This window comes from Aethalodelphis obliquidens, unplaced genomic scaffold (assembly GCF_003676395.1).
Source record: "Aethalodelphis obliquidens isolate GAN/ISIS:26980383/991018 unplaced genomic scaffold, ASM367639v1 scaffold62, whole genome shotgun sequence".
Lineage (NCBI taxonomy): Eukaryota > Metazoa > Chordata > Mammalia > Artiodactyla > Delphinidae > Aethalodelphis > Aethalodelphis obliquidens.
Genome location: NW_020838006.1, coordinates 9,411,407 through 9,465,950, shown reverse-complemented (window position 1 = coordinate 9,465,950; position 54,544 = coordinate 9,411,407). Strand labels below are relative to the sequence as shown.

Below are 54,544 nucleotides of genomic sequence, written 5' to 3'. Positions count from 1 at the left end.
TCCTTACCACAATCAGAGCTTGGGAGGGGCATGCTGAGGCTCCCAGCTCAAGAGGGAAAGCCCCCTCACAGCTCGGGGATGAGGCGCAGAACCCTCGGATACAGAAATTGTCCTCCCGCCTCTCCTGATTTGCCACAGCCTCTCTCAGAGCAGGGCAAGAGCGGCCAGGCAGGAGGTGGTGCCTGGAAGTCTGAGTTGTTTCACTTCTGAGCCTCAGTTTCCTTCTACAGAAAGTGAGGAGGGGACGTCCCTGGTGGTCCAGTGGCTAAGATGCTGCACTCCCAATGCAGGGGGCCCAGGTTCAATCCCTGGCCACCGAACTAGAGCCCATATGCTGTAACTAAGAGTTCACATGCCGCAACTAAAAAGATCCCGCACACCACAACTAAGGATCCCACATGCCACAACTAAGACCCAGCACAGCTAAATAAAAAAGTATTAAAAAAAAAAAAAACACCAAAAGTGAGGAGGCTAAATATATAAGGGGGGAAATGTGAGGAGGCTATACTTTGCATTATTTTAAATATCAGGAATCTTATTCAAACGAAATCTTATGTAAAACTCCACCTTGTAGAACGTTTATTGCCTTGATTGAAGTTGAAACGAGGGTCCACCACCCCCAGTTTCCACAGCACCAGGAACACCTCAGGGACCACACTTTGGAGTCACTGATAGACTATAGGAGGCTATACTGATAGACGCATGATGGCAAGGAAAGCAAGTATGTCTTTTCTAGGGAAGATAAGTCACTGCTTCCTTCCTACTGGAAGGTAGCGACTATAATCCGTGTGCCAACAATTAGATTGGCTGGTTCTTCTCTTCTGCTTCACATCAAGTCGGGTATCGCAATAAAGGCTCAGGGTGGTCCAACTTGCCAACACATCTGTGTCTCCCACCCTGACATCTCTGGGAACTCCAAATTTGTATAACCAACTCCCTACTTGACATCTCTATTGGGCAGCCTATCAGGTATCTCGAAATTGCCCTAGCTAAAGCAGAGTTCCTCATTTACCCCATAAAGCTACTCCTCCAGTTGGCCCTGTCTGAATCAATGGCATAACCAGCCAATTGCTCAAACTGAAATTTTATGTCATTCTTGATTCCTCCCATATTCAGTCCATCAGCAAGTTGGTTTCAAAAACACATTCGTGGGCTTCAGGAAGCCACGGGAGGATTTTGAAGAAGGGGCGAAATGTGAAGTGAGTTCCTTTATTTATTTATTTATTTTTTTGCAGTATGCGGGCCTTTCACTATTGTGGCCTCTCCCGTTGTGGAGCACAGGGTCAGCAGCCACGGCTCACGGGCCCAGCCGCTCCGCGGCATGTGGAATCTTCCCAGACCGGGGCACGAACCCGTGTCCCCTGCATCGGCAGGTGGACTCTCAACCACTGCACTACCAGGGAAGCCCGTGAGTTCCATTTTAAAAGATAATTTCAGTTGCTATGTAGAAGATGTATTTTAGCTGGGCAAGAATGAAAGCAGGTGACAAGTCACGATCTCTTTCAGTTCACTGCTGTTGCAGTGGTCCACATGTGAGATGCTGGGTGGTGATAATATATATGGAAGAGAACTGGCTTGATGCTAGATGTGTTGGGGGGTTTTTTGTTCGTTTTTTTAAATTTATTTTTGGTTACATTGGGTCTTTGTTGCTGTGCATGGGCTTTCTCTAGTTGCTGCGAGCGGGGGCTACTCTGCAATGCGGTGCACGGGCTTCTCATCGCGGTGGCTTCTCTTGTTGCAGAGCACGTGCTCTGGGCGCGCGGGCTTCAGCAGTTGCGGCATGCAGGCTCAGTAGTTGTGGCTCGCGGGCTCTGGAGCGCAGGCTCAGTAATTGTGGCACACGGGCTCAGTTGCTCCGCAGCATGTGGGATCTTCCCGGACCAGGGATTGAACCCGTGTCCCCTGCATTGGCAGGTGGATTCTTAACCATTGTGCCACCAGGGAAGTCCGATAAACTCTTAAAGTAACCACAATTTTTGTAATTTTATTTGGAGACCTCTTCACTTAAATACACAGAAGTGGCCCCAGACTCTCTCAGCTCCTGAAAGGCCCTTGGTTAGAGATATGCCTCAGTGGGTAATTATGAGAAATACAGGGCGATATACATTAGTATATATTAGTGGGTAATTTAGGTACAGCAATGCATTAAACAATTTCAGGGGGTACCATTAATAGGATGGGTGCATGGCTTTTTTGGCAATACAATTCCCCCAAAACTTACCCATTTATTTCCAATCTGTCCCATGTGCCGTCAACATCAAAAGTTATTTCCCAAACATTTCAAACTGTTTTCTTTCCTTCCTTGCCCCCATAGTTCTTCTTCCCACCCTCTCTCTTAACTTAATGGTGGTTACCTTGAGGTCAACTAAATTAATTGTCTTGGATGGAAAGGTAACTGTCTATAGCTCTCAAAACAGATTAGGTTATGCTGTGCTAATGGAAAATCCCCAAACCCTAGTGGCTCAAAACAACAAAATTTATTTCTCACTCATACTGCGTGTCCATTGGGGGTCACCAAGCAAGCTGTACTCATTATAATAACTTAGGGACACAGGCTAATGGAGGCAACATTTTGATATGTGCTTCTTTACTGCAGAGATAGGGGAAAGAGAGCCTGGTAAATTACATCCAGGCTCTTAAAACTTCTACCAGATTCCGAGAAGATGGGGGCCTAGGGTGGTGGCTGCATAGCTTTTGAATCTTCCAAAATTCTCACAGAGCAACTACATAGAAGAAAAAAAAACCCAGAAAATCCATGCACATTTACAATAAAACTAGGTAACAAGGTTTCCCCCAAAATACCAAAATACAAGCAAATGGAGATAACTACAAACTATCAACAGCAATAAAAAATTCATGGACTAGTATCTGTACAAGGGGAAGCTGAGGAACACGGTGGAAGAGGTACCTGGGAAAAACAGAATCCCAAAATAGCTAAGAGATATTCATTGGAAAGCATGGCTCAATAACTTTAGAACAGTAGGTGAAACTAGGAGGGGTTTTCTCCAATCCAACAGCAAGTGAATGCAAAGAGACTCTGGTAAGAATAGAAAGAGCTAGAACATTCTGTCCCTGTGAACTCTTAAAACTGAGCAGCCAAGCCTCCCTTTTAGGTCAGGCTCCTCCAAAGAGGAGAAACTTCTGGAAGTGGAACCAAAATCAAGCTGGATAAGATGTTTTACTTCCAGCCATCATGCAGTAGCTGGAACGGTATTTGCCCTTTGGAGCCATAACAAGAAAACTAGACAAAATATAGGAGGCAACTATTTATTTCTGGACCTTGTACAATCCTCTAATCCCTGGGGGGAAAAAGGCAGTCAAAGTGAGGCTTATGACTGCCCCTGCTTTCTGCCTGGAGACAAATTCCAGTCCACAATGCAGGAAGTGCACCCCAGGCAGAGCCTGGCAACCTTGTCGAGTTGGGGACAGAGAGAGAGGTTGGAGCTCGGGAGATGAGGAAGGCTGCAGCAAACTGACGGGGCAGAGTACAGGGTGGAGGGAGCTGCAGAGAGAAAGCTGTAGGTCTTGCAGATGAGTCTCCTTGGGGCTTTTGCTGAATTCTAGGTTTCACATACACAGAATGATACTCCATGAGGTGAGGGAAGAAAGCAAGCAAGCTGAATAGTTCCAAGACTGGCACAGGATAGTTTTTAGTTCTAACCAGCCAAAGTGGAAAGTCCTCACTGAACACCCAGGACACTGAGAGTAAAGACTCAGAGGGTTACTCCATGGCAGTGGAGCTAAGCTAGCCCTAGAATCAAGGCTACTGTAAGCCCACACTACCAAGCCTTGAAATGATCAAGCTGATCTATAAGTAGCTTAAATACCTACCAGACAACAGGTCAACATTTTTAAAGGAATTTAACAAATCTGGCACTGTATAATAAAAAAAATTTAATTAAAAAATTTTTAAATTACTAGATATGAGAGGAGGCAGGAAAATATGACCCATCAGGAGAAAAATCAGTCAACAGAAACAGAAATGACATAGATGATGTCATTATCAGTCAAGGCATTTTTAAAAGCTATTATAAATATGCTGAAAGATTTCTGGGAAAAGTGAACGTAATGAAGGGAGAATAAAATATCTCAGAAATGGACTTTCTAGAGAGAAAATAACTAGCGTCTTTCTAAAAAAAGATTAATTAGGTGGAATCGTCATTTTTTCCTAATGCGTGATCTGATCTTCGTTACTTCTTCTGTCTTTTTTGTTCACTAGTTTATTATTATTACTGCTTTTTGAGTTGTATTTTTAATTCATTTAACTCTTACACTTTTATTTGTATCAATGTTACTGCATTTTAAAGCTATACTTCACCTATCACTGCTTTAATTATACCCATAGATTTCATTATGTCTTTTTTTTTTGGCTGCACCACGCGGCTTGCAGAATCTTACTTCCCTGACTAGGGATCGAACCCAGGTCCTGGCAGTGAAAGCACCGAGTCCTAACCACTGGACCGCCAGGGAATTTGCTCAATCTTTTTTTTTTTTTTTTTTTTTTTGCGGTACACGGGCCTCTCACTGTTGTGGCTTCTCCCGTTGTGGAGCACAGGCTCCAGACGTGCAGGTTCAGCGTCCATGGCTCACGGGCCCAGCCGCTCCGCGGCATGTGGGATCTTCCCGGACCGGGGCACGAACCTGCGTCCCCTGCATCGGCAGGCGGACTCTCAACCACTGCGCCACCAGGGAAGCCCGTAAGCTTTGCTTTTTATAATTTGTATGTGCCTGGTATATTTTTGTCCACCCCTTTACTTTTTAGCCTTTCTGGATCACTTATTTTAGGTGTGTCTCTTGTAAATAATAGACGGTAAGATGTTAGTTTGTAAGCCAAGCTGAACTTTTTTTTTAGATGATGAGTTGAGTTTTCATTTACTGATACGGCTCATATGCTCGTCCTTATTACATTCACTCTGTATATGATGCTACACTTACTTTTTCCTTATTTAAGCGTTGATATTTGGTTTGTCAACTTGAAATGATATTCTTTGACTTGCACATATTGCCTTTGCAACAGAGCTCTTTGTACTGTCTTTTTCCTTCTTTTTGATTTATTTAGTTATGTTACTTCTACTGTGTCAAAGCACATGCCATTTGATACTCTTCTTCCACCCTTATCCCCACTTTCACTTTGGTCTTAGATCTAAAACTATTCAATGCTCACTATGAGTCCTTTGGCTGAAATTTCCCCAATCATCTCCTAGCTGGACGAAGCTTGTTTTAGTAGAATCCTAAGAGGGTTATGAGTACAATATTTCCTGAGCTCTTTTTAAACATCCTTGTTACTTAAAGGGCAGCTTAGCTGGACACAAAACAATTGGTTCATATGTTTTCTTTGAGTTTCTTGAAAATGTTGCTCCATTGCTACTTGCTTTTTGAAAAGTTTGATGTCAACCTGATCTCTCCTGCGTAAGAGACTAGGCCTTTTGGCCTAGAGAATATTCCCCCTCACCTTCAAAGTGTAATAGTTTGCTAGGATGTGTCTCAGTTGATCATTCTGGGTCAATTTTCCAAGTAACAAGATAGGCCCTTTCAAGATACAGATTCAGGAACTTCCCTGGTGGTCCAGTGGCTAAGACTCCATGCTCCCAATGCAGGGGGCCCAAGTTCTATCCCTAGTCAGAACATGCCACAACTAACACCCAACGCAGCCAAATATATAAATAAATATATATATTTTTTAAAAAGATATGGAGTCAGGTCTTTTGTTTTCAGGAATTTCTCTGGGGTTAGTTTTAAATATTAACTCTGCTCCATTGTCTTATATTTTAGCTTCAAGAGCTCCAACTTTAACTGTGTTAGTTTTTCTTTGCCTGTCTATCATTTTCTTTCTGGGCCTTTCCAGGTCTTCCTTTATATTGTTTTTGCTGTCTTAGCTTTTTTCATTCCTATCTTCTATATGCTTTATGGCACTTGCTGTCGTTCCTATTTTCATTTGGGTATGTTGTAATGTAGTCTTCATTATCTAGGGTGACTTTACCTTTCTGTTCAAATTCTTTCCCAAGTTTGGTCAGTTCTCTTTCCATATACGCTTGTTGCTTTTTCATCTTTACTCTGAGTTTCTGAATTTCTGATCTGTGGTATTCTTTCATATCCGCCGTTGTTTTTTATTTTAAAGTTCACGTTGGAGGGCTGTTAACAGTTTACCCTCTTTGTTCCTTTGTATTGGGTGTATTTCATTAGCTTGAAAAGTTATGATTCTCACTTTGTTTTCTTCCCAAATTTGTACAAAGTGAGTTCCTTTTTCTATTTATGTTGACGTCCTTGTAATAATGGGCAACTCTATGGGGGCAGGGGTAAAATGGGGAATGGATTGAGTGGCTTTCTGTTTCTTGGTAGAAAAGAGACCTTTTCTTGTTGGCCAATAATATAATTTCTTTAATAAGTAATGTCTAGGTGGTGGTGGTGGGGAGAGTTGTCTGTTTTCTTCTGAATCTTTTTTTTTTTTTTTGGTGGCGTCGGGTCTTAGTCACAGCCCGTGGGATCCTTCGTTGTGGCACGTGGGCTTCTCTCTAGTTGTGGCGTGCGGGCTCTAGAGCATGCAGGCTCAGTCGTTGTGGTGCAAGGGCTCTAGAGTGCACAGGCTCAGTAGTTGTGGCGCACGGGTTAGTTGCCCCGTGGCATGTGGGATCTTAGTTACCTGACCAGGGATCAAACCGGCATCCCCTGCATTGGAAGGCGGATTTTTAACCACTGGACCACCAGGGAAGTTCCTCTTCTGAATCTTTGACCTGTTGTTGATAGGCTGTTATCTTCAGCTTCTTGTTTCCCTTTTTGCCTTTATCCACCAAGCCCGCAAGGGACACCACTCCCTTTCAAGATGACTTCAGCTTTCTCACAAGTGGTGTCTCTGGTCCTACTCATTTTCTAAACCTCTTCCCTTGACTTCCCACTAGGGTAGTCTCTGTCTCTGCTCTGATCCACTAGGTCTCAAAGCTGTTGCAGCATTTTCCTACTCTGGGTGAAATCACAAGTAGTTTGGTTTAACTGAAGTCCCAACATAGGTGTGGGCCTGCGGCAGAAGAAAAATCTGGAGGATTTTGCAGGAGGCAGACTTTCTGTGGAGGCTTCTGCAATAATTTGAGCAAGGAATAAAGTAAAACAGGGAGGGATGGAGAGAAAGGAACTGTTTTAAGAGTTACCAAAGGAATAACAAAAATCACTTGGTGACTGATTTGATGTGGGAAAGCAGATATCTGAGTTTTGGGTTTGGGTTCCTGAATGAATGAATGAAAGGATGGTTGGTGGTACCAATTCACTGAAACAGGAACTCTGGAGGAGGAGGTTTGGGGAAGGGCAAGGGAAGATAAGCAGAGTCTGGGGCTTCCCTCGTGGCACAGTGGTTAAAAATCCGCCTGCCAATGCAGGGGACATGGGTTTGAGCCCTGGTCCGGGAAGATCCCACATGCCACAGAGCAACTAAGCCCGTGCGCCACAACTACTGAGCTTGCGCTCTAGAGCCCGTGAATCACAACTACTGAGCCCATGTGCCACAACTACTGAAGCCTGCGTGCCTAGAGCCCGTGCTCCACAACAAGAGAAGCCACCGCAATGAGAAGCCCACTCACCACAACAAAGAGTAGCCCCCACTCTCCACAACTAGAGAAAGCTCGAGTGCGGCAACAAAGACCCGAAGCAGCCAAAAATAAATAAATTAAAAAAAAAAATGAAAAAGACTCAAAAATTTAAAAAAAAAAAAAAAGATAAGCGGAGTCTGAAGTACCCCTGTGAGAATGTTGGCTGACTCCAAGGAGAGTTGTGGCTGGAAACATAGAGCTGGGTGTTACTAGTATATAAGTAGCAGTTGAAGCCCAAGGCTAGATGAAACCATCCAACAAGAGAGAATTGGAGGGAGAGAGGAATGAGAACAGAGATTTGGGGCCCAGCAATCATTAAGGAGTAGACAGAGCAGAAGTAACAGTAAAGAAGAAAGAATGAATGGTAGATCAGGAAAGTAGGAGAAAAGTTGGAGAGTATGGCTATCAGAAAGAAGACAGGGAGAAAAATAATTACTCAATGGATTAAGACATATAAAGTATGTCAAATGTATCATATTGATACTAAAAATCTAGTTGCTGTTAGAGGATGCTTGGCAATCAACTCATCATCTTGAAAACTAGTGAATAAAGAGGAAAGAATCTATTTATTTCGCTTTGTCTCTCCCATTCTGCTGATTTAGGTCCCAAAAGGGGAAAAGTCACAATTTTTATTGGACATATCCCAGGCTCAGTGTTATCTTGCCTCCTGGGATAAAAGACAGGAAGAGAGATGCTTTCCTGCCCTGGGCACAAGGGCACAGGGACACAAGCTGTGTTCAGGAGGATGTGCTAAGGTGGGCTTTAAGGTGGTCCTGGGCAGGTTGGAGCACCGTAAGGCGTCAGGTGGGCAGGCAGAGCTGCTTGCAACAGGGAAGAGGTTCCCTGCTGTCCAAGGCCACGTCTCCAAGTGGAATCAGTGAGACTGGGCCTGTGGAATTCACTCCGGAGGCCCCCGGGTCTGGGTCAGGATTCTCTGCTCAAGCATGGCATACCGCTGGAGGAGGGCCTCGTAGACCTGGAGGGGTGGAAAGAGCAGTTTAGGATGGCGAAGGGAAGGTGCTCTTACATCTCTTTGCAACTTGCAATTTAAAAAATTCTACATCCCATGTATTTGCAATTTAAATTTTTTGCTGGGCAGAAAAAAGGAAGTGTCAATTCACAAAAGAGGAAATGCTAGTAGTTCTCAAACCTATAGTTTAAGATCTTTAAAAAAGGCAAATTATGACAAGAAACCAGTTTTTGTTATCAAATCTACAAAATTTTAAAAAATTCTGATGAAGGTACCTGGAAATGGCTGTTTCATTGCACAGCTGGTAGAAGTTGGTGGTGCAATCCTTTTGTAAATCAATTCAACTTTATATTTGTATTAAGGGGCTTGAAAATGCCCGTGGCTTTTGACCTAGTTATTCTACTTCTGCAAAGCTCTCCTAAGGAAGTAATCCTAAGTGTAGGGTGCTAGGCCCACCAAAGGTCCTCTTAGACACCACTAAATGTTCAGACTCATAAGACTACCATGGGCCACACCCTGGCCTTAAAAAGGATACACTGGAGAATCATGCATGTTGGCACAGTGGCTGCAGGAGACCATGAACAGTTTGCACAGGTGTCCAGGAAAGCGTATCTCTGCCTCCCTTCCTTCTTCCCTCCTTGCCCCCCAAGTTACAGCTCAGGTGCAAGGAGATGAAATCCACATCTTACAGGTGCAAGAACCACCCTGGCTTTGAAACCTCACTCCCCACAGGAGTATTCCTTGTTAACAAGTCCATAGACAAGAGCCATGCCCGTGAGAAGTCACTGCACTCAGGGAGCCCTAAGTATGACTTCCCCTTAGGTATTTATGTTTTCCCATTCCAGATGCAGTTTCCTAATTCAGGGCCATTTTGACATAGCAATGTTGCCTAGTAACACTGTTGACATTTCACTTTTATTGCAGAGCTAGAACATTAACCAAAAGTCAAATTCTCATGCAGAATAGGGAAAGGTTTTGTTAACCCTTTACCCACATAGCGTTAATTATAATAATTGAAAAACTAGAAGCAACTGCTCTAAGACATGGAAAATGCTCGAGAAAATATGGTTCATTAGCCAGATAGAATATTATGCAGTCATTAAAAATAACGCGTATGTTCCTGTGCACCTCTGCAAATTGCATGATTAGTGTCTTAGTCCATTCTGGGTGCTATAACAAAAATACCATAGATTGAGTAGCTTATAAACAACAGAAACTTGTTTATCACAGTTTTGAAGGCTGGGAAGTCCAAGATCAAGATGCCAGTAGATTCTGTCTGGTGAGAGCCTGATTCCTAGACAGTCATCTTCTTCTTGTGTCCTCACATGGGGGAAAGGGCCAGAGATCTCTCTGGGGTCTCTTTTGTAATGACACTAATCCCATCCTGAGTGCTCCAGCCTCGTGACCTAATCACATTCATAAATTCCCACCTCCTCATACCATCCCTTCGGGGGTAAAGATTTCAATTCATGAATTTTTAAAATTAGTTAAAAAAAAAACCCAGTGGAGGCTAACACAACATTGTAAAGCAACCATACTCCAATAAAAATTAATTAAAATAAATGAATTTTGGAGAAGCCCAAACAGTCTGTAGCAATTAGGAATTTATCATTTTTATGTGCCATTATCTCCCATTATATCCCAAACATACAAGAGATGGTGTGTTTGGATTCCTAGAGCTTAGCATAGTGCTAGGCACACAGTAAGAACTTAATAAATAGCTGTTAAATAAATGACTATGTGCAAACCAAAAAAAAAAAAAAGTATGTATACCTTTAAGAATATAAATTCTTAGCATAGTAAAAGTCTGTAGTAAAGAAATGTTTAAAAAAAGTAATAATATAACATGTAAAATATGTCAAACATGAAGAATACTTATGACAATGTAAACACAAATAATATAATAAATTGTATACTGTGAAAAAGAAAAGAATATAAATACTTAACACTGTAATGTAGAATATTTAAAGCAGGCTATAAAATTATATATACAGTGTGCTGTGTAGTAAAATAAAACCAAAACCAAAACCAAAAAACCAACAAGGGAAAAAGGACCAGAAAGAAACACAATCCCACATTCTTCCTCTTCATTCTTTTTGTTTAAAGCTGTTTTCATCTGTAGCTCTGTAAGCCTTGCACTTTAGGTCAGCGCATGTGGTCTTACACACAAGCAACACAAGGCTGGCCAAGGGACCCAGATTTCCTTGGGACTCACATATACCACCAGGAGGTCATGCCAATCCCATTCCTTCTTCTTTTTTTTTTTTTTTTTGCGGTACGCGGGCCTCTCAGTGCTGTGGCCTCTCCCGTTGCGGAGCACAGGCTCCGGATGCGCAGGCTCAGCGGCCATGGCTCACGGGCCCAGCTGCTCCGCGGCATGTGGGATCCTCCCAGACTGGGGCACGAACCCGTGTCCCCTGCATCGGTAGGCGGACTCTCAACCACTGCGCCCCCAAGGAAGCCCCCATTCCTTCTTAATTTGGTTTAATTGGCTCCAAAGTCAAGGCCTTTAGTAACTGATTACGCAACTAGGGCCTACTCTTGGTGCAGTTGGAGCAGCTCTGCCTGTGAACTCAGACGTAAGAGGGCTGTGACATTCTCTCCAAGGAGGAAATTGTAACATTCAGTAGAGCCTACAGGGAAAACCCTGTTACTGTTTTGAGTTTCCACTTGAGCACACAGAGGTGCCACAGAAAGCAAACAGAGGATGTTGTCCTGCTCTCAAGGTATTTACAATCCAGTCCTCAAATAGGTCACTTATGCCAACAATCACAGACTGTCACTTCCTGCCAACTGGTGTTGAGAAGGATTCCGAGGTTACACTTGGGTTTAATGGTAAAGAGTTCCATGAGGTATTAGTGACTTTGGTCATGGGCAAGCCAGGGAGAGTGGCGGTACACACACTGAGTATCTGCCGCCTGTAATGAGGCAGCTGCAGCTGTTTGTTGCCCTAAAGCTTACCCTCACTACCTTCTTCCTTGCTGGCCTCCTTCTAGAGAGGATGAAAGAGCCAGACTCCACTTCAGCCTTTCTTACAACCAAGGTTGACAGTATAACCAAGTGGTAGTCTCTTGGGGGAGTTGAGGGAAACAGACCAGTATGTTTCTCCCTGAAAAGCAAGAGTGTGTGAGGAGAGACTCCTTGCCTAAGGCCACGCTCTGATTTCTGCCTATGAATACAGTTGAGGGGGAACGTGATGTTAGGAGAAGCTGCATACATCCTGTGGTCATGTGGAGCATACCTAGTACAGCACTATCCAATATGGTAGCCACAAGCCACACGCGGTCCTGAGCCCTTGAAATGTGACGGGCGCTATTAGTAGGAAATGCACACCAGATTTCAAATCTCAGCCAAACAAAAAAAGAAGTAAACTAGCACATTAACAACTTTTCTTACTGATCACATGTTGAAATGACAATATTTTGGACATACTGGGTTAAATTAAATACATTAAAATTAGCCACTTATTTATTTTTACTTCTTTTTTCAAAAATGAGACTATTAGAAAATTTAAATGACGTATGTGGCTCTCATGATGTTCTCACTGTCCACTGCTGATCTGGAGAACTTCAGAAAACCTCACCCGTAGCCCTGACACTGTTGAACCACTGAACCAACACGGCAACACCGTCAGACTTCCTGTTGTACAGTAAAGCCATGATAGGGACTTCCCTGGTGGTCCAATGGTTAAGACTTCGAGCTTCCACTGCAGGGGTCGCAGGTTCAATCCCTGGTTGGGGAGCTAATTAGGATCCCGCATGCTGCGAGGCATGGCCAAAAAAATAAAAAAATAAATAAAGCCATGATAGGCAAGGATTCTCTTTAACCCTCACAATTAGGAGGTTAAAAGTAGGCCAGACAGATGTCCCCATTCCCAGATGAAGAAAAAGAGGTTCAGAGATGAGGAGTGCAGCTCAAGGTCATGTGAAGGTCACACGGAGAGGGAGAGGCACGATAAGAATCAGAACCCAAAGGCCCTTTATCTCAAGGTAGGATCTTTCTACTTCATTGAACTCCCTCTTAAACAGAAGGGCACACAACAGAAAGTAATAGAAGCCTGGGCAGACCCATGTGTGTGGGTTATCTAGTCACCTGGATAGCATGAGCTTCTGCTTCCAAGATAAGCTGTGAGACAATTCTCCAGGGTGTTTCTATATGTCTTGTGACAGCTTTTGTTCCAGACTATCTTTTCAAGGGTGTTTGTATAGCAAACAGCCTTGGAAGATAGGGAGAGGGAAAATTTGTTTGCTGACCAGGATGATAAAGATGTCTCCTTTGGACAGGTTTGCTCGCAGCTCCTTTATAATGCGCAGGGTCCCTCATTTGTGACACAGACACAGGGTGTGCACAGTATCCACCTGGGTCCACTCCACACTTCAGGGCCAAGGAAAACTGATGCAAACGTGAAGCTTATGCTGCCTGCTGTACTGTGAGTAATAAAGTCCTCTGTCTGTGTCACCCCCTGCTCCTGGACTGCAAGAACCTTGTGCAAACAGGAAGGGTGGTGAAATGGAAGCTATGGCATACCACCTGGATTGCCCCGCAGGAACAGAGAACTTATTCTCTCAGCCCTCAGCTGGCAGCCTCCTTTGTGGATTGCTTTGGCTATAGAGAGCTGCCTTACCCCATCCTGGGGTGGCCTGCAGGCAATAACTGATTGACATGGGGTATAAGGGCCCATCCCCCTCACCACAACTGGGTAAAACTCCAGAGTCATCCTAGCTTCAGAACTTCCGGTAGGATTGACTGAGGGCTCCCCTGAGATCGCGCTGCAGCTCACTTCCTGCCTCTTCGCAGCCCTGCCTCTTCCTTTTTCCTTCAACAGATGCAGATCCCAAGAGTGCCCCCTAATAAATCTCCTGTACCCTAATCAACAGCTCGGGGTCTGCTTTGCAGGGAACCCAACCCGTAACAAGTGGGGTCTGCCTTCCCTCTGACTGAGTGACCACACAGCTTTCTTGGATCCAGATTTCAGATCTGAATGGTAGAAACCCAGCACGTCTTATGCTTAAGTGACAGAGTCTTTCAGTGGCCTCTGTAACCCTGTGAGTTAGAAGGGTGCACCCCAAGGCATATGAGCAAGGAAGATATGCCCAGTGAGCCATCTGATCCCTGGGGCTCTAAGATCAGCCGTATCTCTGAATCTCAGAGACAACCTGTCTTCTTTTGCGCTGTTTCCTTGACAATTAAAAAAAAAAGTAGATTTCCCCTTTAGTTGAGCACATCAGCTATAATGTAGGTGATAAAGAAAAACTTACCTTTTGGAAAAAAGAACGTAGTTGATTTTCACGATGCAAATGCCACGAATGAACTCTGATGGTCTCTTACCTGAGACGCTCCTGGGGTTGGGGCAGCAGCTAATCTGGGATTTGGGGCTAACTTCACAACCTCTGAAAAGGGCACATCTGTTCCAGCTGCAAGGCCTAGAAGGGAAAGCTCATTTCACGTCCGTGCCTGTTGCAAATGAAGGCGTTACCCGGAAATAGCGTTTTATCTCTGGAGTGATAAAATGTTCTAAAACTGGATTATGGTGATGGTGTGCAACTCAGTGAAGTTAACTAAAAATCACTGAATTGTATGCTTAAGTATGGGTGATTTTTATGTTATAGAAATTGGGCCTCCATAAAACCATCTTTAAAAAAAGAGAGAAAGAGAAGAAAAGTTTCAAGTGCAGGCCTCTTCTCAGCAGGGCTTTCTTTGTCTGAAGCGCATGTGGGGAGGCAGCTAACCTCTGACCTCTGACAGAGGGGAGGGTCCGCTCGCCTCTCCTCCCTCACGTGGCTCCACTCTCCGAGTCGATCACTGCATTCCAGCCACCCCAACTGCTCTCAATTCCTTCTGCTCAGAGCCTTTTCACTGTGTGGAATGTTCTTCTCTCTTCTCAGAAAAGCTGCCGCTAGGAACATCCCTTCCAGCTCTCAGCACCATCTGCTTTCCTCAGGGCACATCTCACTACTTCTGCCACAGATTTGTTTAAGGTCCCTCCCTTCTCGAGCCGGAAGCTCTCAGAGGCCAGGACTGGGTCTCCGCTGGAGCCCTGGTGCCTGGCACACTGCCCGCATACAGGAGGCACTCCATAAATGCCCACCAAGCGAAAGAGTGGCAGGGCTGGAAAAGAGAGAAGGTTGCCATAGGTGGGCAGGAAACAGTAAGGGATTTCCGGGCAATTTAAGGAGCAGTATCAGACTGAAGGGAAACTCAAGACCACCGAGAGGGGAAGAGGGCCCACTGAAGATGTGAGGCCCAGTTTTCTCTCTGAAGGATGCTGGAATATCCCAGCCCAGAGCTGTGTGGATGAGGGGACACAGTGGGGTGGGGTAGCCACCACAGAGACTACTTGAAAGACTCTTGTCCCCCTCTACTCACTCACAGACTGGCTTTCATCCCTGGACCCAGCTGGAGAGAATGGATGTCCGCATAAAGTGGGAACTGGTGTGCTGGGACCTAGCTCAGGTTTTAGTTTTGGAGGGCAGAGCAGGGCAGTACCCCCAGGTAATGTCTGACAACTAAATAGGCATGGAAAAGGAAAAATAAGAAAGAAACACAGTGCAGCACAGCAGCAGAGGCCCCAGAGGGTAGTTCCTTTTCTGCTTCGACAAAAGGAGGAGTATAAAGTAAACCCCAGACTCCTCATGGGCAACACTGAAGGCTGGAAGCTTATGGAATGGTGTTTTCAAAGTTCTGAGGAAAATAGTTCAGAGTCCTTTGTCCAGCCAAGGTAGCGTTCTCTGGGAGGGTGAAACCAAGCCCTTGCTGGACATGCAAGCCCTCAGAACATGATCACCTACTGAATTTCCTCTTAATTATGTATTCTGGCTGTATATTCCAACAACACCAACATAGAAATGAAGGAAAAAGAAACTGCAGAGTCAGAAAAAAAAAGACAAACTCATACGTCAGTGCAAATAAAAGCCAACATGTTGTAAAGTTTGATTAAAAACATAACAGCCTAGAAATAAACTGCCCGTTCCCTGGTGGCCTAGCGGTTAGAACTCTATGCTTTCACTGCCGTGGCCTGGGTTCAATCCCTGGTCGGAGAACTGAGATCCCACAAGCCATAAGAAAAAAAAAGGGAAGGGGAGGGGAGGGGAGGGGAGGGGAGGGAAGGGAAAAAGAAAGAAAAAGCAATTGCCCAATGATCTTGATACAGGCGGTGGCACAAGGTGGGGCAAGGTGGATAGGGTGGAGAGGGAGGGGAATGAAAGAGTAAGAGTTTAATTATTAAGAGAAGTCTATGGTCCCTGATTAATTCTCAATGTTGAAAGAAAACATACAAGTTTAAATAGGTGTGTTAAAAAGTTAAGGATAAATGGGTGAAGAATGCAACCGCTAGAGGGAAAGGACAACGCCCTTGAGTTACATGGGTGGCGGGAGGAGTGGCCTGAGCAGGCAGAGGACAGGGCAAGTCGACCACATGGGTGGAAGAACGCCCTCGTGGGCCTGTGCTGCTCCCGCAGTTTCAGGGAGGCCTCCATCAGAGCCTCGGTTCCCCACTGCCCCCAAGGAGCTGTCCAGGGTCCTGGACTGCTTGGCTTGGAAGCCTCCACCTTTGTCTCAACTTCTGCTCTTGTTGAAAAGATGGCTCTAGACTTTATCTACCCCTTCCTGCCCACCAGCTGTCCAGACCCATGCCCAAGTGCCCTCAACCAATGTCCCTGGGCTGAGTCTGACTCTGACCAGGCCTCATTTAGTTAGGACCCTGCCTCTCTTTCCCAGTTTAAGTAAAGCACAGAGGAACAGAGGGTTTGGGTTGGTTCCCCCCTGCTGGGAGGGGAGAAAAGTGAATCTGAAGACCCTAAGCCTCCCATGTCCCTAAAAACTGGGAACATCCCAATCTCCCCTTTCCACTGTCCTCAGCCCAGCCAGTGCCCCAACCGCTTCCAGAGGCATCTGGCGCCATCCACTGACCTACCATGGAAAGCTCGGTAAGCAGAGCCCACACAGGCTGAGTTGGCTGTGTCTGTGACATACACTGGGGTGCCAAACACATCTGCCAGCACCTGGAAAGGACAGAAGTGCTTACTGTGGTGAGTCACTCCTCAGAGGGAGCATGCACACAGACATGCGTTTTCTGGGCTCTCTTTTCTAATACGTCTTCTGATACCTTCCATTCCACCTCTACTGCCTTAAAGGAAGTACACTTGGCTATGCCGCCCTGGTGATAATAGGGTCAGGGTGACCTGGGAGAAGTCTCTAGTGAAGGGCCACAGCTCTCTGGGTTGTCCCTGCATTGTTTAACCGTTTTATCAAAGACGAGGAGAAGATTGAGAAAGTATGCTTAGCAACAATCAAGGTGGAGATGGCTAGGTCTCAGACTAATATTAACAAGGCCAAACAAACCCACACTAACAAATGCATGTCTTATAGGAATAAAGATAAAGTTTTCCACGTAGGTCCCCAAAATAAATTGCATAAATTTAGAATAGAGGATGTGTACTAAGGGGAGCTCACATGGAAAAGACTTGGGTTGGGGGTCTTAGTTAACCAGAGATATTGTTGATGCCCCATCTGGATCCCCTTACTGGACCGGTGTGCACCCTCACCCAGATGCTGTTGAGTATTGGCTGCTAACGGCTTACAGCTGCCCCTCCTCAAAAGAATTGCTCTTTACTGAACAGAGGCTGCCTCTCACAGGAGGTTATTCGTATCTCTTCCCACGACAGCCAGTTGGCCCTCTTACCCCAAGGTGGAAGCAAGTCTGCGGCATAGTTCATGGACCATATCTCCCCATGGGATGGAGCTGAAGCTGACTCCAACCAAAACCACATCCTTGCCTATCCTTCTTCCCCTGCCCTACCTGGATCCCTCACTCCCTTTCTCCTGGGAGCACTCTCCCAACAAATCACTCATAGAATAATTTCCGTTGCAGGCTCTGCTTCTAGAGAATCTTACCTAAGACAGGTATACTATTGTACAAGTCAACAGTCGATTCAGTTACTCCAACAGCTAAGGCAGCCTCGGGCTATACCCTAAAATTCTCAGTGTCCCAATAAGACACCAACAGCCCCATGATTTGGGGCTAACAGCTTGATTGTCAGATATCTGCAGGTTGATTCTACTTTGGGTCATATATGTCTAGCATAATGAAGGGCCAGAAAGACAGTGACAAATTCTGGCAACTGTATTATAAGAGGAATGGCTGGGAAAATCAGAGATGTTTAAATTGGAAGGGGGAAACCTTGAGGAAGACAAGAACATTGGCATTCGATGTCAGAAGGTTTGCCATGAAGGACAGGCACTTTCTGTGTGACTCCAGAGGCCAGTGCTGGTATCAGAGAGTGGAGTTGTACAGGGCAGTGGTTTTCACTTGAGCGTAAGATAGAATCTGCTTGCCACGTGCGCTGTAAAGAGCTGGCTTCCTGGGAAAGAATGAGCTGTAAGCTCCCCATCCCTGCAGGAGCGGGAACAGAGGCAGTGTTACTGCTGAGTGTCTGGCCCTTAGAAGTATTAGACGTGGAAGAGGCCCTAGCTCAGGGCTTGCTACCGGCACTTACCTGCAAGATGTCTCTGTTGTGAGATGCTCCTCCGGTGGCCAAAATCTTTGTCTTAGGCACTGTAAGGAAAAAGAAAACAAAAAACAAAAAACGGCTGTGACAATTCCCCCAAGGCAGAAAAGGCTGCTTTCCAGAGTTCTTCTACCACAAAGAGCTAGTGTCAGGCCAATGCCTCTTGCTTATCACACAGGACTGCGTGGGAGATCTAAAGCTGGTTCTGTCCACGCACGTCCAACATGAAATTTGCTCGTGAGGCTGCTTCCTCATCCACCTCTTGGGCATGCAACTGAAGAGGGTACACAGGACGGGTTCTAAGGTTCTGGCAATGTTCTATTTCTTTTTTTTTTGCGGTACGCGGGCCTCTCACTGTTGTGGCCTCTCCCGTTGCAGAGCACAGGCTCCGGACGCGCAGGCTCAGCGGCCATGGCTCACGGGCCCAGCCGCTCTGTGGCGTGTGGGATCTTCCCGGACCGGGGCACGAACCCGTGTCCCCTGCATCGGCAGGCGGACTCTCAACCACTGCGTCACCAGGGAAACCCAATGTTCTATTTCTTAACCAGAGTGCTCTGTGAAAGATGTTTCACAATTAGCTGTATGAAGCATATATTCTACTGTATGCATACTTTTCACAATAAAAAATAATAAACCACAGTCTAGTAAAAGACATATAGTTCCACTTTGGGTTAAAATGGAGATGGTCAAGAAAGAACATCCCTTGAGCTGTGACAAGGAGAGAATGCTGAATAAACAAACAAAAACATATATTTTTTTAATGCTATCAAAAAGTTGTAAATGCAGGGACTTCCCTGGCGGTCCAGTGGTTAAGACTCTGCGCTTCCACTATAGGGGGCACGTGTTCGATCCCTGGTCAATTGGGGATCCCGCATGCCACGCGGCCAAAAAAAAAAAGTTGTAAATGCGAAGAAGTATAAATAAATTAAATCCTAGAATGAGATGAGCCCTTAAGCGCTAACTTGCTGTACCTGCAGTACAAGATAGATGGCACAGTGATCCTCCAGAGGCACATAAACTTTGCCAGGACAGAAAAACCGGCCAAGCATTAGGTGGTGGCAGTGTGGGAGGGGCGTCCCAAAGGCAGCGCTAGTCCTCCTCGCCCCCACCTCTCCCCCATGGACCGTGTAAGGGGTGATGCAGAAGCCAGGGGCAGGGCAGAAAAACAGAGCGCTCTGTAATCTCATAGCGCTTAGACCCCTATATTCCCGTGTCACAGGACTCTTTTACAATGAAGAGGTATTCATTTATTATGCAGGTATTTAAAAACAAATGTTATGAGGCTCTGCTGCCACCTCTCAGCCTCCCGCATCTTCACCCTCAGCCATTAAGAGAGTACCTGGGGGGCTTCCCTGGTGGTGCAGTGGTTGAGGGTCCCCCTGCCGATGCAGGGGACACGGGTTCGTGCCCCGGTCCGGGAAGATCCCGCATGCCGCGGAGCAGCTGGGCCCGTGAGCCATGGCCGCTGAGCCTGCGCGTTCGGAGCCTGTGCTCCGCAGTGGGAGAGGCCACAACAGTGAGAGGCCCGCGTACCGCAAAAAAAAAAAAAAGTACCTGGGGACTTTGCTGGTGGTGCAGTGTTTAAGAATCCACTTTCCAATGCAGGGGACACGGGTTCAAGCCCTGGTCCAGGAAGATCCCACATGCTGCGGAGCAACTAAGCCCGTGGGCCACAACTACTAAGCCTGCATGCTAATGCCTGTGAGCCACAACTACTGAAGCCCACGTGCCTAGAACCCATGCTCTGCAACAAAAGAAGCCACCGCAATGAGAAGCCCGTGCACCGCAACGAAGAATAACCCCCGCTCGCCACAACTAGAGAAAGCCTGCACGCAGCAACAAAGACCCAACGCAGACAAAAATTAATTAATGAATTAATTTAAAAAAGAGAGAGTACCTGGGCTGGGAAAAGGGGAAGGAATGTCAGCGGCTAAGGAGACAATCCAGGACATGGGAAGATGTTCCAGTGTGATTCCATGTTGGAAAATCAAAACACGCTTCATTCACGACTGCAAGAAAAGTCAGCTGGGCATGATGTAAAGCACCATGAAGACTTTGACACACTTTTAGGTTTATATGTCCTCTTTTTTTAAAATTTTTTATTTATTTATTTTTGCGGTACGTGGGCCTCTCACTGTTGTGGCCTCTCCCGTTGCAGAGCACAGGCTCTGGACGCGCAGGCTCAACGGCCATGGTTCACAGGCCTAGGCGCTCCGCGGCATGTGGGATCCTCCCGGACCGGGGCATGGACCCGTGTCCCCTGCATTGGCAGGTGGACTCTCAACCACTGCGCCACCAGGGAATCCCTATATCTCCTCTTTGTAGGTACAAAGGGAATAGGGCCCTGGCTTTATAAAAAATAAACTCATAATGGAGACTGGAAGAAAACGGTCCTAGATGGCAGGAGTGGCTGGGGTGAGGGGATGGGATTATAGGTAGTTTTCTTTCCTTTATTTTCCAAACTTGCTATTATAAGGTTTTTCTGCTCTTCTAAGTCAACCTAAACAAAATGAAATATACATCGAAATATAAGCTGAAAAGGGACCATGGCTTTAGCCCCGCCCAGCTGGGTGCATGTTTCACAGTGTCCAAACATCAAGAAAGTGATCATTCCTTAAAGAAAGCAGAGGTCACCCCGTGGTTCAGAACCCAGAGTCTGGAACCAGACTGGCTTGGTTCAGAAGCTCTGAGCTGGTGATGTAACACTCTGGGTCTTGGTCTCCTACTTTGTGAAGCAGGAGTAATACTGGTACCCACCCCAGAGACTTTGTTGTTAATAAACATAATGTGCTTAGGGACCAGGCTGGGCACACAGTACGTGCTCAATAAATGTTGGCAGCTATTATGATCATGATCATCAGTCTTACTTCAAACGTCTTTTTATTCTTCTTAGATGTTATTAAAATGAGATTATGACAGTTCAGGAATGAAACTCTAGGGAATTCCCCGGCGGTCCAGTGGTAAGGACTCCACGCTTTCACTGACAGGACCCAGGGTTCAATCCCTGGTCAGGGAACTAAGATCCCGTGATCCCAGACTTCCCTGGTGGCACAGTGGTTAAGAATCCGCCTGCCAATGCAGGGGACACGGATTCGAACCCTGGTCCAGGAAGATCGCACATGCCGCGGAGCAACTAAGCCTGTGAGCCACAACTACTGAGCCTGCTCTCTAGAGCCCACGAGCCACAACTACTGAGCCCACGTGCCACAACTACTGAAGACCGTGCACCTAGAGCCCGTGCTCCGCAACGAGAAGCCACCGCAATGAGAAGCCTGTGCACTGCAACGAAGAATAGCCCCCGCTCACCACAACTAGAGAAAGCCCGCGTGCAGCAATGAAGACCCAACACAGCTAAAAGTAAATAAATAAACTTATTTTAAAACAAAAGATCCCACGATGCCACAAGCCATGCAGCCACTGGGAGCATGATGCCTACAGTTCGTGCAGCCCTTTTGCCCTTTTAGGTTCAAGCGCATTCATTCATGTGATCTTGTTTGAGAGGAACCCAGCAGAGCTGGCAGGACAGGTTTGATTTGGCCCTTAAGCTTGCTAAGAGGATAAGTAACCTTATGCTGTTTTGCACAAGAATCGCTTCAGAGGCACACTAGCTCCCTGGAGCCCAGGCGGGCCCCTCCGCCCTCACTGCCTCTCCCCTCACACTGGGCCGGTGGAGACAGCCCCCCAGCCGCCCAAAGTGCCCCCTCCTGACGACCGGAAAACCCTTCGTGCCAGTCATTCACGCCCACCTCAGCACCATCTCTGCCCTGCTCACCTGGGCTCACTTCTCAGGGACCTTGGAAGCCTTTGGAGACCTTGGGGGAATTTCTTTTTACATTCTGGGTGGGGAGATGGAGAGGAGTGGAACTGTTTATAAAGTTCATTCTATTTAAAAAATTCTGTTGAACTAAAACATACATCCTAACAAATGTACATACATACCATAAGCTGACAGCTTGACACATTTTCACAACTAAACACACCTGTGTAACCTAGGAAACAGAGCCTCACCAGCACCCCAGAGGCCCTCCATGCCCCCCGAAAGGTAACTACTAACGATCCAGACTTCCAACAACAGCAGATAGTTTTGTCTGCTTTTGAATCTGACGTCCACGGAACCTGCCACGCGTACTTTTGGGTTTGGCTTCTTTTGCTCAGTGTTTTCATTTGTGAGATTCATCCATTTTGTTGCGCGTGGCTAAGGCTGGTTCATTTTCATTTCTGTGTAGGATCATGTTGCCTGAACACCCCACGAGGCATCTATCTTACCATTGATGGGCACTGTGTTGTTTCCAGCATGAGGTGCTAAGCACAGGGCCACCGGCAGTGTCCTCCTACACGTCTTTAGTGAACACATGTCCACATCTCTGTCTCGCATCCACTGGGAAGTGAAGCTGCTGGGTGGATGTGTATGCAGCTTTAGTAGATGCTGCCTAACAGGTTTTCAAAAAGGTTTACCTAGTGCTTATTTTTGAAGTATCCTTTTACTTATTTGGTTCAAAGGCATAAAACATATACTACATAGGATTGTCCTTAAAAGTATCATGAGGAGGCCTTCAAGCTAAGAGGATTCAGGGGTTTTCTACCTTCTCTTGACCACGGCTGGCCCAGAGGGACAATACATCTTGGAAACCTGGACTCTCTGGTCGGCGGGTCCAACCTCCTTCAGACGGCCCCCCGCCCCCTGCCAGACCACTGCAGCACCATCAAAAAGGGGAACTCGCTGACCTCCTAAAGCTGCCCACACTCCATAGCTCAAGTTCTTAGAAGTCCCTTCCTTCCCCATGGGCCTCCCCTGGCCCTGGTTCTGCCCTCTCCATTGCAGGGCTCTCAGTTCTGACAGTGGTTCCACATCCCCTCTCTTCCCTGTTGAAGCTGAAATGTCCAGAGCTGTGCCCCACAGGCAGATGGGGCCTGCCCAGGCTAGAAGGTGAAGGTCCAGTGATGGCCCCAGCCCAGACCTTTCCCACCTGCGTTGGCCATGTCCTCGGGATCCAGAGCTTAGGACATTTAGTCTGCAGGTTGGAGCGTAGGGTTACAGAAAGATCTCCCAAGTCCTATAGCTCCTGGCCAAGGAGGTGAGGCTCCTGGGGACGCAGCAGAGATGCAGGAACAACCTGCCTCCTAGTCTATGCCTGTCCACAGTGCCAGTTGATCGCTTTCTCACCCCACCACCAGGAGCCAGGCTCCACGTCCCTCCTGCACAAACAGGGCCCGTGTAATGGAGCCTTAACAGACAGTGTCCACTAGGCCTGGCCTGAAGCCCAGGAAGGGCCTCAAGCACCTCAGGGTAGGAGCAGAACCCTTAGCGCCCACCCCAGCACACAGCCCGCCAGCAGCTCACTTACTGACTCGATAGCCCAGGCCCTCGGCATGGATCTTCTTGGCCATGAACTGTCCTTCGATCAGTGCTCGAATCTCCACGTCCCAGGGGAATGCTGAGACCTGATTCCAGGAGAAAGTGGGCAGAGTGAAGGACTCTCATTGTCCACTCACTGTGTGTGTGTGTGTGTGTGTGTGTGTGTGTGTGTCTGTGTGTATGTGTGTGGTGCGTATGTATGTGGTGTATGTGTGTGTGTGGTGTCTTTTTAACAGTAGCCCAGATTCAGAGCTCATGACTCAGGCCTCCACTGGAGCTCACCCATAGTTGTGCTCTTGAACCACTAACTTGTTTGTCACACACTCGCACGCACACACACATGCTCACGGCCTCACGCATGTATCACTCTGGGGAGTCAGAGGATGGGAGAGCTCAGTTTCAGGCGGCCGAGGGTTCCAGTTCTGCCTCTGCCATTCAGCTCTATGACCTTGAATAAGTTAATGTAAATCTTATTGAGCCTCATTTTCTTTCTTTTTTTTTTTAAACACCTTTATTGGACTATAATTGGACTATAATTGTTTACAGTGGTGTGTCAGTTTCTGCTTTATAACAAAGCGAATCAGCTATACATATACATATATCCCCATACCTCCTCCCTCTTGAGTCTCTCATTTTCTTTGTTAACAGAACTGAGGTAATGGGAGCACCTACGTTTCAGGGTTGTTAAAAAGCAAACAGCAGAGCCTGGTCAATGTAGCTGATGCTCATGAAGGGAGAGCTTGTGCTGAGAACCCACCACTGTGGCGCGCCCTTTGCCCTTCCAGCTAAAGCTGAATGGCACCAACTCCAGCCTCACCCTGCTCCCCAGACCCTGAGACCAGTGACTGATGCCACCGCTCCCTCCCTCAGGAACTGCTCCAACCCAACTCACCTGCTTTCAGTTCCTAAGCTTCTCCCTCTGCCAGGACTCCGCCCAAGCTTCCCATGTGGGATCCCTCTCATCCTTCAAGTCTGCACCTAAAGGCCACCTCCTCAGGGAGGCCCACCTGATCACCCTATCCAAGGCAAGTCCCTGGCACATGCCCTGCTTTCCCCTACGTCGCTTGGTTCCTTCCCGTCTGAGCCACATCACACACCGTAATCGTGTGTGTGTTTGTTCACCTGTTTACATCCTCCTAGACACTGGGCTCCGTGGAGCAGGGACCCTGTTTGTCTTGTTTGCACCAATCATACATATCTGTTGATTGAAGAAACGAACGAAGAAAACTCCCTTCTTGATAAACCCAGACAGATTTACACAAAAGAGAACAGGCATGTCTTCTTTCTACGAGCAACAGAAACCAAACTGACCCCCACCAGAAGACTGAGATGAACTCCCTATACTTTAGACAAAGCTTTCCATCTACAATACAATACGTAATACCATCATCGGCATATAATCCAACACCAACTCTGTTACACTGAGTAGACAGAGTGACTTACTGAAATTCCCCAGACACCTCTTAGGGTCAGAAAAGTCTCTCAGGTCCAATCCAAAATGTGGTGATGACTCTGGTAACCATCTCACAGAAAAGTCAATTCCAAGCAGCAAGTATCAACCAAATCCCTCCTGGGAAAGGTTGCGTGGTGGAGGGCAAATAAAATAGCGGCTTTAGGGCCAGAAAGGACTGGGTTTGACCACCTCCACCACCTAGGCCCTGGTGCCTTGGGTGAGCTATTCAGTTTCTCCATCTGTAAAGGGGATGAAAATACCTAATTCACAGAGTTGCTCTGAGAGGTAAATGAGGAAGATAAAGAAACCCACATACATAGTGCCTGGAACTAAACTGTGCTCGATAAACGTCAGCAAATGTTAGTGTCTCCTGTGCCAGAGGCTCTTTCAATCAGGAGGAAATTCATCGTCTGGAGACGGGAGGTGTAGGATAAGGCTCGCCAAGGAAACAGGCTCCAAGATGCTTAATGACGTTCAGTGGGAGCACACGTTAGCTCAGGGAGAACACTTAGGTGTTCCACACTCCTCTTTGTGAGAAAGTACAGCGTCTGTCTTATATCTTGCTGATGCCCCAGCATTTACAGTGCACCCTAGCACATCAAAAGTATTGTTTTATTATGACAAACCCACAGTCAACATAATACTCAACAGTGAAAAGGTGAAAGCCTTCCCACTAAATTCAGGAACAAGATAAGGATGCCCACTCTCACTACTTCTATTCAACATAGTATTGGAAGTCTTAGCCACAGCAATCAGACAAGAAAAAGAAATAAAACTGGAGGGAAGAGGTAAAACTGTCACTATTTGCAGATGACATGATAATTTATATAGAGAACCCTAAAGTCTCCACACAAAAACTATTAGAACTATGGGCTTCCCTGGTGGCGCAGTGGTTGAGAGTCTGCCTGCCCATGCAGGGGACACCGGTTCGTGACCCGGTCCGGGAAGATCCCACGTGCCGCGGAGCGGCTGGGCCCGTGAGCCATGGCCGCTGAGCCTGCGTGTCCGGAGCCTGTGCTCCGCAACGGAAGAGGCCACAACAGTGAGAGGCCTGCGTACCGCAAAAAAAAAAAGCAAGAAAAACAAAAAAAAAACCTATTAGAACTAATAAATGAATTCAGCATGGTAGCAGGATACAAGTTTGTTTGTTTTGGGGGGTTTTTTTGGGCAGCACACAGGATCTTCATTGCTGCGTGCAGGATCTTTAGTTGCGGCATGTGGAATCTAGTTCCCTGACCAGGGATCAAACCTGGGCCCCCTGCATTGGGAGCGAGGAGTCTTAGCCACTGGACTGCCAGGGAAGTCCCAGGATACAAGATTAATACATAGAAATCTGCTACACTAATAATGAAATATCAGAACGAGAAAGTAAACAAACAATCCCATTTAAAATGGCATAAAAAACAGAACCTAGGAATAAATTAACCAAGGAGCTTAAAGACCTATACGCTGAGAACTATAAAACTAAAGGAAACCGAAGATGATTCAAAGAAATGGAAAGATATCCCATGCTTTTGTATTGGAAGAATTAATATTGTTGAAATGGCCATACTACCCAAAGCAATCTACAGATTTAATGCAATCTCTATCAAAATACCCATGACATCTTTTCACAAAACTAGAACAGTCTTAAAATTTATATGGAACCACAAAACACCCAAAATTGCCAAAGCAATTTTGAGGAAAAAGAACAAGGGTGGAAGCATAACCCTTCCAGACTTCAGACTATACTACAAAGCTACAGTAAAAGAGCATGGTATTGGCACAAAAACAGACATATAGATCAATGCAACAGAATAGCGAGCCCAGAAATAAACCCACTCACCTACAGTAAATTAATCCATGACAAATGAGGCAAGAATATACAATGGAGAAAAGATAGTCTCTTCAACAAGTGGTGTTGGGAAAGCTAGACAGCCATATGTAAATCAATGAAGTTAGAACACTGCCTCACACCATACACAAAAATAAACTCAAAATGGCTTACAGACCTAAATATAAGACATGACACCATAAAACTCCTAGAAGAGAACATAGGCAAAATATTCTCTGACATAAATCATACCAATGTTTTCTCAGCTCGGTCTCCCAAAGCAAAAGAAATAAAAGGAAAAATAAACAAAGGGGATCTAATCAAACTTAAAAGCTTTTGCACAGCACAGAAAACCATCAACAAAATGAAAAGACAACCTGTGGACTGGGAGAAAATATTTACAGATGATGAGACTGACAAGAGGTTAATATCCAAAATATACAAACAGCTCATACAACTCAATATTGAAAAAACCCAATCAAAAAATGTGTAGAAGACCTAAATAGGCATTTTTCCAAAGAATACATACAAATGGCCAACAGACACATGAAAAGATGCTCAACATCACTAATTATCACACCAGTCAGAATGGCCATCATCAAAAAGTCAACAAATAATAAATGCTAGAGAGGGTGTGGAGAAAAGGGAATCCTCCTACTGTTGCTGGGAATGTAAATTGGTGCAGCCACTATGAAGAACAGTATGGAGGGTCCTTAGAGCTACCATATGATCCAGCAATCCCACTCCTGGGCATATATCAGGGAAAACTCTAATTGGAAAAAATACGTGAAGCCCCAACGTTCACAGCAGCATTATTTACAATAGCCAAGACATGGAAACAACCCAAGTGCCCATCAGCAGATGACTGGCTTAAGAAGATATTGTATATATGCAACAGAATATATATTTTTTAAAATATCTTTTGGCCACGCCACACGGCATATGGGATCTTATTCCCCAACCAAGGATCGAACCCATGCACAACTGCATTGGAAACCGAGAGTCTTAACCACTGGACCCAGGTAGGTCCCTATACAACGGAGTATTAGCCATAAAAAAGAATGAAATGTTGCCATTTGCAGCAACATGGATGGACCTAGAGAGTGGTATACTTAGTGAAGTAAGTCAGAGAAAGATAAATATCATATGATATCATTTATATGAGGAATCTAAAAATACAAATGAATCTATATACAAAACAGAAACAGACTTGCAGACATAGAAAACAAACTGGTTACTGGTGGGGGAGGGTGGTGGCAAATTAAGAGTATGGGATTAGATACAAACTACTTACTATACATAAAATAGATAAGCAACAAGGATTTACAGTGTAGCACAGGGAATTATATTCAACATCTTGTAATAATTTATGATGGAATATAATCTGAAAAAGAACTGAATCATTTTGCTGTTCATCTGAAGCTAACATAATATTGTAAATCCACAATATTTCAATTTAAAGAAAAAAAATGTTAAATACTTGTTTTATCAATGGCTGAGTAAATGAATGAGGTCCCTAAAACTAGCATAATTTGATAGGCATTCGTTAAATAGTCAACAATGGAGCCACTGTAGCTCCAATACCAATAACACACGTACCTCATGGTTTTCTGCACTAAACCTATGACGCCCAATAATTTCAGGGGTGATCTCCATTACATCAAAATAAAAACCTGAAACAAGACCAGGAAGAGATTAGTTGTCAGTGGTCAAAAACAAAAGATCAGCTTCTCAATAGCCTTAGAAAAAAGCAGGGTGAAATGACCCTATATCCCTGTTCCCCGGGACCCCCTATCCCCTGGAGACCTGTGAATATTCTCAGGTCCTTCTCTCCGGCAGGACGGAGGGCAAATGGAAAGGCCTAGGCTAGCTTTTCGTGGAGACAGCTCTTCCAGCTCTCATGTGGCCGCCCAGGCCAGGAGACAGCTAGCTGTCCAACTAACCCTAAAATACCAGCATGGGTTTGACCAAGGGAGGCACATCCCCTCCCTGCTCAAAAGGCCTGCCCCAATGCTGGGCACTTTTCCCAACAAGACCTCGTGTCTGGGGCAGAAAGCTGCATGTGGGCATGCACCAGGGCAGAGTAGGCACTGTGGCTGCCATCTCTGATGCTGTCACCAGGGGCTTCGAGGGGCACAGAAGATGCAGCTCTGGCCTGATCTGCCACTCCCCACCTCACTCAGATCATGGGGTCTCACGCTAGTTTTAAGGCCCATGGAGCAGAAGTACAGACAGTCAGGGCTCCCCTTGGCTTCTCCCTGGCCCTGCCCCTCCCCGCAGCAGCTGCTGCCCCTTCACAGACCCAGGCATCCCGAAACAGCCTACCCAGGTTTCCGCTGTTCCCCATCTCTGTGGACTGCAGCGCCTTAGAGAACTCGCTCCAGGAACTGGAAGCCAACTCATCGCGGATCTTCTCTCTCATGAGGGAGCCGTTTTTAAAGCTGCAGAAGTGCACACAACCCTGAGGGAGGGACCTGGGGCTTGCTGACTGGACCCACGGGCTTTGGTGAAGAGTCCCAGGTAGAGGGGCTGCAGGTCAGGCTGGACCACAACCCCAGCCAGTGCACAGCAGGGATCTGAAGTTCCTCCTCAGGTATCAGACCCAGCGCATGTTCCTGGGAGTCACCAGGAAATGCACTTGTCATGGGCTCTGTTTACAGGGGAGGTTGCCACAAAGGAGCCCCAGGGAGAGACACAGCTGTGGTTTCAGCACGTTGTACCACCTGGACAAGGGGCAGGGCTGGCCAGATTTACTAGACCTACATATTCTCCAGTGGTTCTTGGAATTTCAAGGCCAAAAACTCTCCCTTAGTAGCTTCCAGCAGGTCCCCAAATGCCTGTTTGGAGGGTGCAGAACAGACCCCTTCCATGAGAACTGTCAGGAAGCAGGATGTCCTTGCTACCATTGGTTGAAGGTCCACCATGTGCCAGACATAGCGTAACAACACTATGAAGTAAACCTCTTATTCTCCGCATTTTATGAGCAAAGTGTGGCTCAGATATGCTACGGGGTCTGCCTCAGGCCACACAGGATACAGGTGTTGGGGATGGGATCTGTATCTGGGTTTGGGAGAGACTTCAAGTCCTGGGCGCTTCCCCACCCAGCTCTGTTCTCAGCAAGACCCAGTGAGTCCCTGGGGTCTCAGCTGCCCCCAGAGCCTGTGCAGTGAGTGGAACGACCTGGGGGGCTCCACATGGTGCCAGACCTGCCCGCACCTCCTCCGCCCCACCCAACCTACCACAGGAGCGCCATGTAGTGCTGGGGGTCAACCGGGTTGCAGAAGATGTGGCCTTCCAGGGTGGGCGTGGGCTCCTGGAGCCAGAGAAACAGGGTGTCGCTGGTGCCCAGGCTGACCTGCAGACAGACGGGCAGAGGTGAAGCGGCTCCGTCTCGCCAGCTCCACGCGCCCTGACCCCCATCGCTTCACTCCTCAGGCTGCAGACCTCGGATTAAACGCCACCTCCTCAGAGAAACCTCTGTTGACCCTCCCACACCAAAGTCCAACGTCAGCTCCCCAGATTCAGGCTCCCATGGATCCTGCGGGCCGATTCTCTAGAACTTACTACAACTACCTCTAACTCGTGGTTCGGGTGACAACGGGTTTCCCACTAGAAGCAGAAGGGTCTGGGTTATGTCGTCATCGCTTAGGGAGCTCACAGTCCTCTAGCCCGAGGTCTGACCCTTCTGCCACTGTGCTCACCACGACCGGCCACTGTCAAGGCAGGCAGGGGACCTGTCTGTTCAGCAAAGGCAACTGACCTTCTAAGAGAGGACCTGTGGGCAGGTCCTGGGGCCTGGGTCTCCCTATCCTCTCCCTCAGCTGCCTTTTGACCCTGGAAGTCCCTCTGATAGGCAGCAAAGATGCTGCTGAGACCCAGCACCCTCGTGCCCTGGGGCAGAAAGCTGACCCTGCCTGAGGGAGGGAGTGGTCACCTTACCGCAATGTCACCTTCCTCCAGCCTCATGCCTGCCAGCGACGCTGAGAACGGGAGGGGAGCCTGTGGTTAGCAGGAGGTCACATGAGAGCCACAGAGCAAACCAGTCACCCCCCCACCCGGCCAGATGGGAGTGCAGCCCCCATCTCCCACCCCAGTCCACAAGCTAAGGAAGATGCAGGAACAGGGTGAGGCAAGGGCTCAGGACGCCCCAAGGGCTACAGGGTGGAGTCTCTGTGGTCAGGGCCTCTGATTTGGACTCAGAAACCTCATCTAAAGGGGTCCAAACTCCCCACCCACTGTTAGGCACTCCCAGGAGTGCAGAGGACCAAGGGGGCCAAGTCAAGACACCAGGATACACACGGCGGAGAAAGACAAAGGCGAGGCCGGAGTGAGAGGCTTTCCCCCACCTCAGTGGTATGGAAAGGGGCAAGGTAATGTTGACTGTCCCCTTTATGTGAGGCCCATGACCGTGATGTTTATCTGCCTTCCTCACTGATACACCCTGGAACTGAAAGGTCTGCCATGTAGCAGCAGGCCTAAACGTTGAGTGAATGAATGAATGAAGGAGAAATGTGGGCAGGAACAGGTGTACTCAAACACTGCTGCTGAGGTACGATCAGCAGAGTGCCAGAGCCCTGGATTCAGGAATCCTACCTCTGAGAGCTTATCCTATAGGCCGCAGGGGTCCCCAACCCCCTACCGGTCTGCACAGCAGGAGGTGAGTGGCGGGCGGGCGAGCGAGTGGAGCTTCATCTGCCGCTCCCCATCACTCGCGTTACCGCCTGATCCAACCCCCCCCACACCGTCCGTGGAAAAACTGTCTTCCATGAAACTGGTCCCCGGTGCCAAAAGGGTTGGAGACTGCTGCTATAGGGACAAGGGACAAGATAATGTTTGCATGGCCTAAACGGTAGAAGCCACGCCTACTTCCATCTCCCAGCTCCATCTGAGGGACGTTGGCAAAGTAAATGCCAGGACGATGGAAACCTAAACAACCACTAATGATGTTGCACAAAAATATTGCCTTGGTTGGTTAAAATAAACTGTTTATTTATGGGCATAGGAAAAGAAGGTTGGAAGGACAGCCCTCAAAATTTTAACTGTGGGGCTTCCCTGGTGGCGCAGTGGTTGAGAGTCCGCCTGCCGATGCAGGGGACACAGGTTCATGCCCCGGCCCGGGAGGATCCCACATGCCGCGGAGCGGCTGGACCCGTGAGACATGGCCGCTGGGTCTGCGCGTCCGGAGCCTGTGCTCCGCAACGGGGGAGGCCACGGCGGTGAGAGGCCCGCGTACCACAAAAAAAAAAAAAATTTAACTGTGGTTATCTCTGGGTTAAGAGATTACGGATGATTTTTTTTTTACATCCTTCCTTTGGTTTGTCGGTACTTAAAATTTTTTTCTGCAGTGAAGAGGTATCCCTTGTGTATAAGAAAAAGAAGCATAAGACTAATGCATTACTTAAGGCAGCAGCAAAGTGAAGGTCAGATTTAGGGAGGGACCGGCTGAGGGCTACCTGCCTGGTACCTCCAACATTCAGCCTGAAACCGCAGTCCAAAAGGACGGTTTAGGAAGCTGCTTCTTTGTTGTTCCCTCTGAAACATGCCCAGAAGCTCATGCCCATTATTCTCCCTGACATTCTTCCAGTCGACAGAGTAGGTGTAAGAATATACATTTTTCTAACCAGACTCAGAAACTTAGGAAACAAACTTACGGTTACCAAAGGGGAAAGGTGGGGGCAGGGGGGAGGGAAATACTGGGAGGTTGGGATTAACATATACACACTAATATATATAAAACAATCAACAAGGACCTACTGTCTAGCACAGAGAACTCTACTCAGTACTCTGTAATAACCTATATGAGAAAACCATCTGGAAAAGAATAGATATATGTATATGTATAACTAAATCACTTTGCTGGACACACCACATTGTATATCAACAATGCTCCAATATAAAAAAACAATGCATTTGTTTCTAACGAGACTTGACGAAGTTACTTTCGTTTTGAAAGGCAAACAAACGTGGCCCACAAAGCATAGAACTGTCCTGAATCGGTGCTTGTGCACCATCTGTTCCTTTCTGAGGGTGACTCAGCTTTTAGGGCAGAGAGGAACTGGGGCCTGGCACCCTCCAGGAGCCAGGGCACCAGAACATGCCCACCGCAGGCCGGAGCTTCCTCTCACATCAGGCGCCCAGGCGACAGAGCGACAGGCTTCAAGCCTTGCTCCTGCAGGAGTCTGGCCACTGTCTACCAGCCTCTGTCTCACCTCACCTCAGACCAGGAACGTGAGGCTTCCTCCTCCAAAACCTGCTCTGAGTTTGGGTTTGTGCCTTGACAACAGGGCTCCGTGTGAAGTTCTACAGAATCTGTGCAGGGACGGGGAGGCCCTCGTCTGGCTCCTGGGGGTTCCCTGCAGATGCCAGAGTGGAGGCCACCCCAGAAGGGAGGCACAGCCAGGACCCGGATGCAACCACAGGGGTGGCGGGGACATCCTCGCTGTGCCCTCAGCTCCAAAGCAGACAGGCCTAAAGCAGACCTAGGAGCACCACGAGTGTTACTCAGAGTGGTGGCAGAAACAGTAGTAACGGTGACTTAAATGTTTTTTCCCGGGCACAAAAATACACATAGATACTGCAGAAAATACGGCACATAAAATCATGATGACGATGATGAATGAATTTTAACAAGACCTTCAGCCCATTTCCAGGCACACAGCTCCACTCCTAGACGCATGTGCCTCTCTCTTTTTATTTTATTTTTGCTGTCCACATCCTCATCTATACAACCCGTAGGAGGTAAGTACAGGGAGGCTCACGGGTGTGGAAGCCAGGAGAAGGGCAGAAGTCAGACCCCAGCCTCCACCACACCCTTCCATGTGTACCTGAGACTCACTTCCTTAGAGGAGGAATGGCTGCTTCGGATGGCAACTTGGGGTAGAGTTGCCAGATAAAATATAAGACGCTCAGTCACATTTCAAGGTCAGAGAAACAATATTTGGGACACACTTACACTGAAAAATCATTTGTCATCTGAAATTCAAACATTGCCTGGGACATACTCATCCTACCTCATCATTTGTCCTTCCTCTGAATTCAAGTTTAACTGGGTGTCCTGTATTTGTATTTACTCTATCCAGCAACCCTGATTTGGTGGCCCATTAGGAAAAGGGCTGCAGAGGTGGGGTGAGGGGCAGCAGTCTGGTGGTACTCATTGTGGCCACTTGGCCTTTTAGAGACCTGTCAGCCCCTCCAGGGGGGGCCTCAGGAACCCCCAGAGGAGAAGAAAAGGAGGAAGAGGAGACAAGGGGCTTGGACAAAGTCGTACCTATAGGTCAAATGATGGGGCAGAGACTCAAAGCTGGGTCCCAGAGGAAGGGGTGGGGGAACTGAGATGTTTAGCTTGGAACAGAAAAGGCAGGTGAGCAAAATCCCACCCTTGGACGTGTTGAAACTGGAGGAGGTTTTGAACTGCTGCTAATTCTGAGGCTGAGGGTCTGGCACTCTGGCAGCAGCCACCAGGGCCAGGCAGGCGTGTAAATAGGCTGTATTTATTCTGTCCTTGAATTTGTCTTTTCATCGCTTTTCTTCATTTTTCCTGTTTGTCTTTTCCCAAACTGATAATGTTGTAAATATTTGTTTTAAATTAGAAATTTAATAAAAATTAATGGCTGTTGCTAAAAAAAAAAGAAAAGAAAAGGCAGGTGAGGGAGGGTGGGCATTGTCTTCCTCAATCGCTGATCAGGTTTCTTTCACCTGGAGGTGCAGCACTCAGTGGCTCTTGTGGGCAGAGTCAGAGCCAAGGTGGGGCAGGTACAAGGCGTGAGAGTTCAGACCAGCAGGAGGGCAGGCACCAAGGGAGGGAGGGCCCGCCCCAGACAGGCTTCCCCAAGAAGCCCCAAGAAGCCAGCTGGCATTCTCCAGTGTCCCACAAGGACCAAGGCGGGCTACTGGGAGGGTGAAATCCCCTGAGGTACTCACCTGGGTTGTCCCCAGTGAAGGCCACCACTTTGCATCCTGGAGGAAACCCATAGCGCTGGACGAAGTAGGAAGAAATGGCCCCCTGAGGAGAGAAGGCAAGCACGCTCTGCTGAGGCAAACCCCACCTGCTCGACACAACTGTCCACACCTCGGGCCACAGGAAGGCCACAGGCCTGGGTGGGGCCTACAGTCGCATCACACCTGAGACGTCCCTCCTGTTCACAGAACACCAGAGGAGCCCAGCACAGGGCTGCAACCACGCACGTGAGGTCATCCCACTGCCTTGAAGCCCACTTAATTTTGAGATTCAAAGCAACTAGAACAGACCAGTTCCCATTGTGGACTTGCTCTGTAAGCTCCAAATTATGGATGTAGCATTAAAAGTAAAGAAATAACAGGAGGAAATCATTAAGCAAACTCATAGAAGTAGATAATGCCTTGCACACACGCTCTATCAGTCAGATTAAGAGTCATTGGACACGTTTGTGCAGAGGTCAACGTTCTAAAGAAAATAAAGCAAGGAAAGGCTTCCACCAGGAACCACAGCTCTCAGGCCCCTCCAAGACCGCCTGTGGGATCAGAGGGCAGGGATACCTTCTGGACAGACCTACAGTCATTAGAGGGCACGGTTATGAAAAGAAAGCATTTTCCCCCCTTTCCCTGTCTTGGTTCCAAAAGTGTAAAATAAATGATGGGATTTCCTGGTGTCTGGGAAGAACATTTTACTCCATCCAGCCAACTTTCGGATTTACATCAGAATAAAGCCATCTCCTGGGAGATAATTGTCTTGGCCTCTGTGGCCTCAGAAAACAGAGCCTGAGTCAGGGCTTGTGCAGGTGGCTTATTTGGGGAAGTAACCCCAGGAAATGAGAAGGGGACAGGGAAGAATGAAACAGGAAAGGGGGGAAAGCCCACCCCAGGGTCCTCTGTGGAGCTGGTCATGACTGTGAGCTGCGTCTGAGGAGCTGCATGAAATGCATGGGGGGGACTGTCCACCTGGGGGGGGAACAGGGAGCAGCTCTCCGTAGCTCCCCACCAGTGAAGGGCACACGTGGGGTGCTAACTCCCTGACCCTCCAGGCTGGCAGAGCACAACTGTGGAGTCCCAGAAGGCTCTGGGCAGAAGGGAGGCAAATGAGATGCAGCTCAGGCAGGGTTCTGCTAGGCGACACCTGCGTGAAGCCACAACAGGTGGCAAAAAAGTGGGCTGGGAGGATGCAAGGTGGGAAGCATCTGCTACACTATATCTCCAAATATTTTCCTGCAGAAAAGGAGAGAAAGCCATTTGGGCACCACCTTCAGAAAAAGGGATGACAGAAAACATGGATTTTGCTTGTTTCCCCCCATCACGTGGGTACCTATGTTACAAATGAAAATACACTTTTCACCACCAGTTCTTTTCCATTCCTCAAACTGCTGGTGTCTGCACGGGCTACCTCTTGGAGGCATGTGTTCCTGGCATAAGGCAAACAAAGCCGGTTGCCGTGGACAAAACGCTCTCCATCTCACTTGAAACTAAAAGCCGTGTGTGGGATACCAGTCCCAGAGGCTTGGCTGTTTTCTCTTAGCCCTTCCTTTTTCTTTCTGCTGTGCATCAGCCTGCCTGGGTCCTGAACTGTCTGCTTCTACAGGGCAGGACACCCTTAACTTAAGCTCTGTGCGCTGGCCTCACGGCACCCTCTGGATGATGACGATTTGGCTTTGAGATTCTGCTCATGGTGGCAAGGGCTGTTTTCAGCAGGTCACTGTTCATCTCAGAAAGGGCTTCTGTGGTTGGGACTCCACACGTGAGGAGTGAGGCACTCGTGATAGCCTGGTTCTCCTGGTGGCCCACCCCTCCCAGCTCTGTGACTCTCCCCGGGACTCAGGGGCCCTTGTCCTTCCTTCGCAGCCAACGCTCTGCACCACCCAGGGGTTCTGCTTGCTCTGGCTGTGGGGCACATGCTCCCTGCCAAAGGGCCGAGTGCAGGGCCCAACCAAGAACTTAGCCGGCCAACTAGGGAAAACCAGGGCGTGGACAGTCAGTGTCTATTCCGAATGTGGGTGCCACACTGATGGTTAAAGGTTTTTCATTTTTAATAAATTTATTTATTTATTTATTTTGGGCTGCATTGGGTCTTTGTTGTTGCACACGGGCTTTCTCTAATTGCGGCGAGTGGGGGCTACTCTTTGTTGCAGTGCATGGGCTTCTCGTTGTGGTGGCTTCTCTTGCTGCAGAGCACAGGCTCTAGGAGTGCGGGCTTCAGTAGTTGTGGCACGCAGGCTCAGTAGTTGTGGCTCGCGGGCTCAGTAGTTGTGGCTCGCGGGCTCTAGGGCACAGGCTCAGTAGCTGTGGTGCACGGCCTTAGTTGCTCTGCGGCATGTGGGATCTCTGGGACCAGGGCTCAAACCCATGTTCCCTGCATTGGCAGTTGGATTCTTAACCACTGCACCACCAAGGAAGTCCCTGGTTAAAACTTTTTAATTGAATTGTTTAGTTTTTTGCTGTTAAGTTGTATGAGTTCTTTATATATGTATTGGATATTAACCCTTTATCAGATATATAGTTTGCAAATATTTTCTCTCATTTGATAGGTTGCCTTTTCACTTTGTTGACCATTTCCTTTGCTGTGTAGAAGCTTTTTACTTTGATGTAGTTATTGCACCTGAGTACAAGACACTGATACAGACATTTTGCTCTGAATCCCGTCAAATACTTATCTTGTACTAGGCAAAGTCACATGTGTGTGTGCCCGTGTGTAAATGGATGGGTGTGTGTGTGTGTGTGTGTGTGTGTGTGTGTATACTACACAGCTTCCCCAGTAGCTGCCAGCTCTCCAGTGAGCCGCGTCACTGGGCAGGGAACCTACCACAACCGAGCATGACGGCACCGGCAGGCCGAGCTTCTCTTCTAGATGAGGTGCACAGGCACCAAGGCAAGCCTGCGACCAGACTTTGTCCTGGATCCGCAGCAAGTTCATTCCAGAACCTAAGGAAGGAAGGAAACAAGAAAGAGAAATCTCAAAAGGGGACCTTTTGTTAAAATGCACAAATCTGGCCGAGAGTGGATCATTCTTGCAGCAAACGTATACCTGGAGCTCTTTCCCGATGGAACGTATACAACGTGCCTGGGTGACTCTGGAACCAGAGAGCCAGAGGTCAGCAGAGCCCTTAGAAACACATGCCTCCTCCCCCCCAAACATTCCTCACAGGCTTAAATCCCACAGTTAGCCTGGAAATCCATTGCTCTAAGACCTGGCTGAGGGAGGGGAGCTCCCACCAATGTCACCTAGGATGGCTCTGCGTGTCCCCTGGGGTTCAAGGCTAGAGGCAGCCCTGGCACTGATGTGGGTCAGCTCTCAGGGATTTCCCAATCACATCTAACTTTCTGAGGAAAGCTCTCGGACGCCTCTAAACTTCCTCATGCTCGTCACTAAGATCCGCTAAGTCTTCCCTAAAACGATCTACTTCTCCCAAGGTTCTCCTGAGGATGGGGAGGGGGGAGAACCCAGAGCTCAGGTGGACAGCCCTCCTCCTCTATGGGCCCAGGTGGAGGCAGGCAGGTGGGCTGGGTGCTGCTAGAGCCCTGTGCCCATGTGAGATGGTCAGACTGCTGGTAAATGAAGAGGTGACTTCTGGACACAGGGGAGTGGGTGGAGACCCAGCTGAGGCTGAAGCTCAGGAATGTCTAGTGCAACAACGTAACGTTCCCCAGCAGCACTTAGAGGCTGGCTGGGGTGAGTGTGGAGGACACAGGTGGATACAGGCTATTCCACGGGTAGGGCTCTGCTGGTCTGAGCTCCAAGGAGCTGGGTTCCCGTGTGGGATGAAGCTTTTCTTCTCCAGATTGTGAGTGAAGCTTCGGGACCGTTCCTTAGTCACCCTCCGTGCCCTGAAAACTAGACTAGCGTCTGGTACACGACAGCACTCACACACTTCAGCTGAGCTCCCGGAGACTCGGAGCGACTCGAGGCTCTTCCGAGGCCACCCTCCCAGGCCAGGACTCTTGCTCTGCATTCTCCTCTCTCCATGCTAGTCTCACCCAAGAGCTCCTTCAGCAACCTCCTCCCAGCTCTCCTTCTCCACTGGCATCGTTTGCATTTATTTATTTGTTTGTTTGTTTATTTATCAGAGTATAGTTGCTTTACAATGTTGTGTTAGTTTCTACCGTTCAGCACAGTGAATCAGCCATACATATACACATATCCCCTCTTTTTTGGATTTCCTGATCATTTAGGTCACCACAGAGCACTGAGTAGAGTTCCCTGTGCTAAACAGAAGGTTCTCATTAGTTATCTGTTTTATACATAGTATCTGCATTTATTTTTGTTAGGGTTTTGATTCCAGAAGCTCACCACTCTCATGAGTTCCCCAAATGTGGACAAAAACTTCAATAAGTTACTCCTTGTGGGAGCCAGGCTCCAAGATGATCCCTACTCATCCCCTAGTGTTCACACCGTTGAGGTCCCCTCTCCCTGTTCCCGTAGGCCTGTGTGACCAGGGACAGGGATGTACATCACTCCCAAGATCATGTGAAAGACTCTGCAGCTTCTGCTTGGCCGCTGTCTCCTCTCACCCCTCGCTTGGGGTGAATCCAGCTCCCATATGGGGGAGGGGCTCACGTGGCAAGGAACTGAGGCCTCTGGCCCACGGTCACGTGCGTGGCCTGGAAGTGGATCCTCCAGCCCCAGTCAAGCCTTTAAGTGACCGCAGCGCTGGCGGCCAGCTTGAGTGCCACCTCCTAAGAGACCCTGGGCCAGAACCATCCAGAGAAGCCCCTCCCCGATTACTAACCTTCAGAAACTCTGTGAGATAATAAACATTTATGACTCTCAGCTGCTAAGCGCTGGGGCCATTTGTTACACCGCAAAAGATAATACACTCCCTTCTTGGCAACAGACGGTAGGGCTGGAAGACTGGCACCCACCCGGGTGCATGGGGCTCAGGCTGCCCGCACGCCCGCTAAACAGACCCACACCATGGACGCTGAAGACTTACCGTCACTGTAGTCAATAGGAGAGTGAGACCCAAGGAACAGAGAAGCAGCAAAACTACTGACCAAGGAAATTCTCTGCAGAAGAGAGAAACACAGTGAGATTTATGACTCACTTCCATAAACAACTGACTGCTTCTGACACACACACAACAGGACAAGAGTTTTAAACTGGGGTGGGAGGTAGAAATTTTGGGCACGATGCCCCAGCAATGTGAGGGACTGAGTATCCCTCAGTCCTTCAGGGCATTTTGAGTGGCTGGAACACCAAGAAGTGACTCCTCAGGAAAGCCCCTTGCTCTGCAGTTTCTGACAAGCCATAAAACCGTCAAGTTCAAAACGGAAAAAAAAAAAAAAAGGGAGTTCCCTGGTGGGAAGGATTCCGGGTTTTCACTTCCTGGGGTCTGGGCTCGATCCCTGGTCAGGGAACTAAGATCCTGCAAGCTGCGAGGCACTGCCACAAATAAAAACCAACAACAAACCAACCAACTACAAAACCTTATAAAAAAGCCACGCTTAGGGAAGCAGGTTTTCACCCAGAATCCATATGCCAGGGAGTGTGGTGCCCTGATTTCCCTCCTCCATGTCTGTGGTCTTTATATCTAGTCCCAGAGGAAGTGGGATGCGTGGCCACAGGATTCAGAAACAACAAACACAGTCTCAGGGGTTCAGAATGAGAAGGGAAAGCCGGCCCCTCAGAAGCCAGAGGCGCCAAACATGAACGGGAGGAACTGATAATGGATTCTAAACGTCACCCTGAGGGTCTCTGCTTCCACGTGGGAATCACGGGCCCTTGGACCGGGGGAGAGAATGCCATCACCTCCTGTCCCCAGTTGGGCCACCTTTGTTCCACACATAGAATTCAGAGAATTTGTATCACCCCCTCCCCCCAAAACCTTCATTAACGGCTAAAGTTGCACAGTAATCTGGAAGCTTGAATCACTAAATTAGAAACTGCATGTTAACGTCCAAGGTTTAAAAGGCAATTTGGTTTAACACATGCGGATCATTTTCTAATTACTCAGAGAGGAAAATCACTAGCCACGATGTTGAGCTGCTTCTCAGGCAGCATCAAGTGCTGGCTTTCAGCAACTGTGGACCAAGGAATGAACCTGGGTTCCTGGCTCTGGTTGGAGGGCCACAGCTGGAGACATTGGTCCCGCCTTACAAATTTCCTAAGAAAACAATGACCCCACACCAATCAAATGCAGGTAACCATCCTGCATTAACCACAGAAATTGAGCAGACAGAGCATAAGGGCACCCAGATCTCCTACTCAGGTGGTCCCAGGAAGCCACCAGTCCCCCTGCTCCCACCCTGACCCTGACCTCCACCTTTCTGGTCAGGAGAGCCCCGGAATTCTCTTTCCCACAATTCCGTTCTTTCCCTCCTCTTTGGAAAAAGCCTGACAATGAGAATAAAAGCAAATTGAATATATATCATCTTTAATGTCTGCTAATCAATGTTTTTAGCCCATGCACATGACTTATTTATGCTAATAAGTTATTTATAACTTATTTATGCTAAGTTATAAAAGGAATTCAACTGTGACTTTCAATCAAAGAGGAATGTTTAGGGACTTCCCTGGCGGTCCAGTGGTTAAGACTTCGCCTTCCAATACAGGGGGTTCGATCCCTGGTTGGGGAGCTAAGATCCCACATGCCTCGCAGCCAAAAAACCAGAAACAGAAGCAATATTGTAACAAATTCAAAAAAGACTTTAAAAATGGTCCACATCAAAAAAAAAAATCTTAAAAAAAAAAAAGAGAGAAAAAAAAAAAGAGGAACGTTCAACCAACCTCTGTGTGTGAGTAAGCCTCGGGGTTCTGCTGGTAAAGCTTTGCAATTTGGTTTCCTGTAAATCGCTGGAAAAAGAGTGTAAATTCATAAAAACCCAAATCCTACAGGGAACGATCAACTTCATAAAGTAAAGTTCGTGCAGCACGCTCTGAAGATTAGTTAGCACGATGAGAGCTTAAGGCCTCAAATCTGGAAATGTTTGACGTCTGCTGATCATCCTTAGTAATAACCTCGCTCCTCACACAGGAGGGTGTCTGCTCTGACCAAGGGCACCCATGCAGGGGACTCAGGTATTATCCCTGCCCACATTCTTCTTCCTTAAGGCAACCCAAGTGGGGTTGGTCCTATTCCCCAAACCTCTGCTCCAGGGAGTATGGAATTACCCCAGCTGGGCCGATAGCAGCCACCCTAGGGGATGGGGTGGGACCATGGATGAAGCCAACAGGAAAGAGGCACTCTTATTTTTTTTACTTTCCCAGGAGCTGCACTAAGCATCTTACAAGCACTGACTCCTTTCAGCTCCCAGACTACCCAAAATGTAAGTGCTATTTTTATCTCCAGGTTAAAGCGGCTTTAACTGAGATGCCATCGTCACCCGCATACACAGCACAGCCTGGGTCACACGTCAGCTCTGACCTGGGAGGGCTGAGGCGCGACAGGAGGTCTGCCCGTGCTCGCTGAGCGGCACACGTGGCCTTGCTCAGAATGGCTCCACGGGGTGGCACCCACACAGCCTCACGTGATCCCCACAGGCACAGGTCACCAGCCGTGTCCTCCCAGACACCCAGGGAGAAGGCACCAGAGCCAGCAACCAGACCTTCCTCCTGGCCCAGCCCGTCCCCAGCCCGTGGCGGGCGTCGCCCACCTCATAGGCGCGGGACCCGGTGAGGCAGCTGAGAGCCTGGGCCCCACCCACGGTGGCCTCCAGCTGGCGGCACTGGGCTGTGGTGCTGGAGTCCATCCACACCGGGCAGTCACTGATGGAGAAACAGGCCTGGAAAGAAGGGGCAGAGGCACAGGCATGAGCTCCGCCCACTGACTCTGGGGGCCGCCCTGGCGCTGGCAGTCACGCCCATCACAGCAGCTGTGGACGCCTCTTCCCTGGATGTGACCTTGGAAGACCCACGGGCAAGCCCTTCATGTCCAAACCTCGGCCCGGCCTAGCGGGGTCTCTCCCCAGAAAGCTCAAGGTGGAAGGTTCTGGCGAGGACACCTGAGCACCACAGGCCAATACCAGAGATGGGCGGTGAAGGGCCAGAGCTGCAGCAAAGGGCAGCTTGGCGGGGGCCTGTGGAGCCTGGGAGAAAAGGAGACACCAGAGCCTACCTTCCCAGCATCACCGGGAGGCATCACGTCCCAGGGGGAGATTCCTGAGGGGGGAACTCGCAACAGAGTCCTGCTGGGCTGGAGGGGACCAGTGTGATGTGGGCTGTTAGCACCTGAGCCTCTGTCCAGACAGCAGGGATGTCTGTGGCAGGCAGGCAGGGAAGACCACGCTCACAGGCCTGCTGCCCAAGCCAACTTCCCACACCCTTGACGATGCACAAAAGCCCCAGGCTTCAGGGCCCACAGGATTCGGGGCCCTTCTCCCCCCTACGCAAGTTTCTCAGACTCCCACAGCATGGCCAGTTACCTGCAGCTGCTCGTGCAACAGGAGGTCCGGTGACAAGCTTGCCAGAACCTGGCTGGCCCCAGCCTTCCAGTACACGCTTCCATGTTGCTGCCGAGGGAAAACGCAAGCCCATGTTCACGTGGCCGTGGCCACACACCTGTGTCAGCCTCCTGGAGACCCAGAAAGACCCCAGACCACATGCCAAAGAACTGGACTCCAAGCCTGCCCCGCCACTTGTAAGTCGCAGAGGTCATCACCTTTATGAGACTTGGTTTTCATTTCTATAATATGGGGAGGAACTCTGCCCTGTCCACCTCAAAACTTGTAGGAAGGGTCCAAGAAAGAACTATCGGTCTGGATTTTGGTGGTTTTGTAAAACTGTACTTAAATATATTGCTCATAATATTACCTGACATTCACTCATTCATTCACTTACCCATTATTCATTCAACAAACATTGACGGATCACCCAGATCGTGGCAGGCATGGGACAGATGACTAGGGTAGTATTGTCACTACTCTGCAGGATACTGGAGTTGAGTCAGGGAAAAGGACACAAACGGACAAAACCCTATTAAGTGCAGTGGCAGGACTGTGGGAACACAGAGGAGGGGAGGGGCATCTAGCCAGCTGGGGATGCAGGTGGGTAGAAGCGGACGTGATAATTAGGGAAGGATCCCGGAGTTGAGGGTGGAGGTGCTCCACGTAGAGAGTAACCACAGCTGAGAGAGGCTGGCAGGTGCACGGAAGGGGCCTGAGGCTGGGGCGGGGGGCAGTAGGGACTGGACGGGGAGGTGTCAGCCTGAGCCTTGACATCCATGCTCGGGAGGCTGGGGTTTGTCTTGGGGTGGTGAGAACTCTGGATTGGCAGGGGAGTGACATGGCCAGGGCTGAATGTATGAAAGGGCTTGTGGGAGTCATGGAGAAGGTAGGTTGGAGGAAGGGAGGAGAAGCAGAGGCCCAGAGAAAAATAATGGGTACTAGGCCTGGGGCAACAGAGGCGGAGTTGGAGAAGAAGGGGGCAGACTCAAGAGCCATGTACAAATCAGCAGCACGAGGGGACCCCCTGGATGTAAGGGTGGGAAGATGGAGGGGTCAGGAATGACACCTGGGTTATGGCCCCGGTGGAGAAGGAGAACTCCCCAAGAAAGGGCACCAGAGGAGGACATCGGGGGAAAGACAGTGTGCTCAGTCTGGGACATGACAAGTTTGGGGTATTCCTGGGACACACGGCCAAGGGGGTGGAGGGGATGTCTGGGAGGGAGAGGGTGTCCAGGCCTGGGGTTCAGGTGAGAGATGTGGACAAGATCACCAGGGACTCTGTTTAGTGTAACAAGGACACAATCAATACACTCCTGTTAGGTCAGGGGAAGAAGAGGCATCTTCAGAAGCATCAGTAAGTGCTCTCTAATGAGGATGTGAAGACACGCTAATCCAGCATGGAGCAAAGTGATTCGGAGGATTACACAGGACTTGAATCCTGACTCCTCCTAGCAGCTATGTGACCTTGGGCAAGTGACATCACCACTTGGTGCCTCTGTTTCCCCATGTAAGTGGCAGTGATAATAAAAGCAGCTAAAGCTTGAAGTTTTTTTGCCCTGTCCTATGTATTTAACATTCACATGACCCTACGGCACATGGATTAAGTTAGTGCATGTCAAATGCTCAGTACTGCACCTGCCATACATTAAGTGCTCCATTGTTACTAACATCTCTACTACTAAAACTGCTATCATTATTAGCATGATTTCTGACTTTGCTTTTACTTCCAAGAAACAGAAAAGCAATTTTGTGCCCTCAAACAGTCATAGTACATTCATGTCAAATACTTCCTCTTCCCCTTAGAGGACCTCTATCCAGTGCCTCCTCACCCTGTGTCCTATTTTGTATAACGCTTAATTGTAAGAACTGTCTCAAATCCTTTTGCAAGGAGGGAAGTGATATATCCACCAAGGTGAAACAGCTATACGGATTTTCACTGCAACAACACGTGCGCTGTGGCTTTCAAGAACAAGCAACTTCCCTCGAGGGAAGCTGTCACCTCAGCACCTGCACCGCTGCCCAAGAGAGACGCCCTTATGCCATAGACAGAGGCTGCAGCAAACAAACCTGGCCCGCCCCAGACAAGGCGAGGACTTGAGAGAAGTCAAAGCCTGAAGCCTTCATCTTCTCCAAGATGATATCCAAAGCCTGAGAAGAAACACAGAATCCACTGTGACTGTCCTGAACCACGGAACCAGGCTAACACACAAGCCTTGATTTGGACTGTAAGTGCCTGCCCTTCCAGTGGAGGCAGAGAAGGAACTGAGGCCTCGGGATTTGGAAGCACTAGAATAAATACATCAATTAAACAAGTAGGCATCAAGCAAACAAAAAAGTGAGCTATGCTAAAAATATTTTAAATAAATGGAATCAGAAACCAGCACTCCTCAAATTTTGCTTCTCCAATCGGTGACTTCCAGGCACGCAGGAAGAGCAAAAGCGAGGTGGCTCAAATTTCAGTTTCTTTTATCTGCATTTTCAACCCACCATATTAGTGATATAACTTCACTGCAATGGAGAGGCAAAGAGCAAAGCAGAGGCTCCCATCAGAACAGGGCTCCAGGCCCAGACTCCTGTGTCCGGGAGTACAGGTTGGAGGGAGGAGGTAAAGATGGTGACCATTTGTCCCAACCCCCTATTTCCCCCTCCACCGTCTGGTTGGAACTGCCTTTCTGGCAAGACCCCATGTGTGGGATGGATGGTGCCACCCAGCAGAGCTTGACACTTCCCCGGGAATTAGATACGCATCCCAGGCTGTGTTTTCTTCAGGGTACAGAAGCCACTGGAGCTTTGGCCTGACCCTCCCAACCCCATCCTATGCCGGGAGGGCTCTCCTGGCTGCGGCTGCCAACTTGGCCCTGCTTGCCAAACCTCAGGCAGGGAGTGGGGCAGAGCTGGGGAAGGGACTGGCAAAGCTAGAACAGGTCCAGTTCTGGGGGCCCCTCAGGAGTAGCAATTATCCTGGTCCCAACCCCAAGCCTGGCTCTCTACTCACTTGCCACCTCCCCAAGTTATGGCCTTGGCCCATCCGAAGCCCCTGACATCCTCAGTGGGACCTCCAGACAGCGACTCTTGCCGGTTACCCCCACTGCCACTGCCCTGTGCTCCGGCTCAGCCCCCTGAAGTATTTCCCCGGCAGCCTGTGCGGCAGAAGTTCATCCTTTACCCCCAGTCCTCCAGTATGAGTCAGGGTTAGGCCGATAAAAAAGAAATCATCCTTGTTACATTAACAGAAAGAAGTTAGTACAGGGAATCGGTTAAACAGGCACTGGAGGACTGAAAAAGCTTTGGCCAGACACATCCAGTGCTGCCTTCGGCTGGCCTCTAGTTTCAGGGTCTCAGGTCCCCTGCAGCCCATGAGGCAGCCCTTTGCTCCTATCATACCTGCCTGTGATGTCCACACACCCTGGCCCTGTGGCCCTGTGGGTCACCCGGATGTGGCAACAGGCATCTTCCTTTCTCGCTGGTCCTGAGCGAGCAGGCCTGCTTGGGATGGATCTGAGCCTGACTGGGCAGGTCACAAGCCACCATTCTGAAGGCCTCTGCCCCTGGAGTTAAAGAGTCTGGCGACTAAGCACTAAGAGAAGAGCCCAAGGGGCATGTTTGGATCTCAGGGTTCAAGCGTGGCCACAGGGCCTGAAATCAGAGTGTTTGGGAACCGTTTGCTCTGTGGCATTTTAAAGATGGTCACTGGCAGGACTTTCCAGCTGCTCTGGCTTCAGAACCTGGAAGCCCTCTGTGAGTCCTCTCAGCTCAGGAGTACTGAGGCTGAGTCTGGCCCTAGGACCATGCAGATTCCACTTCCTCAGGAGGACCTCTCAACAGAGGCTCTCATGGGCTGCCACCTTTGGGCTTCCTAGCAAATCGCCAAGTCTGCTGGTAAGATGGGCTGGGAGAGGAGAGGGACAGGAATCCCTGTATTTACCTGGACCCACATCAGGACTGGAGAAGTCACTGTCAGCCCATCCTCGTGAACATGAACTCCACCCTGAGTCCTACAAGCAGAAGAGAGAATGTGGGATAGAGCCTCAGGCGGAGGCCCAGTGATGGCAGACCCTGGATCCCTCCCACAGAAGGAGAAGCACCCTCCCACCCCCGCAGCCCTGTGTGGGAACTCTAGATTGAACAGGGAAGATGCTGGGCAAGATGGAGAGAGAAGGCATGGAAATTGCCCGGTGTGGCCCAGAGGTGGCAATTCTCGGAAAGCACCAGCAAAAACAAGCCTTCTCAGTGTAAGGGGTTCACCCTGCAAGGCGGTCACTTGGAGCAGTGGGCATGAAAGGACTGGAGAAATTTGGGGTTGGAGTAGAAGCCCTTCCAAATCCACTTCATAATCTTGGAGTGAGGAGGCCTTTTAAACAATGACTCAAAACCAAGAAGCAACAGAAAAAGAGACTGAGAAATTCAATGACATAAAAAACAAAAACTCAAATATGGCAACAACAGCAATAACCCCAGCAGAAGAAAAGAAATAATTAAAATTAGAACACGAGTCAATGAAAATGAAAAGAGAAAATCAATGAAACCTAAAGCTGATCCTTTGAAAAGATCAATAAAATTGATAAATCTCTAGCCAGGCTCATCAAGAGAAAAAAGAGAGAAGACACAAATTCCCAACATCAGAAATGATAGAAGGGTCATAACTACTGATCCCATAGGCATCAAAGGACAATAAAGGAACATTATGAACAATTCTCTGGCCACAAACCTGATAGGTTAGACGAAATGGACCAGTTCCTTGAAAGACACAAACTACCAAAACTCTAACGTGGGTGGCCCGCAGTAATATAAAATATGAAAGCAAGGGCTTCCCTGGTGGCGCAGTGGTTAAGAATCTGCCTACCAATGCAGGGGACACGGGTTCGAGCCCTGGTCTGGGAAGATCCCACATGCTGCGGAGCAACTAAGCCCATGTGCCACAACTACTGTGCCTGCACTCTAGAGTCCGCAAGCCACAACTACTGAGCCCACGTGCCACAACTACCGAAGCTCCTGTGCCTAGAGCCCGTGCTCTGCAACAAGAGAAGCCACCGCAATGAGAAGCCCACACACCACAACAAAGAGTAGCCCCGGCTTGCCGCAACTGGAGAAAGTCCGTGTGCGGTAATGAAGACCCAATGCAGCCAAAAATAAATAAATAAAATAAATTAAAAATATATATATATGAAAGCAAGGTGGCTTCCAACCTCAGCTCAAAGGAGACACATTAGCTGGGGGAGAAATAGATGGCAACACAGGTGATGGGCAGTGAGAGGGAAAGGCCAGCAGAGAAGGCTTCAAGAAGGAAATGACATCTAAAATAGACATGGAGGGAAACTTCTACCAGGACCTCTCTGAGACACCTCAAAATCAACAAATCCACAGCTATTATGGACTGAATTGTGTCCCCCAAAATTCATAAGTTGAAGGACTTCCCTGGTGGTCCAGTGGTTAAGACTCCATGCTTCCACTGCTGGGTGCACAGGTTCGACCCCTGGTCGGGGAACTAAGATCCCACATGCCACACAGCGCGGCCAAAAAAAAAGAAAGTTTCTTGAACTGAATAAAAATGAAAATACAACATATCAACTTAAAAAAAAAAGATCAGGACATAGATAACATAACTGGGAGACACCAGGGGTGCACTCACACAGAGAGACAGCCATGTGAGAGGCAGCAAGAAGGCAGCCATCTGGAAACGAAGGAGAGAGACCTCAGAGGAAAGCAAGGCTGCCAGCACCTTGAAATTGGACTTCCAGACTCCAGACCCATGAGAGCACAAATGTCTGTTATTTAAACCACCCAGTCTGTGGTATTTTGTTCTGGAAGCCCTACCAAACTAATACAAAACCTAAACTCATGATCTTTCTTCTGGAAACCAATTCTCTTTCATAGTCTACCATCCACCCTGAATGCCAGCCAGAAGCCTCACCTTCACATCTCACATTCAATTCTGTACCAAGGCCTGTCAATTTTACCACCAGCTCTCTCTCCTCCAGTCAACATCATTTCTCATCCAGATGATCCTGAAAAACCTCCTCAGTAGTTTTCCAACCTGTATTCTGGCCACATCCCACCTGCTTTCCCACTGCACCAGAGAGATCTTTTCAAAACACAAATAAAACCATGTCATGCCTCCCCGGCCCCCCCATTCCTATGGCCCTTCAGTGGGTGACCATAGCTTTTAGGATAAAGACAAACTCTATTCCATGGCCTATATGGCCCAACCCAGCTTCCACCTCCCTCTCTGCTCCCCAGCCACTTGGCCTTCTTCAGTTCCACTAATGAGCAGTGTTCCTTGCCACAGGGCCTTTGCACATGCTGTTCCTTCTGCGTGGAAAGCTCTCTACCTTCTATCACCTGGCTAACCCCACTCATTCAGATCTTGGCTTAAGCACTACTTCCTTAGGAACATTCCCCAAACTACTCTCACAAGTCTAGGTCACGTTCCTTTACAATAAGCACTTGAAGAAGTGAGTTTCTTTCCTTCAATGGCCTTCTCTGAGTTTATAAACAAACATTCTTTTGGTTTTTTTTTTTTCTTTAATCAATCAGTCTTTGATTGATATCAATCCCCCCCACTCAATGGGAAGCTCTGGGAAAGCAAGGACAATGTCTCTTTTTCGTTTACCATCCCAGCGCCCAGCATAGCGCTTGGTACAAAGTAAGTCTCAACTGATACCTACTATACATATATGAAGCAATGAGTGGAATTGGAAAGGAATGCAGAAGCGTGCATTCTAGGCATAGAAGAAAGATGCTGAGAGATTTATTAAGACAGCCCCTCCTGCAGTTTGAGGAAACCAGAACAGTGTGGTTTATAAATGTAAAAGGTTGAAGGAGGGGGAGTTCCCTGGTGGTCCAGCGGTTAGGACTCACGCTTTCACTTGGTGGGGGGGTGCCCAGGTTCAATCCCTGGTGGGGGAACTACAGTCCCGCAAGCTGCACACGGTACAGCCAAAAAAAGGTTCAGGGAGGACCTCAAAACCAACCCCCAACACACACATGCACACTAGGTACATACCCAAATTCTAGAAGGTCTCTGTCAAAATGCACACTGTCCTCATAGAAGACATTCAGCTCTGCATCAACTGCAACAACTTTTACCTGGAAGGCATTAAAAAAAAACAATGTATAGAATTTTCCTCAGCTTCTACACTGGTCCAGGGATATGAACATCACCAAGTGAAGCCCAGCTCCCTAGAAGTGGTTCAGTCTGGAGACCTCCTTGAGGCTGGGGTGCATCATTGTAACCATGGGAACAGAGGCCTCATCTGGGGACATATCCAAAGACTTAGTAAAATGGAGAAGCTGAGGCTAAGCAGAAACACCCATGTAGCTCAGGGAATTTTTGCCCTTCAAACAGCCAAAGCCAAGATGCTCTAGAGGTAGATGTCCACAGATAAGCTGGTTCCTGTGCCAGGCAAGGAGGTCTGAGAAAGTCCTAGAGGGGAAGGCATGGGAGGCAAGGTTTTGAGATGTCTCTTGGAGGTCCACGCTTGCAGAGATCTGAGAGGCAAGGTCCCTGGTCTGTTCCCCCAGGCCATGGTCAAGGGCCAGAGACACATGCCCCAATGGAGCAGACCTCCAAACTCAAGGATACAACTCCTTTCCTGGACAGATGGAGAAACTGAGGCCTAGCAGGACAACCTGACTTATCCAAGGTCCCACAGGACTTTGATCAGGGATTGGCCTTGCTCCCTTGACCCATCCGAGGAGGGGGATTTCACTGCAACTGTGTTGATTTCCCAAGTTAAGGAGGAGCCAGCCTCTTGGCACCCCAAGCCCAGTTTGAGGACAAATTTTGACTCTGCTTGCCTGTCTGACTGGCCCTGAGAGCAGCACAGCTGGGCACGTTGACCCGAGCACGCTGGTGCCAACCAAGGGCTGTCACAGGGCGGAACAAAGTTCAGGTGTACACGGTGCCCATTTCACTTAAAAAAAAAAAAAAAAAGCTTCTAGCGGTGATCTGGTTGCAGTTCACTGGTTCTGCCTGCGTGTCTACCCGTCTGTCTGGTCCTCTGTTTACAGTAGCTGAGCTCCTTCGGGTCCCTGTCAATCTGTGCCCATGACGGCGCGCGAGTCCTTCGGGTCACCCCCAGCCTTCCGGGCATTTCCCCGCCACGTACCCGTGGGTCCCTCGGGAGCGTGGGGGTGGACGCCCTCTCTGGGAGTTCCGGGGTCCAGGCCAGGAGGAGGCGCCGGGTCCCCGGGAAGCCCGAGAGGGAGGCGCGCCCGCGGCGCGGCCCAGGGTTCCAGGCGCCCGGGTCCCCCGACAGCCCGCTCGGCGTCGCGAAAGAGGCGGCCCCGCCCGGCCGACCGCGGGCCCGCGCCGATACCTGCTGCGTGCTGAAGTCCCAGCCCAGGCAGCAGCGGCGACCGGTGTGCTCAGCCATGGCCACGGAGGTTCCAGGAAGCGTGTCGCTCTGCCGGTCCTTCCCGCCGCCGGACTGCCCCCGCGCCCCAACGCTCCGATGCGCCGGGGTCCGCCCCTCGCCCCGCCCGGCCGGACTCCGGGACCCGAGGCCCCCGCGGCCTTAAGCTCTGGCGCCGCCTGCTGGTGAACAGGGCGAGGACACATCGCGGCTCGGCCTCCGCCTGAGCTTCGCACCTGGGCGACCGACGGGTTTCCCCTGCGCAGCCCGCTCCCTCCAATCCCGCCCCGCCCCGCTTCCCATCCAAATGTGCTCCCTGCACAGGCCTGGCCCTAACGCTGCCTGCCTTCTCTCGGAGGACGCCTGGGCCAGAGGATTCAACCTTAAGCCGGCTTGTCCCTGTCTCTCTGGGGGCCCTGAGCCTGGGGACTTACATGGCCGTCCCTCTCGGGTACTGCAGTAGCTGTCCACTCATAGTGGTGAGTTAGGGGGCACAGGGAAATGTGCCCTGGGTTTGGAGGCATGGGGCTCCAGCAGGCCCTGTCCTGACCCAGTAGATCTGAGTAGTTCCCCAGCTCTGACGTGTGCCGCATCCCACCTCTGCATTTATCCCCAGTCTGACGTGTGCCGCATCCCACCTCTGCATTTAAAGTCAGAGCTCCTGAGCCACCTCGCCCCCACTTCCCCCGGAGGGGACTCCTTCGTCACTCCTGCGGTCAGCTGGTATTCCAGGCACGGTGAAGGGGGATGAGAACCAAAAGCAGACTCACTCCTTCTCTTCCTGGAGCTGAGGACCCCTTCTCTCCCCCTCATTCCACCTAGTGTGTCCCGCAGAAGCCTTCCCAACACCCACCCAGGTGCTCCGCCCAGGAGCCCCCAGCGCAGCAGAGCCCCTGATGCAATGGTCTTATTACCCATATCTCTCTTGCTGAACTTGAGCTTCTTGGAACCCAGATCCTCTTCTTAGCCCAAGGTCCCAAGGTCAGTGGCAGGGCTGGACCCAAAGCTAGTGAGTTTGGGTGCAGAATTTACATGTTTAACCACTACACAAGACAATCTGCTGGGCAGCCTTGCGAGAAGGCCCATGGCAAAATATAAAAGTCTCTTGAAGGCTGAGGCAGCTGGCTGTTTCTCAAGCTGCCTCACAGGAAGACCTACTCTTGGTCAGGGGTGCCGTTCTCTATGGGTTGTGGCATCTCTACCCCATGCTGGTGACTGGTGACTCATCCTTTCTCTTGATGTAATAGCACTTTCACTGTGGCCACAAAGAAGACTAGAGGTCTGAGAGCCCATTTGCCTGTTTAAGGAGACTGTACACCCACGATCTGATCCTTTAGCAAGGAATAAGGATGGAAATCTTAATTCCAAGTTATCAACGCGTCTCATACTGTCTTCCCTGTTGACGCCCTGAAAAGGCCCAGCCAGTAGTAGAGGGGTTTCAGGGAACCCTTGGGAAATGCTGCCGTGGCCTGAGGCTGGCCTTTTGCTTATCAGCTCCAACCTTGAACCTGGCTCCCTGCACCAGGGATTTAGGAACAAAGCAGAAACTGCCCTGGAGGTGTCTCTTCACCATGACCAGGTTGTCCACAGTGCCTAGCAAGGTTCCTTCCCATATCAGGCCCTAAGGACACCACAGCCTGAGGGCGAGGCAAACCCACAGGAGTCACGTGATCAGATTGGGTATAAGGAAGGTCACTCAAGATGCTGTGTGTGGAGAATGGGGGCAAAGGGGAGGAAGGAAAAATGAGTTAGAATGTAGCTGCAGGAGGCCTGAGCTAGGGCTAACACCTCAAGAGGTGCTGAGGATGGAGACTAGATGGATTCCAGAGATACTTAGGAAGCTCTGGGAACATCGTGGATTGCGAAAGGGAGCAGCAAAGGTAATGCTCAGGTTCCTGGCTTAGGTGACCTGGTTGGATAACTGCTGATGCATAACAAAACACCCCCAAACGTGATGACTTAAAACAATCATCTTTTCTTGTCTCTCAGATGTCAGCAGGTCAGCTGATCTAGGCTCGGCTCAGTTAGAGGGGCTCTGCTCCATGTGTCTCTCATCTTTCCTTTCCTGGGACCAGCAGTGTCCTACCAGCACGCTCTTCTCTTGAGAGCAGCAGGGCAGGGAATTCCCTGGCAGTCCAGTGGTTATGAAACAGGAGGGAAGGGGACAGGGCACGGCGTTTAAAAGCATGACATAGCCATAGGATATGACGAAAACTGGTTAGAACCAACTAGGTCCAAGATGGCAGAATATTCGACTTCCAGTGGACCTTGAGCCTCATCATATGCTCATTGTAATACATTAGCATAAGGTAAGTGACACACCCTCCAGCGCCATGACAGTTCTGAGGCCAACTATCAGAGACCAAAAAAGTGGGCGGTGGCCCAATTCCTGGAAATCTCCACCCCTGCCCCAAAATAGTTGGAATAATCCTCCCACTTATTAGCCTATGAAATTACCCAGCCCAAAAAAACTAACCACACCAAGAGGTCGCTCTTGCCTTCTGAGATGGCCCACTCTCTGTCTGTGGAACGTGTTTCTCTCCCAAAAAAAAAAAAAAAAAAAAAATGGGCAGAAGACCTAAATAGACATTTCTCCAAAGACATACAGATTGAATTGAGTTTTCTTTGAAGCTAGGTGTTTGTCAACTGAATATACTACATCATAACACAGAAGTCAGTGAAAACTAATCTATCTGAGGGTAAGCACTAGATATAAACTTCAGAGAAAGAAAAAAATTTCATTTAGTAAATATAATAATGAGAACTCATTGTAAAATAGGAAAATGGAGACAAACATAAATTCAGTTCCTATACTCTGGTCGCCAATGAAACAACAGCAAACTATCTCTTCATTCTTTGAAGTCTGCATCCACAATATGGATTTTTCTCAAAGTTAACCTTTTTTTTTTTTGCGGTACGAGGGCCTCTCACTGTTGTGGCCTCTCCCATTGCGGAACACAGGCTCCGGACGCGCAGGCTCAGCGGCCATGGCTCACGGGCCCAGCCGCTCCGCGGCATGTGGGATCTTCCCGGACCGGGGCGTGTCCCCTGCATTGGCAGGCGGACCCTCAACCACTGCGCCACCAGGGAAGCCCTAACCTTTTTCTTTGAGAAAAATCCTGAAGAAATATGCTTTCTGGATAAAGATGCACTGTTTTTAAATTCCAATAT

General features: G+C 48.8%; 1 protein-coding gene across 10 annotated transcripts; it reads right to left on the bottom strand.

The window, feature by feature from the left end:
• Positions 1-8,124: 8,124 nt before the first annotated feature.
• Positions 8,125-54,278, bottom strand: XYLB (xylulokinase). 10 transcript variants are annotated; one of them, XM_027088372.1, is made up of 19 exons: positions 51,338-51,623; positions 50,023-50,105; positions 46,945-47,014; positions 45,087-45,167; positions 42,999-43,085; positions 42,231-42,359; positions 41,365-41,430; positions 39,572-39,644; positions 37,444-37,562; positions 34,596-34,677; positions 30,615-30,655; positions 29,915-30,030; positions 29,001-29,116; positions 28,275-28,348; positions 23,399-23,495; positions 18,042-18,100; positions 16,460-16,547; positions 13,876-13,970; positions 8,125-8,553 (listed from the first exon to the last, which is right to left on the bottom strand). In XM_027088372.1, exons 1-19 carry the CDS (start codon positions 51,392-51,394, stop codon positions 8,476-8,478), a joined length of 1,611 nt encoding a protein of 536 aa, XP_026944173.1. In that variant the 5' UTR covers positions 51,395-51,623; the 3' UTR covers positions 8,125-8,475. The 10 variants fall into 10 exon arrangements, 6 of the variants coding, with proteins under 6 accessions (XP_026944173.1, XP_026944174.1, XP_026944175.1 ...); XR_003429044.1 differs by lacking the exon at positions 16,460-16,547 and having other exon boundaries at positions 51,338-53,769; XR_003429045.1 differs by lacking the exon at positions 23,399-23,495 and having other exon boundaries at positions 51,338-53,768.
• Positions 54,279-54,544: the final 266 nt, after the last annotated feature.

Coding starts and splice junctions, on each gene's coding strand:
- XYLB (XM_027088372.1), bottom strand. CDS start 51,394: ATGGCTGAGCACACCGGTCGCCGCTGCTGCCTGGGCTGGGACTTCAGC. Junction 37,563..39,571: donor TCCTATTGACTACAGTGACG/GTAAGTCTTCAG, acceptor TTCCTTCCTTAG/GTTCTGGAATGAACTTGCTG. Junction 30,656..34,595: donor CTTCACTGGGGACAACCCAG/GTGAGTACCTCA, acceptor TCCCGTTCTCAG/CGTCGCTGGCAGGCATGAGG.